The following is a 70146-nucleotide window of genomic DNA, read 5'->3' on the forward strand; positions in this document are numbered from 1 at the left end:
CCAAAAATCGCTCGGCCGGCGCCGTCCCACGGAGCCCAGGGAAGGTGGGATGTTTGGGAGGGACGAGAGCTCGTGCGGGGCTGTGCGGAGGAGGCCTGGGGCACTCCTGAAGGGAATGGCTTTCACCCGGGGTCTGGAGCACCAGGGAAACGCTCCCTCGACTGGGCTGTGGGGACGAGATGAAAACCGCTGCCTCTTCTCCCCAAGACCGAAACTGTTCGGGGTTTCGGACAGGTTTGCAAACTCAGTGGTGAATGGTAATACAAGAAAAAAAAATTAGGAAACCCATCCACCGTCCTTATCCTGTTCCCGGAGCCACCCTAAGCCCAGCCCGGGGCTGCTGGCCACGCAGCACCATCAGCACCATCAGCACCATCAGCACCATCAGCACCATCAGCACCATCAGCACCATCAGCCAGCCCTCCGGGGCCAAGGCTGGCCCCCTGGGCTGTGGGGGGGTCGTGCTGCTCCTTCAGGGGGCTGCAAGCCACATCTGGTCACGGCTGCCTTCAAAAGTCACCCCGGGCCTTCCTCCCTCCTTCACTTCTTCCTTCCTTCCCCTCTGCTCCGGCCAGGCTGGAGTCACCTGTCGCGACAGACTCCGATGGCCGGACCGAGCTCCCTATGGCAGCTTTTCAACAGAGTCCCCGAAGGATCCTCTCGCCTCTCCTGTGGCACCAGCCCACCCCAAAATGCTCTCATGAGACACCAGCCCACCCCAAAATGCTCTCGTGAGACACCAGCCCACTCTAAACGGTTCCCCTGCGACACCAGCCCATCTCAAAATGCTCCCCTGCGACACCAGCCCACCCCAAAAGGCTCTCCTGAGACACCAGCCCACCCCAAAACGCTTCCCTGCAACACCAGCCCACCCCTTAATGCTCTCCTGGAACACCAGCCCACCCCAAAATGTTCTCCTGTGACACCAGCCCACCCCAAAAGGCTCTTGTGAGACACCAGCCCACCCCAAAATGCTCTCTTGAGACACCAGCCACCCCAAAAAGGCTGCCCGTGGGGTGCTGGGGTGCCAGGGGACAGGAGCAGGGACAGGAGGGACACGCAGAGGGGCGATGCTCGCAGCCCCCGCAGGAGCTCTGCAGAGGGGACGGGAGGGTCCCTGCAGAGGGACCAGGAGGGGACAGAAACACCAAAAAAAAGGAGTTTTTTTGGGGAAAGGGGATGCCAGGAACTGTCCAGCAGCAGCGCAGGGGGAGCTTGCAGAGCCCTGGGGGTGTCCCTGACCCCGGCTCCCGCATCCCATCCCTGCCTGAGGAAAAGGGTCCCCAAATTCCCAGAGCCTGGAAGATGTGGGAGCGAGCTCGGGATTTCTCGACGCGTGTGGGAAAACCCACAGGAGGCACAGCGACCCCGGGATGCACGCAGGAAAAAAATCCCACGGGAAGGCGATCTGGAGCAGGGAAGAATTCTTTCCCAATTCATATTTCCCCCCCCCCCCCCCCGCTTTTCCTTTTATCTATTTTCTTTCCATAATTTTGCTCCCTTTATTTCCCTATTTTTAATCCTTTACACTCTGTATTTTCTCTTATTTAGAGGTCACTTTGACATTTATTGCATTAAAAAGAATAAAAAAATAATATATATATAAAATTAAATAAAAAGCACCCTCTGAGAGCCAGGAAAAACGGCAGGGAGTTCTTTTACAAGAATGTTCCTTAAAATACAGATCAAGTGAGGTTCAGACATTTTTTTCTCATTTAAATCGAGAGTTTCGGTTCTTTTTGCCAGCTTTCAAGCGCAGGCGAAATTTAACCAGTCAAAACCAATTTAGATCATCGATTTCAACAGCCTGATGTGGGTATAACCAGTCCCGAACCCCCCCCAAAAAAAGGTTTTGAGGGGCACTGAGGGGCTGCGGGCGCTGGGATGGGACGCGGTTGGGATTTTTCCCCTGGAAATGAGGGTGGATGTGATTTTAGAGCTGGGAAAGGAGCAGAGAGCTGCGTTTGAAAAGTCCCAAACACCTCCTAAATTCCCTCCAGGCTTCGGCGGCATTGCCAGGCTGCCAGGATTGCTAAATCCGGCGTTTTGCCCCGGATTAAAGCCCCTCGAACAGGTTAAAGGATCATTTTGGAAAAGCCAGAAAACATCTGGCAGCGGCCGGCCTTGCGGACAGGAGCGTTAATAAATGAAGAGAAAGTTAAAAATCAGCCAATTCTTCCACCGAGAGAGGATTTGAAAACCGAAATGATTCTCGAGTGAACTTTCCACCTTTCTAAGACTCCGCAGCGAGGCCGCCTTGAAATGATCGCTCTCGCTGCCAGGCACTCGGGGTTCCTTTCAAGAAAACCAAATAAATAAAGAAAATGGAATTTTTTTTTTTGGAGGGCTTTGTTTTCTGCCCTGGAAAGAGGCGGCTCCGCGCAAGGACGGGGCGAGAGGAGCAGAAATTCCCCTCCCTGCGCCTCCTCTTTTCCTGTTTCCCCATCGCAGGCCTGGGAAAAATCCCGAATTTTCACGCTGGCAGGGATTTAGGAACGAGGGGCTCAGCCCCGCCGTGGTTTTCTTTTTTCCCTCCCTCCCAGTTGTACAATTCCAGCTCTTCATGTTAATTCAACCTTTCCTCCAAGAAAGAAACCTCAGAAACCTTCAGGGAAAATCAATTTTTGTTTTAAAAACAACCACTGCCACGTTTTCTGCGTGAAAGAAGAAAAAAAAAAACCTGTAATAAAACCCCAATTTATACACAGAGAAGCGCCAGACTTGGAGCAGAAAAAACCAGCATGGATTTATTTTAAGGTAAGTACAACAATTAGGACCACATCAGACAAACGAACTTTGAAGCAGGTTAAAGCAAATAGTCCTTAGGAATGGTAAAGGTGAAATCTATTATACAAAACATCACACGTCGTAAATAATAATAAAAAAGTATCAGATACTTTGTCTATTTTTTTCTCCTTAAAAAAAAAATCCACCAGCAAAAAATAAATTATTTCCTCGTCTTGCAAAAAGAACAGCTCTAAAACGAAAGAAAATCTATTGCATAATTGTACACAGAAGAAGAAGAAGAAGAAATCACTTGTCATTAATTTGGAAGTTAGGAACCGTTGGGCGAGACAAAAATAATCCAGTGAACTCAACTTTAAATATTATATTAATGGCTCTGAAAATCAGCCTGATTAGAAATCCACATATTTTTTACAGCACAACAGAGAACTCAAAAAATACCCAGGACATATATTTATATATATATTTATAAACTTTTTTTTTTCCTTTTAAAACGTATAAATGGTCGTTGCGATATTGGTCCATAACTTATTTTTCTGAGACCCCCTATACTTTAGCATATAAAATTTGCCACTTTTAGATAGACATATATATATATAATTTTTTTTAACCTTTTTATTTTCTTTCGCTTTTTTTTTTTTTTTTGTTTGGCTTTTTTTTTTTTCTTTTCTTTTTCAAATGAAGAGATTCCCCCCCTTCTTTTAAGTAAAATGTACTTATCCGGAATTTAAGGAGGCCCAAAAAACGGGGCTTTTGGGAATCTTCAAACTCTGTGGCCTCAAAGTCCACGGGGAAGCTGTCGGATTTGTTTTTATTGCCGTGGGTTTATTTCTCCCGATCTTTTTTTTTTAATATAATTATTATTAATAATAATTTTAATTTTTTTTTAACGGGCTAAGCTGGGGGTGGCGGCTACTCAGTACTTAGTGCAGTCGTAGGAGTAAGGGGCGGCGTGGCGATATAGGGAGGGCGCGGATCTGTAGGGGATCTGACAGGCGGAGTTGCTGCTCACCTGATGCTCGCTCAGCGCCGCGCTCTCCATCCCCAGCCGGTGCGACGTGAACATTTCCCGCACGTTGGGAAAAGTCTGCTGCTGAGAGCCGAAAGCGTGGCCGGGCAGGTGGCTCAGCTCAGCGCCGTGGTTCAGGTACCAAGAAGCCGCGGGCTGTCCCCCCGCCGCCGCCCCTCCGCCTCCGCCGCCGCCGCCGCCGCCGTGGGGGTGATGCCCGGTACCCAGCGCTCCGTCCTGCCCCGCGGGCAGGCTCAGCGCGCCCAGCGGCGACGGGGCGCCGGTGGGATGCTCGGCCAGCCCTTCCTCCAGCGGAGCGCACATGTGGGCAGGCCTGTCGCCGCTGTAGAGGCTCATGGCCCGCATGCTGCAGTGGTAGCTCCCACTAGTGTCCAGCGCCTGGCTGCACGCCGCGCTGTAGCCCGAGGGTTGCCCCGCGGGGTAGCCCAGCGCCAGCCCGCCGCCCGTCCTGCCCGAGGCGGCACTCACCGGGCTCAGGTCGCCCGCGGGGGAAGTCCGCAGGGTCATGATGCTCTCCACGCTGAAGCCCGGCAGCCCGTTACCGGCCGGGTGATGCTCGGGCAGCGCCGCGTCCGGAGAGGCGGCGGCGGCGGGGGGCGAGGCGGCGCTGCGGGGGCTGTCCCGCAGGGCCCCGCCGCTGGCCGGGCTCAGCGTCTCCACCTTGGTGATCACGGGCAGCTCGGGAGACGCCGTCTCGCTCTTGATCACCACCTTCTTCTCGGAGGCCGGCGCCGAGGCGGAGGAAGAGGAAGAGGAGGAGGAGGCTTCCTTGGGGAGGTCGGCGCCGGGCAGCCCGGGGGGCTTGGGCTGCTCCTTCAGCAGCCGTTCCCGGGCCTCCTCCTTCTCCTTGGAGACGTCCTTCTTCTTGAAGCGTCTCCGGCGGCGCAGGAAGCTGCCGTTCTCGAACATGTTGTAGGAGTCGGGGTCCAGGGTCCAGTAGCTGCCTTTGCCCGGCTTCTTGTCGTCGCGGGGCACCTTGACGAAACACTCGTTGAGCGAGAGGTTGTGGCGGATGCTGTTCTGCCAGCCCTGCTTGTTCTCTCGGTAGAAAGGGAAGCGGTCCATGATGAACTGGTAAATCCCATTGAGAGTGATCTTCTTGTCGGGGGCGTTCTGGATGGCCATGGTGATGAGGGCGATGTAGCTGTAAGGTGGCTTCACCAGGTCCTTGGGGGCGGTGGGTTGGTGCGGGTGGTAGGGGCCGTAGGAGCGCCCCATGCCCGCCGCGTACTGCTCGGCGTGGCCCGAATAGACGCTCATGGGGTTGCCCATGCCGCCGTACGTCCCGGCAGCCCGGTAGTAGTTCTGCTCGCTTAAATACGGCACCACTCCCAAAGCGTTGGGGTCCGAGACGGAGTAGCGAGCCTGCATCATGGAGAGGGGCTTCCCGCGGCCGGGGAGGAGAGGAGGAAGAGGAGGACGGTGGAAGGGTCTCACCCCCGTCCGGGACCTCTCCGCGGAGAAGGGAGAGAGGGAGAGAGCGGGAGAGAAAGAGAGAGAGAGTCTCGGAGCCGGTCTAAATCCCAGCGTGTCCTCTAGCAGCGGCACCGCAGCGGCATCCTCCGGGTCGCCGGGGGCAGGGTGGTCTCTGGCGGCCTCTCCCTCCCTCTGTATGACTGTGATTCTGGTACACACGCCTACAGCCCGCGGCGGGCGCTGCTGCGGGGAGCTGGGCTGGGGGGTGGCGGGGTGGGGGGGCCGGCCTGTTCTCGCAGGAAAAGGGAATTTAAAAAAAAAAAAAAAAAAAAAAGCAAAAAACAAAGCAAAAACGAATAATAATAATAAAAAAAAAATTAAAAAAAATTTGAAAAAGAAAAAAAGAAGAAGCAGCAGCCTTGCGGAAAACCCAGTCCTTGTCACTAGAGCGGCCCGAAGCGTTCCGGAGCCCCCGGAGGGCTGCGGGAGCCGCCGAGCTCCCTCCCGGCCGCGCCGCGCCGCTTCGAAACTCGCCCCGCGCCGCCGCCGCGCTTTTACTGCCCGCGGGCCCCGCCCCGCGCCGCGGCCGCCAGCCAATGGCAGCGCGCGGCGCCGCGGCCGCAGCCAATGGCAGCGCGGGACGCCGCGGCCGCAGCCAATGGCAGCGCGGGACGCGGCGGCGCTGGCGGGCGGCCCCGCGCGCTCCCGGGCCGGGCCGGGCGCCCTCCGCGCCCCCTCCGCGCCCTCCGCGGGGCTCCGCGGGGCTCCGGCCCCAAAACCAGCCCCAAAACCAGCCCCAAAACCAGCCCCGAGCCCGCCGCGGGGACCCGCCCGCTGCCCCGCGGGGCCAAACGGAGGGCTTTGTAAGCGCTGCTCGCAGGCAGGTTGATGGGGATGGCGGGAGAGGTGGCACCGCGCTGGTCGCGCGCGGTGTCGCGGTGTCCCCTGTGCGCGTCGCGCGTTCGCGTTTTTATATGTGTTTAAATGTGTTTAAGTGTGTATAAATGTGTTGAAATGTGTTGAAGCGGGGTTCATCGGGAGAGGCCGCTGGGTGCTCGCACGGCGGCGGTGACATCGCGGCTCGGCCCCGTCGCTGCGCGTTCGGAGGTTCCTCTGCCGCTCTGGGGTTATTTTATTATTGTAGGAAAAAACCCAACAAAATCAACAAAAAGCAGCCAGCGTATTTAAATATCTATATCTTTTTTTCGTTCCGGGCAGTGAGGTGGATTTTCTTGTGCCTGTGAAATCCGCCCCTCTGGCTTCTCCCTAATGAGTTCATTAGAGGCAATCAGAGAGGGACAATTAGGGACGCAGGGTGACCAAGTGTAAACTCAAGTGCTGGGGGAAACTGCTGCGAATTGTTCTGTTCCACCCGGGAGAAGGAACCGAGGTGGGAAACCAGCGATTCCCCCGCTCCGCAGGAGAAAAAAATTAAAAATCAGAATATACCTACAATCAAAAATAACGCTGTAAAAACGATTGGAGCCCGAAAGGACCGAGATAAGGTCGAAATGAATTTGCTGTCACCTCGCTCGGGCTCCTTCCCGCCGCCTCCCCCGAGCCTGGCTGCTGCCGCGCTGATTCCTGAGCGGTGATTTTTGGGTTTCTTACACTGTAATTTTGCCTTGCCCTCCTTGCAATTTGTGTGGTTTCGTAAGGCTTTAAACAAAGATTTTTTTTTTTTTTCCCCAAAGTCGGGCTGGGATTTTGGCTGGCTGCTGGCATCGAGGGTCCCTTTCCCGCTCGCAGCCCGGGCGGTGAGGACGAGACCGCAGCCGGCTCCGGCCGTGGGAACCCGGCGGGGTTTTTAATTACCGGAGATTTTCTTAATAAGAAAGGAAACGATTTTATGCGATAAGTAAAGGGAAGGAAAAAAAATTAAATTATGAGGCGGCTCCTCTACAAGGAGGGATGGTTAAAAATTATCTGCGATGGAAAAATTGATTGGGGGAGTTTCTCCGGGCGCTTCAAAATTGTTATTTTAATTTTGACGGAAATAATTTTGAGTGTTCGGGGAGGGTTTCATCCACCGAGAAAATGTCCGGGGATATTTTGTTTGGGAAAACAAATAATGAATTCAGAAAGATAAGCTGCTACTTTTCATGTAAATGTATGATCATAACAGAAAACTTTATTTTTTTCTCTAATAATTTGAGAACGACTTCACACTTTTATGTTCGGTTTTCAAATAAATCCCATTTCTCGTAACAATCTGGGCTGTGTCTTAATGTACACAAGCACATGGGGTTTGTGTAACGATATAAGTTAATAAAATGCTTGAAATTTTAAATGCACAGCTTGAGCAAAGCCGCCCCTGCGGTGTCGCAGTGCTGTCCCTTCCTAGACAGAGAAATATCCCTGATGGGATCTTACCTCTCCTCGGCTGAAAACTTTACCGAGCTGAATTTCTACAGAATCCCCAAAAGCAGCAAAAATTCTTTGCTTGCTGCAGCTGGGCGCTGAGCAGAGACCGGACCAGCGGGCTCGGAACAGCGCACAATTCGAATGGCTGGAAGAAAACAACAACAAAAAAATAAAATCAACATTATGAAAAATACAGGCGGGACCGCGGGGAGAGGAGCCCCTTCGAGGCGTTTGGAAATGCGGGATTTTCCCCCGGGGCTCCCTTCGCCCGGGTCTCCGGGGGAGCCGCCGGTTTTCCTCTCGCAGCCTTTACCGGCAGCGGCAGCGGAGCTTTCGGGGCGCCTCGGGGACCGCTCCCGGGGCCGCTCCGGGGCCGTGCCCGGGGTCGTTCCCGGGGCCGTTCCCGGGCTGTTCCCGATGTCCCTCCGGGGCCATTCCCGGGCCATTCCCGGTGCCGTTCCCAGGCTGTTCCCGGTGTCGTTCCGGCACCGTTCCTGGCCCATTCCCGGTGCCGTTCCCGGTGCCGTTTCTGGCCCATTCCTGGTGCCGTTCCCGGCCCGTTCCCGGTCCCATTCCTGGGTTGCTCCCGGTGCCGTTCCTGGCCCGCTCCCGGTGCCGTTCCTGGCCCGTTCCTGGTGCTGTTCCCGGTGCCGTTCCCGGCCCATTCCCGGTGCCGTTCCCGGGCTGTTCTTGGTGCCGCTCCGGGGCCATTCCCGGTGCCGTTCCTGGCCCGTTCCCGGTGCCGTTCCTGGCCCGTTCCCGGTGCCGTTCTCGGTGCCGTTCTTGGCCCGTTCCCAGTGCCGTTCCTGGCCCGTTCCCGGTGCCGTTCCTGGCCCGTTCCTGGCCCGTTCCCGGTGCCGTTCCTGGCCCGTTCCTGGCCCGTTCCCGGTGCCGTTCCCGGGCTCGCTCCGGTCCCACCTGCCCGCGGGGGCTCCGCGCGGCGTGTGTCTCCCCCCAGCGGACACCGCGGGGACTGCAGCGCTCCCGGCACCGCCCGGGCGCGGGGACACGGACAGAGGGACAGAGGTGGGGACAGAGGGACAGAGGGACAGAGATGGGGACAGGGACAGAGAGAGAGAGGGACAGAGATGGGGACAGGGACAGAGGGACAGAGGGACAGAGATGGGGACAGGGACAGAGAGAGAGAGGGACAGAGATGGGGACAGGGACAGAGGGACAGAGGGACAGAGATGGGGACAGGGACAGAGAGAGAGAGGGACAGAGATGGAAACGGGGACAGAGGGACAGAGGGACAGAGATGGGGACAGGGACAGAGAGAGAGAGGGACAGAGATGGAAACGGGGACAGAGGGACAGAGGGACAGAGATGGGGACAGGGACAGAGGGACAGAGGTGGGGACAGAAGGACAGAGGGACAGAGATGGGGACAGGGACAGAGGGACAGAGGGACAGAGGTGGGGACAGGGACAGAAGGACAGAGGGACAGAGATGGGGACAGGGACAGAGATGGGGACAGGGACAGAGGGACAGAGGGACAGAGGTGGGGACAGGGACAGAGGGACAGAGGGACAGAGATGGGGACAGAGGGACAGAGGTGGGGACAGGGACAGGGACAGAGGGACAGAGATGGGGACAGAGGGACAGAGATGGGGACAGGGACAGAGGGACAGAGGGACAGAGATGGGGACAGAGGGACAGAGGTGGGGACAGGGACAGGGACAGAGGGACAGAGATGGGGACAGAGGGACAGAGATAGGGACAGGGACAGAGGGACAGAGGTGGGGACAGGGACAGAGGGACAGAGGGACAGAGATAGGGACAGGGACAGAGGGACAGAGATGGGGACAGGGAGAGACTGAACGGGGAAAGGGAGAAGTGGGAGAGAGAAGGTGAGTGGAGAAAATGAGTGGGCAAAGGGAGAAGAAAAGTAGGGAAGGATGGAAGAAACAGAGAAAAGGAAAGAGAGAAAGGAGAAAATGGAGGAGGGAGAGTGAGGGGAAGGAAGGAAGGAAGGAAGGAAGGAAGGAAGGAAGGAAGGAAGGAAGGAAGGAAGGAAGGAAGGAAGGAAGGAAGGAAGGAAGGAAGGAAGGAAGGAAGGAAGGAAGGAAAAGATGAAGAAAGAAGGAATGAAGAGAAAGAATGAAAGAAAGAGGAAGACAGAAATAAAGAAGGAAAGAAGGAGAGAAAAAGCAGAAAGAAGAGAGAAGGAAAGCACGAAAGAGGAAGAGATGTAGAGGAGGGAAAGGAAAGGAAAGGAAAGGAAAGGAAAGGAAAGGAAAGGAAAGGAAAGGAAAGGAAAGGAAAGGAAAGGAAAGGAAAGGAAAGGAAAGGAAAGGAAAGGAAAGGAAAGGAAAGGAAAGGAAAGGAAAGGAAAGGAAAGGAAAGGAAAGGAAAGGAAAGGAAAGGAAAGGAAAGGAAAGGAAAGGAAAGGAAAGGGAAAGGAAAGGAAAGGCTCAGTCTGGCACCAATCCAGTCAAGACCCACTGAAGTACATGATTTTCTCCTGGTTTTGCACCGTGGTTTTGGTTTTGGAGGAACCTCTGGCTGCAGGGGGCTGGTCCATCCCAATTTTCCAGACCTTGCTGGACAGCCCAGGCCAACCCCACCTGCCTTGAGGTGCCTCCTTCACCGGGTTATTTCACAAACACAAAAATTCACCCATACTCTTTATGGAAATCCACACTCCTTTCATTAATGACAGCGTCATTAATAATGTTTCCCTTTAGAATTTGTAGCCTTTTTTAAATGTTCACTATTGAGACTCAAGCAGAGCATTATGGCTGGTTTAAAGCTCTTTTTTGGGTGCATTTGGGTGATTTTTGTGGCTGCCCTGCTGTGTTCAGCCTGCAGTTCCAAGGAATATTCCTGCAGCACAAGGAGTTTCTGTGTTTTTCCCAGGGTTTAAATGCATCTGATTCATCTGTCCCTCCCTTTTTTTAGGTGTTTTCACAAGTTTGGGTGTTTCAAGGCGGAGCTGAGTTTTGTTTATTTCAAAATCCCAGATCTTCTTTGAAACTCACCGAAACATTTGATCCAGCTTGATAAAAAATGGGGTCCGTTATTGGCTTAGAAAGGGAAACAATTTAGGGGTCACTCCTTAATTGGGTAGTTTATTTTTGATTAGACTTAAAACACCTCCCAGCACGAGGTTGTTGGCCATTTCCGTGCTGTTTTCGGGCATGCAAGGTCTGGCTGCACACAGCGCTGAAGTTTTGATGAGATAACAAAGAAACGAGGAGCTGAAGACCCAAAAAGTCCCGTGCAGCTGCTTTTCCTGGCACTGAGTGCTCGGGGGTCCCACCCTGGAGCAGGGCACGGGGAAATGAGGCGGAGATGGGCCCTAAATGTGATTTACAGGCCAAAGAGCCCCTGGATGGAAGCGCCGCTCTCAGCTGCAGCCGAAATGCGTTTGTATATTGATCTGTTAGAATATTGGTGTGCTTCTTTGTTATATTGTATATATTCTGTATATTGTGTGTATATATTGTGTATATGTTGCCTGTATTGTATGTGTTGTATACATTGTATATCTATATTGTATATATTGTATATATTGTATATATTGTATATATTGTATATATTGTATATATTGTATGTATGGTATATCTATTGTATATATTGTATATATTGTGTGTATATATTGTGTATATGTTGCCTGTATTGTATGTGTTGTATACATTGTATATCTATATTGTATATATTGTATATATTGTATATATTGTGTGTATATATTGTGTATATGTTTTCTGTATTGTATGTGTTGTATACATTGTATATCTATATTGTATATATTGTATATATTGTATATATTGTATATATTGTATGTATGATATATCTATTGTATATATGGTATATATTGTGTGTATATATTGTGTATATGTTGCCTGTATTGTATGTGTTGTATACATTGTATATCTATATTGTCTATATTGTATGTATTGTATATATTGTATATCTATATTGTATATCTATTGTATATATTGTATATATTGTGTATATTGTATATAAATTTTATATATTGTGTATATTGTGTATATATTGTATATATTGTGTATATTGTATATAAATTGTATATATTGTGTATATTGTGTATATATTGTATATATTCTATATATTCCATATATATTGTAAATATTGTGTGTATATATTGTGTATATGTTGTCTATATGTATTGTATATATTGTATATATATACAATATGTATATATATTGTGCATATATTATATGTAGTAATATAATATAATATAATATAATATAATATAATATAATATAATATAATATAATATAATAAATATCGTATTATAATTTAACATCTATAATATAAAAAATGGATCACATCCAATTAATATGCATCTTAAAGCCTTAAGACACAAACAGTGGAGCACAGAGCTCCATTATGGAGCTTCCAACTCCCTAAATTTATCTCTAGCTGTCCTTTTCTGTACCTTCGGGAGCTCTTTTATTTACTGTTTATTTAACAACAATCAATTATTCATTTTCCTCGGTATTTATCTAACAACGGTCAGCGTTCATACACCGACCATCCTTTTATTTGTCCTTTTTTTCTGCTTCTTGTATCATTTTTCTGCTGACAAATCTCAAGTTTACTGGTTATTTTCATTTGCGGTTTGCCCTCTGCAGTTTGTATAAAATTTCCTGATTTTAAGGATTCCTACACCGAAGGCTTTTCCCCTTTCCCCCGTGGAATTTCAAATAAACCTTCATAAACCTAAATAAACGAATAAATGAAATTTATTTATCATTTCATTGTCTCCATGTCCCTCCATCCCGCTCCGCTCAGGAGTGTCAGAATCCTCAATCTCCTTTGATTTTCGGGGTGCTTTTATTAGAATGACTTAATTCTATAAATAATAACTCGTGCAAACAAACCATTTATTAGCCAATTAATAATTTTTTTATCCAATTAATAATTTATTATATAATTAATAATCTATTATCATTTTATTAATAACAATTATTATAATTGCCATATATTTATTCATAATAATTACAATAATTATATTATTCTACTAATAACTTATTGACATTTATCAATTAATTGTCAAATTAAGAATTTATTAATATTTTATCAATTATTATTATAGTTGTTATATGTTTATTATTAATGACAATAATGATATCATTATAGTAATAACTTATTAATATTTATTAATTTATTATCAAATTAAGAATTTATTAATATTTTATCAATTATTATTATAGTTGTTATATGTTTATTAATAATATAATAATTATATTATTATATTAATAACTTATTAATATTTATTAATTAATTATCCAATGAATAATTTATTATCCAACTAATTTATTATCCAAGAAGCGATCTTTCGGGAAGCCGGCAGAGTCCAGATACTGCTTGATTCACCACCAGCCAGTTTTAAATGGAAAACAATGAACGTGAGGGATTATTTGACAGAAAGCGGGGTGGGATCTTACCCGCAGGCATGAGGCGTGATGGAAACCCGCGGTGTTTGTACAATGCGGGTGTAAATCCGCGTGAATGCGGCAGAAATCCGCAATGTTTTATCTTTAATTGCAGCCAACCCGCGCCCGCTCCGCCCTCGCGCCTTTCTGAGCCCTCCGCGCCGCCGTAGCCGCCGCGCACGCGCAGAGGGGGCGTGCCCAGCGCGGAGGCCGCGCGCGGACAGCCGAGGGGGCGTGGCTTGGCGGTAGTGACGTCACCGCCGCGTGAGGGGCGGCGGTGACGTCAGGGCGGTGACGTCACGGCGATGGCGGCCCGCTGCAAGGCGGACATCCGGGAGGAGGTGTGGCGGCACCTGGAGAGCTCCGGCCTGGCCGCCTTCCCGCGGCCCGTGCGCGGCCGCATCCCCAACTTCCAGGTACGGCGGCTGCCGGGCCGAGTCCTCCGAGCCCTCCGGACCCTCCTGCCGCTGCTGCTGCTGAATCCTCCTGCTCCTCCCCTGCCGCCGCTGCAGCCCGGCCCCCTCCAGTGCACCCCCCACTACCCCCCGTATGCTCCTCAGTTCCTCCCCAGTCCCTCCCAGTTACCCCCTAGTGGCCCCCAGTGACCCCGCTATGCTCCTCAGTTCCCCGCCAGTGCCCCACAGTTCCCCCACAGTTCCTCCCAGTGCCCCCCAGTTTCCCCCAGTCCTTCCAGTTACCCCCCAGTTCCTCTCAATTCCCCCCCAGTGGCCCCCAGTTCCCCCCAAGTAGTTCCAGTGCCCCCCAGTTCCCCCACAGTGCCCCCCAATTCCTCCCCAGTTCCCTCCAGTGTCCCCCAGTTCCTCCCCAGTTCCCCCCCAGTTCCCCCCAGTGCCCTCACTGTGTTCCTCAGTTCCCCCCCAGTGCTCCCCTGTTCTCCCAATTCCTGCCCAGTGACTCCCAGTTACCCCTAGTGCCCCCCCAGTTCCCCCCAGTTGCCTCCCAGTTCCACCCCAGTTTCCCCCCACTACCCCCCCATGCTCCTCAATTACCCCCCAGTGCCTCCCAGTGCCCCCCAGTCCCTCCCCAGTTACTGCTAGTGCCCCCCAGTTCCCCCCACTACCCCCGCTATGCTCCTTAGTTCCCTCCCAGTCCCCCTCCCATTGCCCCCCAGTTCCTCCCAGTCCCCCCCAGTGCCCCCCAGTTACCCCTATTGCCCCCCAGTTCCTCCCAGTGCCCCCCAGTTCCCCCCCAGGTTCCACCCCTGTTCCCCCCAGCTCCCCCCAGTGCCCCCCAGTTACCCCTACCGTGCCCCAGTTCCTCCCAGTGCCCCTCCAATGCCCTCCAGTTCCTCCCAGTTCCCCCCCAGTGCCTCCCAGTGACCCCCAGTTCTCCCCCTAGTGCCCCCCAGTCCTCTCAGTCCCCCCAGCTCCCCACAGCCCTGGAAGGAAAGCAAACAACCCCAATTGTCAGTGACAGACCCCAAAGGGTTCACATGGCTGGGAAATCAGAGGTCCCTCAGCAGGAACAGAGTTCCACCCTCCCACCCCAGCCCTGGCCCGCCTGCCACTGGGCATTGGCAGAAAATGAACAGCCCTCAATGAAAAACCTGCCGAAATCAGAGGGGGAAAGGCTCTGAAGTGGCCTGGGTGATGTTTTCTGTGAGCTCCTGTGATGTTTTCTGTGAGCTCCTGGGTGATGTTTTCTGTGAGCTCCTGTGATGTTTTCTGTGAGCTCCTGGGTGATGTTTTCTGTGAGCTCCTGGGTGATGTTTTCTGTGAGCTCCTGGGTGATGTTTTCTGTGAGCTCCTGGGTGATGTTTTCTGTGAGCTCCTGGGTGATATTTTCTGCACGCAGGGCTCCTCTCATGCTGCCACCAGGCTGCTGGGCTTGCAGGAATTCCGGGCTGCCCGGACTGTAAAATGCAACCCCGACGCTCCCCAGAGGAAGGCCCGCTTCCTAACGCTGGAAGTGAGTAAAAATACCAAAATCAAAATCAAAACTGTTCTGCTCTTGGCTCCCTCCCTCTCTCAGGGCTCTCTGCAGGCCTGCTGCTCTCTCAGGGAGCTCGATGTGTTCAGCAGAGCACGGGAGGTGAAGGTGGATCCTGACAAACCTCTGGAAGGTGCCCGGCTGGCAGCTCTGCAGGTACCTGGGCAAGCCCTGAGGAGGAGCTGGGAGGGGACAGCAACACCTCAGCAACACCTGGCACTGCATCTTCAAAGGGTTTTATGTGCAGCAGTGTGTGGATAGCAAATCAATATCAAATCAATATCAATATCATGGAGTGGTTTAGGTTGGAAGGGATTTGAAGGGTAATTCAGTTTCTACCCCCTGCCATGGCGAGAGATACCTTTCACCATCCCAAAGTGCTCCAAGCCCCAGTGTCCAGCCTGGCCTTGGGCATTCCAGGGATCCAGAAGCAGCCACAGCTCCTCTGGACACCTTCTCTGCCCACCCTGACAGGGAGAATTTCTCCCCAGTATCCCATCTAACTCTGCCACCATCCCAGAGTGCTCCAAGCCTCATAGTTCAACCTGACCTTGGGCATTCCAAGGATCCAGAAGCAGCCACAGCTCCTCTGGACACCTTCTCTGCCCACTCTCAGAGGGAGGAATTTCTTTCCAATATCCCATCTAACTCTACCCTTTGTCAGTTTGAAATTATCTCATAAAGCTATTTAGAGACATAGCTTTAAAGGAGGAATTGTCATTAAAGGTATGTCCTGAAATATCTTCAGATCTCTATTTTACCTTTATTTCTTCAATCAATCTTTCAATGGAATTTTCCTGTATTGGAAGAAATTAATCTTACAAGCACTACACAATCTGCAGCATCAAAAATTAAATATTTGGCCATGTGGTTTTTACTGTGTGACAATAAAAATATTTCTTCAGTGTTAAATGAACGTTCTCATGTGGTTCCCCAGGCAAGGAAGACTCTGCTGGTTCCCACACCACGTCTGAGGTCTGGGCTGTTCAACAGGATTGTTCCTCCCCCCGGTGCAACCAAGGAGATGCTGAGAAGGTGTGCCACATCTCAGGTGGGAATCTGGAGTCAGGGAGGGCTGAATTTACCTGTGGCCTTAGGATGGACCAGCTGGAAGTTGGAAAACCTGAAATCCCTTCCTGTTAGGATGTTATTCCTGGGCTTGTGTACATTGATAATACTGAAATCAGGAGAAAATTCAGTCTTAGCAGGGTTGAAAGGGATTGGAATTGATATTTCTCATTTCTTTGGAAAATGATGAACGACTTGAGGTGAGTCAGATCTTTCTTCATGCTCCTACATTCTGCACTTTTGAGCTGCTGAACCCTCTGGGGGATATTCTAGTGCCCTTAGGTGTTACCAGATAGAAAAATTGAGGTTTTGAATGGAACACAGCATCCAAAGAGCCGTGAATTGAATTGTGGTGAATTGTGGTGAGCTGTGGTGCGTTGTGGTGAATTGTGAATTGTGGTAAATTGAATTGTGGTGAATTGTGGTGAATTATGGTGAATTGAATTGTGGTGAGCTGTGGTGAATTGAATTGTGGTGAATTGTGGTGAATTGTGAATTGAATTGTGGTGAATTGTGGTGAATTGAATTGTGGTGAACTGTGGTGAACTGTGGTGAATTGAATTGTGGTGAATGGTGGTGAATTGTGAATTGAATTGTGATGCATTGTGGTGAATTGAATTGTGGTGAACTGGTGAATTGTGGTGAATTGAATTGTGGTGAATGGTGGTGAACTGTGGTGAATTGAATTGTGAATTGTTGTGAAATGTGAATTGTGGTGAACTGTGGTGAATTGTGGTGAATTGAACTGTGGTGAATTGAATAGTGAATTGTGGTGAACTGTGGTGAATTGTGGTGAACTGAATTGTGAATTGTGGTGAATTGTGAGTTGTGGTGAGTTGTGGTGAATGGAATTGTGGTGAATTTTGGGTTTGCACTCTGCGAGGCCAGCACACGAGCTGAGGTTTCAGCTCTGCAGCAGTCTCTTGCTGCGGTCTCTTGCTGCCCTCTCGTGTTCAGCCTCACCGTACAGCTGAGCCCTGGGGCCGCACAGCCCTGCAGCTTTCACATCCATTTTATCTGCTTCCTGCAGGGATTTATTCCTCCTTTATCTCCTGCTAAAGGCAATAAAGTTCTGCAGCGACCCCATCAACAACTGAGGTTGTAAATGGCTGGTAATTAGTAGTTGCTTTCTTTGTTGGAAGTTCTGTTGCAGTCATTAACTAATTAAGCTGTTCAGGGCTGAAGAGCATTTTTGCAAGAGACCTTTCTCTTGGCCTGCTGTCTGATCTGGGCTCTTACCACCATGTGTCTGGTTTTTCCCCCAGCCCACTAATGAAAAAAATGCTGTTGGCAGTTTGTATTTACAAAGCACTGTGCAAACAATCCTTACCACACTGCTGGGAATGCCTGATGGGCATTAGTGCTGATAGTCAGGCACAAATTACTGAATTCCTGGGGTTTGTGCTCTGCACAGAAAATGTCTGGCTCTTTATTGTGATTTTAATATTGTGAATTTATAATTAGCAGCGAGTTGATTTGGTGTGAGGAACATTTGCAGTATGTGCTGTACACATACGTTGGGAGTGATTGAATCACAATTCAATGTTTTTTAATTAAATAAATTAAATTGAATTTATCTATTTTTAATAGTTCTAAACCTCTGATATTTAAAATTCAAGTAAACATAATTTTTAATTTCTGCAGTCTGGACAGAATTTTCATTAAAATGAGAACAGATTGAAGAAGAATGGGTGGGGTTGAACACAGAGGAGAAGAAATAAAAATTGTATCACTTTTTGTAACTTCAGATTTCTATGTGCTGTAGCTGTCTGTGTCTAAATTAACTTTGTGATTTGTATTTCAGAATTAATTGAAGCATTTGTAGTGCTCTGGTATTCCTCAAGATTTTAGTAGAGTGGGGAAGTGTAAATAGGAAGTGTCACTTGCCCTCTTTTTTAGGAACAGATTTCCAAAAAAGTGTTTCAAAATTATCAGGTTTTGATCCTAAATATAAAACCTTGCTTCTAAAAGTGCCCACCTCCCTCAGCCCTCCTTGCAGTGTGCCAAAATTCCTGTCACTGTAGTAGGGAATCTATTCTAGGATTCCCTGGGGGATAACTTCCCAGACATGTACAGCTTGGCTAAACATGGAAGAGACACTTGGAAATGTGGGGAGTTACTTGGATTTATCAAAATATCCTGCATTTCTTCCTCAGTTCTTGGAAGATTGTGCACTTTGCAAGCCTCAAATGTTTTGTTTTTCTTTCCTGCAGGGTGTAAAAGACTATAGCGTGCCTGTGGGGCTGGATGGGAAAGCACAAGTGGACTTGGTTGTTGTGGGATCAGTGGCTGTCTCTGAAAAAGGTAAGGAAAAACCTCCAGCAGGAAGGTCCTGTTATGTATGATTATAATTTGCACCAATGAAATATGGTTGTATTGAATCAAGGGAAATATGATTTGGCATGTATAATATTTAGTTATTACAAAATACACACACCAGCACTGTGAGCTGCCCCCCCCACACACATATTCGGTTACACCAGAGCTGGTTTTATTTTTTGGACAATGCTTCATTTACAATTTAATACATGTGGCTGGTGTGGAGATGGGCTGTCCTAGAAGGTGATACTGGAACACCTGGGAGCTGATCAATACCAAAGGACCTGGGAGTTGATCAATACCAAAGGACCTGGGAGCTGATCATCCTGGTAAGGACCCAAGATTGGGATCACTGGAGTCCTCCGGGCTGATACATCTGAATGCTGCAGTTCTGTAACCATCAGGAAAAATCCACACCTGGACCTGGACTGTTCAACCCCAGCTGGGGGAAAAGAGCTTTAGGAATATGTGGGACTCTGAATAGAAAGAAAAGGTGGATTGCTGAAATCCTGGCCTCAGGCAGAACATTTCCTATAAGAACTGCAGGGCCCAGGAGGGTGGTGTGTGTGCCCAGGGGAACCTCTGCTGAGAGGCTCCTTCCTGTCACTCACCCATGCCAAACTCAGGCTCAGCTCTGTCCTTTTCCTTGTGGCTGGCTCAGAGAGAATTCGATCCTAAATAAATTTTTTATTATTTTTTTTTTTAATTTAGCTAGACTAATTTTCATCTATAAGAGTCCCAAGTCCCAGCACAGTGGCAGGAAGGCCACACCACGTGGCAGAGACAGATTTATCCATGGAGCTGAGTTGTGGTCTTGGCTCTTTTGTGTGTGCCAAATCCCTGCTCCCAGTCCCAGCAGGAAGCTGGGATGCCTCAGGATGCAGTGGGCACACAGCAGTGGGCTCAGAGATGTTTTGGCCTTCAGGAAAGCTCTTGAGGCAAACAATTCTTTGTGTTTGACAGGAGCCCAAGCAGGCTCCTGCTCAGAGATCTGCTCTGCTCACACAGGCTGTGTGAAAGGACACGTGTTAGACCTGCTGATTCAGGACCTGTCTGGGGATCAGATTTTGCATTTTCTAGTGTTTTGGAAACCTGCTGGTGCTGAAAAATTTTCCACTGACTTTATCCCTTGCCTAAAATAACACAGTTTTTATATGTGACCCAGGTTCCTCTTTACCCACATTAACCTGTGTTGGACATGTATAGAAGGTTCTAAATACAATTGCTAAATAAACTGCTGGTTTAACTGCTTTTAATTTGTTTATTCTGAATAAGAAGCTTCTGGGATCTTTTAGGAGTCATTGAAACTGGTGTTTTAGTTCATTTCAGTGCCGATTTCAAGGAAAGCTACACTCTGTGAGAGATGCTGATCTGATTTTTTCCAGAGTTACAACTTGCAGACTGCTGGGTTAATTACACCATTTTAACAACAACTTTCCACTGTGCTGTTTGGGTTGGTTTTTTTTTCACTTTTCTGTGCTTTAGGCTGGAGAATTGGCAAAGGGGAAGGTTATGCAGACATGGAATATGCAATGATGGTGTCCATGGGTGCAGTGCAGGAGGACACACCTGTGGTTACCATCGTGCACGACTGCCAGGTGAGCTCAGATGTTCAAATATCCCCTCTGCAGCTGGGAGGGAGCTCTGGGACACTTCCTGCTCTGTCTCGAGAGGAGACATGGAATGAAGCTGGTTTGGCATCTTTATTCCTATTGTCTTTGATGGATTTTCATGTGACAAGACACCAGGAATGGGGCACAGCTTTAGGGAGTTTGTTTTTAGCTACTTAACCAAATCTCTGCCTTGTAGGTGCTTGACATAGCAGAGGAGCTCCTGGGTGATCATGATTTAACTGTGGATTACATCCTCACTCCAACAAAGACTATCAAAACTAACTGCAAACGACCAAAACCTCAGGGAATACTGTGGCACAAGGCAAGTTCCTTCTTAATCAAGTTAAATCTTAAACCTTTTGCTGCTGGTGGCACAAGGCAAGTTCAATCTTCATTCAAGTTAAATCTTAAACCTTTGCTGCTGGTGGCTTACTGGTACCAAAAACCTGCTGATAAATCCTCCATTTTTATATAGAAACAATTTTTTTAAAATTAGAAATACTTGCTGAAAGAGCAGATGTGCTTGTCAGGTGAAACAAAACAGCAGCATCTGTGAGCAGAAGGGTTTGAGGGGTGATGGTGAGGAGGAGAGATATTTCCCTACATCTGAGGTTGCTGTTTCCAATGGGTTATCAAGAGCTGGCTGCCCCTTCCTAGAAGTGTCCAAGGCCAGGCTGGATGGGCTTGGAGCAATTTGGGATAGTGGGAGCTGTCCCACAGGGGTGGAATTGGTGGGTAAAGTCTGTGCTGCTCTGGTTGTGAAAGGAAAACAAAACCTGCTGCTGGTACATCCCTGTTTCTGCAGTGGATTCACTTTCCAAGGATAAATTTGTGGCTGGAGCTCGTTTTCAGGTGGGAGAAAAGGGACTTTAAACATGAATCTTTATTGGAAGTTCCTCTGTTATGGATTTGGCCATTTCCCCCTGCCCAGTGTCAGAAACTTCCTCAGCTTCCCAAATAATTTCAGGAAAGCCTTGAGTGAATTGTTTTACTGGAGGTTCCTGCTGGGAAAACTTTTTCTTTGTCATTGGATTTTCATTTCTAAAATCATCCAGTTAGGGAGCAGACACAATCCTGCATGAGTGAGTACAGCAGGAATGCTGAAATGAGGAATTGTGCACCCACATCTTGCAGAAACTGAGGAATTTTAAGGGAATACTCCCAGGGAAATCAAAAGTTGTTTGTTAAAATTTGCTAACCAGCTAAAAGAGTTAAATTTCTTTAGGTAATGTATCTACAACAAACAAATTCTAGCCAGGACTATTTTTATTCCAATAGTGGGAGAGCATTTTACCCTGCCTGTGGTTGAAGATTTGAGGTTATAAATAAATAAATAACAGCTCTGTCTGTCCTAGTGCATTTTTTCCATTGAATTATTTTTGAATTGTAATTTTTTTTAGGATATTATTGAATGTAATTGTGTTGAAGGCCTACCCCTTGTGCTCCATCCATCCTGCCAACATATTTTTGATCAGTTTGTCTGTCTTGGTGTCAGACTTCTCAGTAAGTGGCCTTGCTGACACTTTTCTTATTTCTTTTTTTGCGCCTTTAGCAGAAACTGAATTTTTTGCAGCTTTCACTGAGAGTGGAGCACAGATTGACCCTTTATTTGTATTTGAGTGTTGATTTAACACCTTTTGTTTGGAGCTGTGTGGATTAAATGGCAATATTGGAGAAAACCAGGGATAATCATCACTTTTCTGTCATTTTGGGAACAGAACAAAATGTGGTGTCTATATGAAGCAGAAATTGTCAGGATTCCCCAGGGAAATGAGTGACATTTATTTTGTGTGTGCCTCTGGTGGTATCTGAATGTTCAGCTCTGCACAGAGGGGTTTGGAGGTGGGAGGTCTGGTTAATCACCAGGGTGTGAAAAAGGCAGCATTTGATAGGGGCTATTTAAGTATTTGCCCTTTGGATTTTCCTGGCTACTTCCCCATCATTTTCTCTCCATCCTTTTCTCTTTCAAATCCTGGCTTTGCTGATGCATTCCTGTTCTTAGAGCAAAACTAAATGAACCAAGAGGCAGTGAGTAAATAAATCATCCACTTCTAAACACGGGCTTTTGTCAACAGAGAGTAGCTTAACTTCCTTGTGAAGACTTGTGAGGTGGAAAATACATTGTTAAAAAAAAAAAATAAAAGCTGATCCTTGGGGAGCAGGGCTGGATGAGGCCAGGACAATGTTTAGGAGTTTGAAATCCAGGTGTTTGCAAATATGGGATTGCTGCAAGGATGTGCTGCCAGTAATGCACCCTCAGCTCCAGAGGGGAGGAGGTGCAAACAAATCCTTGGCTGCATTTTCCTGGAGTGCTCTTGTGTGTTCTGAGCTGTTCAAGGACTTTCAAGGAAGTGCAAGAGCCACAACATCATCAATACCAAAGAATCATTATCAAGCACTCCAGAAACACTTCTAAATCCACAGTGCTGGGGGGGTGTCTGTGGGACTTTTGTGCCTCTGAGGTCACAGTTTTGGGACATCAATTTGAGTTACTGGAGGGCAGCAAGAGCTGCTGAGAGCTGAGCACTCTGGAAAACTTTATTTGGATGCCAGTGGAGAATTATTTGGCTTCATCTGCCTTGAAAATCCAACCCATTGTTTCTGGGAACTCTAAATTCATGAAGCTACTTGCTTTCTCATTTAATGTTTTCTATGGGTTACTCTGATCTTTATCTGGGGCACTGGCTATTATATTTGTCCCAATTATCAAGTTATTTGTGCTGTGCTTATTATAAATTGAAACTGTACAGACAAATTAAAATATTTGGGTTTATGAAGAGGGAAAGAAGAGTAGGTGGTGGAAAAATCACTATATTTTAGCAAGTATTTCCTTTTGGTTTTGAAATAATTCTTTTGCTGAGAATTTTATAGCAGTAGGAAAAGAATTTTCATGAAATGAAATGAAATTAACTGTGGGGGAATCCCAGTGGCAGAGATGGAAACCCTCTAACAACAAACATCTTTGGGTGTGTGATAGAGCATTCAGAATGGAAAAACTCAAAAAATGCACCCATCCAAGCTGGCAAATCCTTCAGCAGAAGGATTTTGCCACTGAAATTGCAGGCAGTGTAGGCAGGGCTTTGTTTTGGGGTGGTTTTTGGGATGCTGGGGGCAGGGAATGCTTCCCCACATCTCAGCACCTTTGCCAAGCTGAGCCTCGCTGCAGTCCCCGGCATGCACGGGTGGATTCCAAGTGTGGGCTGCACAAGTTTCTCCTGAGGGACACCAGCAGGCTCCACAGGCTGCCAGCTCCCAGAAATATGTCCTTGGATTGTGTGCACATATTTGGACATTTTGTGCAAGTGAATGATAAAATGTTCAACCGTGCTGGCCTTGCTGCCCCGGCCTTGTCTGTGCCACAAATCCCTGTTTGCTCAGAGCTCCTGGAAACGAGGACACAGCATGGCAAGAGGGCACAGCATGAAAAGTTGGGTCTGTCCCAAGGAGGTTTTGGACAATCTGGGGTCAGAACCCTCTGAGATGAGCCTTGCAAACAGCTTTTGCTCACCTGTTTGGAAGGGCTGATGGATCTGCAGCACTGGAGATGTTTGGTGCTGTTTGCAGCTGCCAGGGCAGCAGCATCAGCCTTCATCTTAAAATTATGGAATGGGTCAGGTTGGAAGGGATTTGGAAGAGAATCTTATTCCAAGCCCCTGCACACCTTCCCAGCTGTCCCAGGTTGCTCCAAGCCCTGTCCAGCCTGGTCTTGGACACTTCCAGGGATCCAGGGGCAGCCACAGCTGCTCTGGGTGCCTGTGCCAAGGCCTGCCCACCCTCCCAGGGAACAATTCCTTCTCTGTATCTAAACTAAATTTTCCTCTCTTCCATTCTGAGGCCATTCCCCATGTCCTGTCACTGATGAGCAGTCCCTCTCCAGCTCCCTTGTAGCCTATGCAGATCCTGGAAGGTGCTGGGATATCTCCAGGATGAACAACTCCAGCTTTCTCAGCCTGTCCCCACAGGGGAGGTGTCCCAATCCTTCTACCAACTTTGTGGCCTCCTCTGGACTTGATCCATCATTCCATGTTTTTGTGCTGCTGGGGACGCCAGAGCTGAGCACGGGATTCCAGGTGGGGTCTCACAAAATCCAGGTGTTCCTGTGTCATTGAGATGAGGAACTGTGGGAAGCAGAGTGAAATAGCAGGATAAGGACAGCCTCCCATCCCATCCCATCCCATCCCATCCCATCCCATCCCATCCCATCCCATCCCATCCCATCCCATCCCAGTGGGCCTCTCTCAGGACTGCAGTGCTTCCAGGGAGATCTCGGTGCTGTCTGCCTTGGCCTGGGCTGGCTCAGGGGTGAGCATTACTCACTCTGACACAGAGAATCCTTCATTCTCCACAGCAGAGTATGGGAAGTGGCTCTGATCAGAGATCTGGGAGGGCAGAGGGTGAGGAGAGCCCTGGTGTTCCAGCAGGGATGCTCAGGAGTCCATCTGCCACCACATTTTGGGATCAAACCTGGTGTCATAGCCATGGATGCTGTTGGGAGATTTGTGTTGGCACTCAGCATCCAGGACTTTTTTCCTCAGGTTTCTGTCAGAAAGGGGCCACATTCCCCTCCTCAGCTCCTTTCCCAGCAATTGTGTGCCAGAAGAATTTATCCAGCCTGCTGTCCTCTTTCCCCAAGGCTCTCCCAGCCATGGCAGGGATTATTAAATGATTAATTGCCTTTGGCAGAGTTATTTTTAACCCAAATCACTTCAGAGTTTATGGCACAGACCCATGAGCACTTCTTTTGGCCAACCCCAGAGGGCTGAAGTGTGGAATTGGTCTGGGAATTGCTGGTCAGGGGATGATAGGGAACATCAGCTTTGGTTTCAGTAGAAAAGCTAAATCCCAACACTCAATCCAAAGTTTCAAAACATCAGGAAATGTTTTGCCCTTGGCTTTAAAGGGATGGGAGAAGCTTTCAGTGCTGGCTTTGCCCATGTTCACATAGATGGATCAACCAGACCTGGGCTGGGATGTCCCTTAAATTCTGGTTTAGCCAAAAGCAGGAGGTAGGGACAGGAATAGGGCTAAGCAAGGCTAGGGAGGGCTGACCAGCCAGCACAGAACCCAGAAGTGTGCAGCTTGTTTGAAAGAGAGCAGGAATATCTTTGGCCTCTCTCCACATGGAAATAAATCCTTGCAGTCCTCCCCAGCTCCTCAAAAGGAACTTTTTGCATTATTGTAATCAGCAACACATTGTGCTATCACAGGGTTCTTTTGTTTGCTCTTTTGCAACAGAGCAGAACAAGCTTTTTCCTCTCCCTGCCACCCACTGCCCCCTTTTCCCTTTTAGTTCTCACCCCCAAAACCCAATGGATTTGTTTGTTGAATTGAAATCCCAAATCAAGTTTCTGCCTTCCCATGGCATAAAAGTGGGAGAAAACAGGGACAGGTTTAGAAGGTTTGACCCAGCTGAAATTTTCTCCTAGAGCCCAGAGAAAAAAGCCCTCAAGGTAAATCCTCTGTGTCTCTTGTGACAGGAGGGTGTCAGCTGACAGTGTCAGAATTTGCCTAATGTTTTTTACAACTCTTTGCTAAGACAAAAAAAAATAGAAGTCTCAAATCAGCTGCCTTTGTTGCTTTAGTGAAGGTCTGTTGCTGTTGTGTTTGCACAGGGCTGGGTTTTGAGGGAATGTCAAGAATCACTGTTTGATCAGAACTTTAAAGGTGTGTTTGATCAGAACTTTAAAGAAAATAGTTCATAGCCCTTATGAAAATCCCAGAATCACTGAGGTTGGAAAACACCTCCAAAATCACCAAGCCCAACCTGTGACTGATCCCAGAGCAGACACCTGAGTGCCGTGTCCTGTCTTTCCATTAACACCTCCAGGGATGAGGACTCCGCCACGCCCCTGGGCAGTAATTCCAATGTCTAATCCCCCCTTCTGTGCAGAAATTCCTCCTAAAACATAAGTGCTGTTGTCACTGCATCTTCCTGAGGCTGCCAGGAGCCTGAAACAGTAGCTCCAAGAGCTGCAGTCTGATGCCAAAATCTACTTCGTGAGAGGGGATGCCTGGTGGAAGTCTCTTAGAAATGCTGTTCCCTGGATTATCTAAATCCTGCCCTTGGATTGTCCTTGAAAGCCTGGGAATTCCAGGGTTTATCCTCTCAGTGCCCATCTCTGATTGCCCTAATCTCCAAAGCCCTGAGGGTTTGCCCTTGGTAGCATTTCCCTTTCTGACCAAACACCCAACCCGTGCCTTGGCAACTGAGTTTAATTTCAGGATGAAAGGAACTGTTCTTGGGTTGTGCTTTGGGGCCAGGAGTGATTGGTTGCATGAGAACAGAAAAATGTTTTTCCTGTTTGGTTTAATTAGCATAGAGCTTACATTTCACATCCAAATTTGACAGAGGACAGCAAACATTCTTAATTGTTGGCCAGTACAATCAAAGTGAGATCCTTCAGCCCTTGGTTTGATGTTGTATCACTCAGGGAAGGGGAGCTTGCTGTCAGACACAGCACTTGGAATTCCTGGCTGAGAAAAACAAATCAGCCCCAGCATCCACAGAATAATAACTCTGTAAAATGTGGAAATGCTCTGCACCTTTCTGTGTGTGGAGGCTCCTGGAGCAATCCCCAGAGCAAATCCTGCTGTTTGATGTTGTGTTAGCAGAACTAGCACAGGCTTTATGGAAATTATGTTTTTATTTAGTTCCAGCCTGAAATAAATCCTGCTTGTTTGCTCTTTAGAAGATTAAGAGAATTCTGTTGAGTGACTTGCCTGTCACCTCATCCTGACATTGCCCCCACCCTGCCTTGGCTTTTCCTCGAGTCACTTCAGAGCTGAGCTGCTGTCCCCAGAGAGCTGAGCTTGATGTTGTGCAGATCCAGGCTGGCTGTGGCTGTAACTGGAGGAGCAGGAATTCATTCAGGGGCTCTGGGGTGGGTGAGGTCTTAGCTGGGAGCTCTGCAGGCTGTGCTGGCTGGGATGTCCTGGTGCTGCTCAGTCCAGCCTGCTGAGGGTGGTGGCCCTCTCCCATTCTGGGCTACCAGCCTGGGTCTCTGCTAGCTCAGGCATTGCTTCCCCAGGCTCTGTTTTGCTCCCTACATTTCAGCATTGGATCTGGTGTTGATGGATGTTGGACTTGTCCAGCAGCCAAGCAGGAATTCCTCCTCCTTCCAAGCTCAGCGTGCAAGCCAAGAGCTCGACCACATGAGCTGGGGAACCAGTGCATTTCCTGCCAGTGTCTGAGTGCAGCCTGGGGCATCTCATGCCTCACATGGATGGGGTTCAGCTGCTGAGGGGAAGAGCCCTTCCAGAAAAGCTCTTTGGGAGCAGGGCATGGATGGATGGATGGATGGACAGAAGGAAGGAGTAACGGGCTCACAGTGGGAGCGCAGTGTCCGAGCGCTTCCCTTCCCTGCTCCAGCACATCCACGTGGGATCTGAGGAGCTGTGGGTGGTGTGGGAGGTCGGATGGCACAGAGGGGATGTGCCCCAAGCAGGGGATGTGCCTCCAGCTGGGCCCACATCCACAGGAACCCTGCTCCAAGGCACGCTCCTGCTGCAGCTTCCACCATTGTGTGAGCCAGCCCACGGGATATCCTGTGCTGGGGGAGCAGAGCACCAGGAGCTCTGAGAATGGAAGTGTCTGGTGGGTTGGGATGGCTTCTGCCAGGACAGGGATTGGGATGGATTCTGTCAGGATCAGGGATTGGGATGGCTTCTGCCAGGCCAGGGATTGGGATGGCTTCTGCCAGGACAGGGAATTGTGTAGGGTTCTGTCAGGGCAGGGATGGGGATGGGTTCTGCCAGGACAGGGATTGTGTAGGATTCTGCCTGGGCAGGGGTTGGGATAGATTGTGGCAGGTCAGGGATTGTGTGGAATTCTGTCAGGCCAGGGATTGTGCAGGATACTGTCAGGGCAGGGATTGGGATGGGTTCTGCCAGGACCAGGGATTGGCATGGATTCTGCCATGCCAGGGATTGTGTAGGATTCTGCCAGGCCATGGATTGTGTAGGATTCTGCCAGAGCAGGGATTATGTGGAATTCTATCAGGACAGGGATTGGCATGGATTCTGCCAGGGCAGGGAATTGTATAGGATTGTGCCAGGGCAGGGATTTGTGGAATTGTGCCATGCCAGGGGTTGGGATGGATTCTGCCAGGGCAGGAGCACAGGCTTTCAGACAAAGCAAACACAGAGAGAACAGGCAGAATGCAGATCTGAAGGCACTCGGATAAATAAATGTCAGATTGAATAATCCTGATTTAGGTTGGGATTTGCCTGCTGGATCCATGTTGTGCTGCTCACTTCAGGAGCCACTGATGTTTATTTTTGTCCTGCAGTGTGTATTTAGGGAGACTTCCCAATCAGAGCAGCAATTAGGAACATTTGGAATGCTCTGGCACTCTGTGTGGCAGCAGGATAAGGTTCCTCTCTTTTTATGGCACAAACGAGCCCTGATGCTGATCATCTTTTTCTGGAAGGCAAGAAATCCTTTTATAATATTATTATTATTATTTTCCTTCTTTTTAGGTCAGCTCTGAGATGCTGGGGAAAATCCCCATCCTAAAGACTCTTCAAAGCAGGGAGAAGCAGGCTGGCAAGGATGTCACCCTCCAGGATGAACACCCAGCCCTGGCAAACACCAAGAGAGGAACAATTTCAAACAAGGAGGTGATGGCTGCAAATCTCCAAGCTCGGGCTGCTCCAGCCTCAGCTCCAGTGGGACAGCCCCACGTGGAAAGTGATCCTGAAAATCCCAAATTCGAGGGATGTGACACAATGTGCACTGTGTTTGTGGGGAACTTGCCTGGCAGCCTGAGAGTGAGCGAGCTGAAAAGTGCCCTGAGGGAATTGCAGGTGGTTCCTGTTGGCTTGAAGTGGCAGGGAGCACAGCACAGGGCTTTCCTGCACTACAGGGATCAGGGAGCTGCACACAGAGCTGTGTCCTCCTTGCAAGGCCTGAGCCTTGGGGGCAACGCTCTGAGAGTGGAGCTGGCCAAGAGCCAGAGGAGCAAAGGGCAAGGAGGAAATCAATGGTCATAAATGAGGATGGAGGAGAAAAAAAACCAAAAAAAAACCCAAAAAAAGTGTGTTTTCATTGTTTTGTGAGAAGCCAACCTCAAGTTTTAAGGTTTTTTTGTAACAGGATTAACAAAACCAAATTTCTGCACAACCTTTCTTGGACATGCAAGGGTTTGTCCCCACAGGTGACACGGGAGCCATTTCTCTATAAATAATTGCTCACAAGGTACCCACACTCTGCTTTTGATGCTGTTTGGTGGTTTTTTAAGCCTGGCTTCAAGCCCTGCCCTTAGCACCTGCAGCAGGGTGGTTCCAGTCACTCATTGAGGTCAGACCTGTCCCTTTATACCTGTGAGGGTAAAAGCCAGCAGCAGGAATCTGTCCTAAGGCTGACAATCCTGTTTACTGAAAAATGGGCTCTGCCTGTTGGAAGTTTTCAATTTATTTTTTATAAAAATGACCAGGGAGAAAGAGATTTTCCTTTTTGTGCCTTGAAGAGTGGCTGTGGAAACACTGCCTTAGTTCTAGCTCTAGTAAGAGCTGGTGGGAAAGATGGGAACCCTTTTCTCAGCTTTTTGCTAAATCAGCCCTTGGTAAACCTTAGGAAAGCAAATCCCAGTTTTCTCTGATTTTCCCCAAAACTGCTTTTCTGATGGGTCAAATAATTATAAAATTATAATGTTATAATTTAGCTATACAATTTTATAATTATCTGCTTTTCCTGATTGTCCCTTCTAATGGGATGTGATTCCTTTGCCTTTGTGAAATAATAATAATTTATTATAATAATTATTTATAATATTACTTATGTTATTGTTGTTGTTGTTGTTGTGGAAATGAAAAGCAGGCACACCATGGTCAGAACTTGTTGGTGCTTAGTCTGGCATGGAATTCTTTGGGAATTTGCTGGAGATTGATGCTGTGTGAGCATCCCTGATGCTCTTCCTCATCATCAGTGAGGAGGGTGAGACCAAACCACCCAACTTCTCCAGGTGAAAGTGCTCCCAGGCACTGTCCTGGACACGAACATTCCCTTCCAGTGTAATAGCCAATAATGATTTATCTGCTATGGCTCTTATTACCTTTTTCTTCCCCCTTGGGTTTCCTATTCCTGAAAAACAAGTTAAATTTTGGCCCAGCCATCCTTTTTAAACAGAAGCACTTTTGCCAGTGATGCTGGGCATGTAGTCAAAGTAAGCATCTAAATGGATTTTTTTTTCTTTAAAGTAAGAGTTGGAAAGTTGTTTTTTTTTTTTTAGCCAGGGAGTACTGTTAAGTATATTTTAAGCAGATTATTATGCCCTGAGGGTCAGACGTTTATTCAGTATTAAATAAAAAGTTCTCAGCGTTATCACATGGCTCTGCAGGGAAGGGCTGAAGGAAAGCTGCATCCATCCCTGGGATCCCAGCACAGGAAGGACCAGGAGCTGCTGGCAGAGTCCAGAGGAGGCAGCAGGATGAGCAGAGGGATGGAGGCAAGGTACAGAGAGCTGGAATTGTTCAGCCTGGAGGGAGGAAGGCTCAGGGGTGAGCTCAGAACTTTCCAAATGGAACTGACTCCTCCTCCCGATGGAGAGGGACACTGGACATGGCTCTGGAGTGGCTTCAAACTGCCAGAGGGCAGGGTTAGATGGGATCTCAGGGAGAAATCCCCCTGGGAGGATGCCCAGAGCAGCTGGGGCTGCCCAGGATCCCTGCAAGTGCCCAAGGCCAGGCTGGACACTGGGTTTGGGGCACCCTGGGATGGTGGAAGGTGTCTTGTTCAACAGGGGTTGGAACACGATGATCTTTCAAATCCCTTCCAACCCAAACCATCCTGTGATTCTGTGAACTTCTTGTAAGGTCAGCAAAGGATCTGGAAAAAATCAGTAGTTCCATTCCATTCTTTGTACAGCTCCAAGTGATTTGCAGTATCACTGAGCCCAAATTCAGACAAGCACTGCACAAAACCCTCTGGGTCTCATTTCAGGCCTTGTGCCTTCATGGCTGAGAGCCAGGGTTATGTTACTACCCAAACACACTCCCTGCATCATCAGCTTCCAAAGCAGAGGAAAGAAAAGCAAAAAAATAATTATCCATCCCTGCCTGCCCTTTCCAGATGATGGCAAATTGAGTAATGAGATCATTTGCTGTTCCTTTTGACTCTGGGATATTTCTTGCTCTGCTGAAGATGTCCAGGTGACCTTAGCAGTTAAAAGCCAATGACTCTGCCAACGAAAACTTCAGCATCTCAAACTTCCCCTGTTGCGTTTCAGGTGGATCCACCCTTTTCTGGTCACATTTGTGGGAATCACATCCTCTACCTTCTTTCCTTTCTTCCCATCTTGAGTTTCAGTGCAGATCTGTTTATGTGTTCTGTAAATGTGGTACGTTTGCTTGCTTTCCTGCCAGCCCAGCCTGCAGCCAGGGGCCAGTTTTGTTTGGACAAACATCTGGATGTTTTTCTGTTTGCAGTTGTGGTTCTGGGTGAAGCCACAGGTGAGCAGTGTCCAAAATCTTGCCTCTTTCCAGCCTGTCATTTTTTTTTCTTTCATGTATTTCACTGCCACGTTTCACTGTGTTTACCCAACATCCTGTTGCTTTCCCAGCTGATAGTTAAACTCCAAACCATGCTGTGAGGAGATGCTAACTAGGGGTATGCAACAGGTTGGAAATCAGGAGGAATTTCTTCACGGAAAGGGTGGCCAGGGATTGGAATGGGCTCCCCAGGGAGGTGGTGGAGGTGCCCAGGGAAGCACTCAGTGCTCTGGGCTGGTGACAAGGTGGGGATGGGTCACAGAATGGATTTGATGATGCTGGAGCTCTTTTATGATTCTATGAACTGTGGTTAGGAAGAAAAATAATTACTGTAAGCTTAAGCTTGTTAGCATTTTGAATGGACTGGAAAAATGCTGCAGTGATCCTTGTATTTTTGATGGAGGTTATTCAGGTGCTGCCATCCCAGTCAGTGAATCCCTCTCTGAAATCAGTGCAGTTCTACCTTGGAGAGTCAGGGAAGCAGGGGCAGGGATGGAGCTCCTGCTGCTGCTCTTCTCCAGCTAAAAGACATTTCAGTGCCAGCTGCCAAAGTGCTGTTGAATTAAATGAAATTAATTAAGCACAAGAGTGGCCAAGGCACAGCCCTGCACGGCCTTCTGGTGTCTCCAGCTGTATGATGTGGATTTTCTCTTGTGGGCTGACCCTAAAGGAACCTAAGGGATGGTGTAGGAAAAGTGAATGGGGCAGTCTGCCTCTGTCAGAGCTGTTCCAGGTTCTCTGCATGCTCAGGAAGGCATCACTTAGAGCAGAGTCAGGAGGCATTTCTGTAAGTCCCCAAAACTCTGAAATGCAAGAGATTTTATCGAATCCTTGAGTTCTGATCTGATAAGAAATCTCAAGGAATTGAAACCTGCTGATGTTTTACTTTGGTCGAGACCAAGGTTATGCAAGATACCAACAATCAAACCATAAAATCCATACCCTGAAATACTCTCTGCCTGAATGAACAGCCTTTAAAGAGCAGAATACTTACTCAAGCCATAATTCCTCATTCTGTACCTGCTGTAGCTGTGACCTGTGCACAAAGACACAGAATGTGCCTCATCTCGGGCGGCTCCTGGCCCAGTTTTACTGCTTGAGGCTCACCAGAAAACCATCAACAGTGGCAAAGCAGTGCCTGGATGCTGCAGAGAAGTCTGAAATGCTGCTGATAGATCTCTGCTCTGCTTTTCACAGGGAGTGAAGTGATCCCTAGCACAGCAGAGCTGTGTGATGAGAAGAAACGTTCAGCAGCACAATGGGAAATGCTTTCCTGAGCCAACTTTGTTCCCAATAATTCAGGCTGAGGCTCTCTATTCTCTGCACAGCCCGATGTCCTCGCCTGTCATGTGGTCAGGCACATTCTTTCCAGCTCCTTTCATGGCACAAACACTTGGGATGCTGCTGTGGAGCTGTTGTTGCTGTTTTTGAAGGTTCAGTGGGGGAAGTTTGTCTGGAGTGACGCCCTGGAGCTGGGTTTGGGATCAGCAGTGACCACCAGTGGTCCACGAGGGACGTGACCTTCCCAGGACCATTCTCCCTTCCTCCCTACCCTCATTCGTGGCAGAAACGCAGAGCGAAACCAGCACCAGCCCCGTGGTGGAGGACAGGGTGGCTTTGGAGGGGGTTTTTGTTGGAAGCCATCAGTGCCAGCGTGGTGTGTGGCACAGAGCAGTGAGGCAAGGCTGGAATCTGCTAACAATGAGGCCGGGGTGGCTCTGTGCCACCCCAAAACTGCACAGGCGTGAGGGTTTTCCTTCAGCCAGCCATGTCCATGCGTTTCCTGGAACACAGACAAGGCCACACAGCTTCAAGCCACCAAAGACAACAGTAAACAAGCTGGGTAAGCTCTGAGCTACAAGAGTCAGAGACTGTTTGTTTTCAGGGAGAAGAAAATCTCTCACCATCAAGGCTTTTTCCTTGCATCTCACATCCAGGTCCACATCCAACCCTCCAGCATCTCCCTGATCCCCTCCCAAGAAGCAGCCTGGAAGGATAGAGGTTTTATCCCATTATCCCAATTAAAAAAAAAAAAAAAATCAGGAAAGGGATGGTTAAACATTGTCTCCAAGTCATGCCTTTATTTTGTGCATGCTTTTTTTTTTTAATTTCATCATCTTCTACTGCTCCAAAGGGAGGAACAAACGGCTTTTAGGGAAATGTTTCCATTGAAAAATCCAGCACTGGGGCTGTTTTTTCTCCACAGGGTTGAGGAGGGGGAGGAAAAGCGTGTGCAGGGATTTCTCTCGTTCCGGTTCCTCCGAAGGAACAGCCCCTCGCAGCACTTCTGCCTCTGGAGGAAACATCTGTGGCCGTGGCCACGTTCCTTGGGCAAACCCCCCTGCTTGGGAGGCTGTTGTGTACCAAATGCTTTGATTTCCTGGTTGCCATCTCTTAAAGATTATCTCCCTCCCAGAAAAGGGCAGCATTTCCCATGTTTCCATGTGCAATGTCCGTGATGGCTGCTATAAACATCATGGAACGTTTCCCTGCCCCTCCTCTGACATAGGTAGCAAAATCTCTGCTTTTCATCTTTCAAAGCCCTGCAGGAATGTTTAGGGTCGTGTATCCTGCCATTGTTCTGGGCTGGGCATCCCACTGAAGTGCCTGGGAGAAATGAGTTCAGGATATGGATCTATCTCTGCTCCATCTCTGCTGCGGCCCCAGGAACATCCACGTTTGGCAGATGGGAAGGCAGAGATGGCTCCTGATAGACCGGAGGCAACTGGGCATTCCCAGCCCTTTGGAAAACAACAGCAGGACAGGCCAAAAAACCAGAAAAAGTTCTAAAAATCCTCCAACCAAGCTCCTCTTGGGCTTTTCTGTGTGACAGAACTGATGTTCCCAACGAGGAGCATTGGGGTGGCTCTGGGAGCCTTCCTTTAATCCCACTGGTTCTCCTGTTCCAGAATTTTCCATCAAGGTTCTCAGCACCTTGATATGCCAAGGGATAAACTACAGCTTCTGCTTCTTTGGAGACAAGGCGCCAAAGAGATTTTTTTTCCCAAAATTTTCCCAGAATTTTGCCCCAGGAGCATCCACATTTTGCAGATGGGAAGGCAGAGATGGCTCCTGATAGACTGGAGGCAACTGGGCATTCCCAGCCCTTTGGAAACCAGCATGAAGACAGGCCAGAAAATCAGAAAAAGCTCTCAAAAAACCTCAGCCAAGCCTTTGTTGGGCTTTTCTCTGTGACAAAACTGATGTTTCCAACTTTTTGTCTCCCAGGGGATACCTGGAGCCTTGAATCCCATTGCTCCAGAACTTTCCAGGGACCAACCACGGCTCCTGCTCTGGGAGACAAGATGTGAAACACAAATTATTCCCCAAATGTGCCACCTCCAGAGGTCTCCCAGTCACACAAATGTGTTACCCATCCCACACTTTGAGCCAAGCCAGGTTTACCTTTCCTTACAGAATAAAGAAAACACACAGGGCAGTTAAATGGGATCCAAAAAGGGCCAAGGGGAGAAGGGAAACATCGATGTGGTGAAAGCTGCCACATTTCTAAGCATTACCATATCCATGGCTACCACTCCTTCAGATTTCAGAGTGAGTAATTGTTCAGACAAGAGCTATATTTGTGTTTTTCCAGAGGGATCTGGTGTTTTCCGAGTGTTTCCAGGCACCTGCACTGCTCAGCCTCTGGAGTGTGGCATTTCCATCTCTCTGGAGGAGGCAGGGCCTGGAGCTGCTGCTCTGCAGGGACTTCTCTTCACCCCCACTCAATTCCTGCAGCAAATTCTGCTCCAAATGAACTCCTGGTAGCCCAAAATCCCTGCAAAACTTTCCAGGCCATGTCATCCTGCTTTCCCAGGTGTGTTTGCTTATTTTTGCAGTAATTAGCCTGAAGCTGAGCCGAGCCACAGAGCTGCACTTTCTGTGCCATTCCAGGGGTTTTGAGTCTTGCTGCTTTATTAAATAAAGGAAGGTCTGTGCTCAGGTTGTGCTCTCACTGCTGAAGCCAAGTGGCACTGCCAGTGTCCTCACATCCCTTCCCATGGTTAAACCGAGGTGGTTTCACCTCTGGAATTGCCATTTGCTCTCTGCTGCTCGTTCCAGACATCTCTGAGGTGACCTCAGGAAAGGAAATCCCTCCTGATGGCACAGTGACCCCCTCAGTGAAACCTACCAAAGAATCTGCAGCTCCCCTGCAAAAAATTCGTTCAAGACTGGAGTTGGAATATTTATCAGAAGTTGGATGAAGCAGAGCAACCTCTGATTCATGGAATGTTTGGGGTTGGAAGGGACCTCAAAGCTCACCTCATGCCACCCCTGCCGTGGCAGGGACACCTTCCACCATTCCAGGTGCTCCAAACACATCCGGCCTGGCCTTGGGCACTGCCAGGGATCCGGGGGCAGCCACAGCTGCTCTGGGCACCCTGTGATAATGGGAATTTGGATATTTGAGCCAGAAGCTCAGTAAGATTTATTCCTTCTGTTGTCTTTTATTAATAAGAAACCCACAGGATCATTCAAATTGGAAAACCCTCCCCTGGGATCATCCAGTCCAACCACTGATAAGAATAATCTGGTTTAAATTCCTTACAGGATTCTGACAGGGAAAGTGACTTAAGGAAACAAGGCAGGCCCGTGCCTTTCCTCACTGGTGGAGGCAATGTGGGAATTTCTGGGAATAGCATCAGCTTCCAGCTGCAGAGCTGCACCTCCTGCTCCTCTGGGGGCTCCTCTCATCCACCTGTTTGATCCCTGAGGATGACTCCTCGTGGCCAGGATTCCTTGGCAGGGTTAAATCCTCCAGGAGCATCCCAGCCCTGCCTTTTCCTGCAGAGCATCAGGCTGGAGTTCTGCTTGGAAAGGGAACAGATGTTCAGGTGTGGCCTCCCAAAAGCATTGCAGAAATCAAAGTCCCCTTCCAAAAGCGACAGGAGCTGCTGTTTGATCCCCTGAGGTCCACAGATCCCAAATATTTTGGTTTTGAGGGAGAAATCAGGCACCCACCGATTCTTACGGATCTCAGCCTTCATACCTGCTAAGAGCTTGGTGCCAAACTCATCCCTTGGCATCCCAAATACCCATTTAAGATTCCAGGTGTTGTCCCCACAGGTTTTCTGCAAATCTGGATAATCAACCCCAGCTGAGAGCATCCTGTGTCAGGTGCCTGCCATGGGTTACTCCGTGCTTTTCCGTGCCAGCTATTCCCATCTGGGAAAGGTTTGATGCAGAAGTGCTCCATAAAGGACTTTCACCTGGCGTGAAGATGGGAAAAAATGAATGTTTCCGCTCACAGGTCCGGATGCCAGAAGGGAAAAATGAAAACAAAATAAATACATTTTAAAAGAGATTTTTAAAAAATTAATTAATAAGAACCCCCAGGAAAGGCTCCGAGCCGGCCCCACCTGGGCGGGTTCGAAGCCGAATTTTGGCAAAGCCGCGGCCGGCGCTCCCTGCGAGCCGCCGCCAGGTGGCGCTGCCGCCAAGGGAACGGCGCCGCCCCCGCAACCCCGGGAGGCTCCGGAGCCGCCGGGATCGTCCAACAGCAAACACCGGGATCGCCGGGATCCACCGGGATAGTCCAACAACACCGGGATCGTCCAACAACACCGGGATATTCCAACAACACCGGGATCGTCCAACAGCAAACACCGGGATCGCCGGGATCCACCGGGATAGTCCAACAACACCGGGATCGCCGGGATCCACCGGGATATTCCAACAACACCGGGATCGTCCAACAGCAAACACCGGGATCGCCGGGATCCACCGGGATAGTCCAACAACACCGGGATCGCCGGGATCCACCGGGATAGTCCAACAACACCGGGATCGCCGGGATCCACCGGGATAGTCCAACACCGGGATCGCCGGGATCCACCGGGATATTCCAACAACACCGGGATCGCCAGGATCCACCGGGATAGTCCAACAACACCGGGATCGCCGGGATCCACCGGGATATTCCAACAACACCGGGATCGTCCAACAGCAAACACCGGGATCGCCGGGATCCACCGGGATAGTCCAACAACACCGGGATCGCCGGGATCCACCGGGATAGTCCAACAACACCGGGATCGCCGGGATCCACCGGGATAGTCCAACACCGGGATCGCCGGGATCCACCGGGATATTCCAACAACACCGGGATCGCCAGGATCCACCGGGATAGTCCAACAACACCGGGATCGCCGGGATCCACCGGGATATTCCAACAACACCGGGATCGCCGGGATCCACCGGGATATTCCAACAACACCGGGATATTCCAACAACACCGGGATCGCCGGGATCCACCGGGATCGTCCAACAGCAAACACCGGGATCGCCGGGATCCACCGGGATAGTCCAACAACACCGGGATCGCCGGGATCCACCGGGATAGTCCAACACCACCGGGATCGCCGGGATCCACCGGGATCGCCGGGATCCACCGGGATATTCCAACAACACCGGGATATTCCAACAACACCGGGATCATCGGGATCCACCTGGATCGTCCAACAACACCGGGATCGTCCAACAACACCGGGATCGCCGGGATCCACCGGGACATTCCAACAACACCGGGATCGCCGGGATCCACCGGGATAGTCCAACAACACCGGGATCGCCGGGATCCACCGGGATATTTCAACAACACCGGGATCGCCGGGATCCACCGGGATAGTCCAACAACACCGGGATCGCCGGGATCCACCGGGATAGTCCAACAACACCGGGATAGTCCAACAACACCGGGATCGTCCAACAGCAAACACCGGGATCGCCGGGATCCACCGGGATAGTCCAACAACACCGGGATCGCCGGGATCCACCGGGATATTTCAACAACACCGGGATCGCCGGGATCCACCGGGATAGTCCAACAACACCGGGATCGCCGGGATCCACCGGGATAGTCCAACAACACCGGGATATTCCAACAACACCGGGATTGCCGGGATCCACCGGGATCGTCCAACAACACCGGGATAGTCCAACAACACCGGGATCGTCGGGATCCACCGGGATATTCCAACAACACCGGGATCGCCGGGATCCACCGGGATAGTCCAACAACACCGGGATATTCCAACAACACCGGGATCGCCGGGATCCACCGGGATAGTCCAACAACACCGGGACATTCCAACAACACCGGGATCGTCGGGATCCACCGGGATATTCCAACAACACCGGGATCGTCCAACAACACCGGGATCGTCGGGATCCACCGGGATTGTCCGGACACACCGGGATATTCCAACAACACCGGGATAGTCCAACAACACCGGGATCGTCGGGATCCACCGGTATAGTCCAACAACACCGGGATATTCCAACAACACCGGGATCGTCCAACAACACCGGGATCGTTGGGATCCACCGGGATCATCCAACAACACCGGGATAGTCCAACAACATCGGGATCATTGGGATCCACTGGGATATTCCAACAACACCGGGATCATCGGGATCCACCGGGATATTCCAACAACACCGGGATAGTCCAACAACACCGGGATCATTGGGATCCACTGGGATATTCCAACAACACCGGGATCGTTGGGATCCACCGGGATATTCCAACAACACCGGGATCGTCCAGATCCACCGGGATATTCCAACAACACCGGGATCGTCCAGATCCACCGGGATCGTCCGAATCCACCGGGATTGTCCGGACACACCAGGATCGTCCGGATCCACCAGGATTGTCTGGATCCACCGGAATTGTCCAGATCCACCAGGATCATCCAACAACCCCAGGAGGCTCCAGATCCACCGGGATTGTCCAGATCCACCGGGATCGTCCGGATTCACCAGGATTGTCCAACAACACCGGGATTGTCCGGACACACTGGGATCATCCAACACCACTGGGATCATCCAAACCCACCGGGAGCCTCCGGATCCCAACGGGATCGTCCAAACCCACTGGGATCTTCCAACATCCCTGGGATCATCCAAATCCCATCCCACCAGGATCATCCAGCACCGCCATCATCATTCAACAGCTCCAGGATCATCCAAATCCCACTGGGATCCTCCAAGTCCCCAAGGACCCCTCAAACCCACCCGGGATTGTCCAAAAGCCCCCAAGATCCCTCAGTCCCCCAGAACCATCCAATTCTCTCCAATCCTCAGAATCATCCAATGACCCCAGGACCCTCCAGAACTCCCAGGATCCTCCAAACCCCCCAGGATTTTCCAAACCCCCCAGGATCTTCCAAACTCCCCAGGATCTTCCAGAATCCTGAGGATCCTCCAAACCCTCCAGGATCCTCCAGCCCCAGGATCCCTGAGCGACCCCTCACCACCATTCACCCCCAATGCTGCCTCCCAAAAAGGTTGCAGATCATCCCAATGGACCCTCCCAAAAATGTGTTCCCCCCACAGGAGACCCAGCCCCACATCCCCTCTTCCAGGCCTTCCTTGGGATCTCTGCACTGTCCCAAAGCTGCTCCCTGCAGCTCTGTCCCCACGAGCCCACGGGCAGGAGACAGTGGCAGACGACTCCATCCTTGTAGGGATAGGGAAACATCCTGGGAGGAGCAGAGGGAAATGCTTTGCCACCAGAATTCCTGGGGACACCAATGTCCCCTGATCCAGAGGGGACAACCTGCCTGGAGACACCAGGCCCTGCTTCTCATCACGCTCCAGAATTTCAACCCCGTTGAAAATTCCTGGGCAATTCCATCCCTGTAGAAAATTCCTGGGAATTCCATCCCTGTGGAAAGCCCCTGGACCTGCACAAGGCATCAGCAATGAGAAGCTGTTTGCTGAAGTAAAAATGCCAAAAGCCCAAAAGAAAAGGAGATGTTTTCCCTAAGGATTGGGATGAGGGGTGTGAGGAGCAGCTGGCTGGTGCTGAGCACGGCCAGATCTGAGCCTTTCCAGCAGCAAATCCCACATTTCTGTGCCACGTTTGTGAGCAAGCCCTGCCTCGCCGCTCTCCCGGGGCTCCCATGGCATTCCTGGGCGCTCTGTCCCTCCTCACCTCCTCTCAGAGCCTGGAGAAGCACGAGCAGCTTGGGCTTCACCATCCCCTGGGACTGAAAATACTGGGAAAAAACCCCCTGGGCTTTTGCAGAGAGCTGGGGAGGTTTGCAGGAGGTGGGGAATTTGCAGGACCTGGGGGGTTTGCAGGAGTTTGGGGGGGTTTACAGGAGCTGGGGGGAATTTTCAGGACCCGGGGAGGGTTTTGTAGGACCTGGGGCAGGGGGAATTGCAGGACCTGGTTGGTTTGCAGGACCTGGGGAGGTTTCAGGACCTGAGGGGAGTTGTAGAACCTGGGGGGTTTTGCAGGGGGGTTTGCAGGACCTGGGTGGGGATTTCAGGACCTGGGGTGGGGGGGATTTGCAGGAACTGGAGGAGTTTGCAGGACCTGAGGGGGTTTGTAGAACCTGGGACAGGGGGGGAATTGCAGGACCTGGGAGGTTTTGCAGGACCTGAGGGGTTTTGCAGGACCTGGGTGGGGGTTTCAGGACCTGGGGTGGGGGGGATTTGCAGGAGCTGGAGGAGTTTGCAGGAGCTGGGGAGGGTTTTCAGGACCTGGGGGGTCTGCAGGAGCTTGGGGTGGTTTTGCAGGACCTGGGGAGGGTTTTCAGGACCTGGGGAGGGTTTTCAGGAGCCGGGGGGTTTTCCAGGGCCTGAGGAGGGTTTTCAGGAGCTGGGAAGGGTTTTGCAGGAGTTTGGGGTGTTTTGCAGGACCTGGGGAGGGTTTTCAGGAGCTGGGGAGGGTTCTCAGGACCTGGGGGTTTTGCAGGAGCTTGGGGTGGTTTTGCAGGACCTGGGGGGATTTCAGGGCCCGGGGTTTTTGCAGGAGTTGGGGGGTTTTGGTCTCTCCTGGCTGCTGGAGGGCTCTGGGATGGAGAGCTCCTGTTTAGACTGCGCTCACTGGCTTGAGGAATATGTGGCGCCCCCGGAATGCAGCGGCTCTGTTTTTCCAGGTTTGGCAAAGCCACGGGAGGGAGAGGAATGAATCACAGCCGGCTTTGGTGGGGAGCGGGCACGGAACCCCCCGAGCCTCGCAAGGGGCTGCCTGCCCTTCCCAGCCCCCAGCAGCACCCAGCGCCAAGGAGGCTCCCAAATCCATCCCAAGGGATGCAAACAAACCTCGGCCGTGACTTTTGGATTTCTCAGCTCCTAACCCTGGACCGTTTCTGAAGCCACGCCTCGTACAGGTATTTGCAAAAAAACCCCTCCGTGTTCAGCTTGTACCAAAAAGGATGGAGACAACGCGCTCGCCTTCAACAGGGGTGGGGAAAAATCAGCCCAGAAAAGCATAAAAATGGACAAAACCAATAATGCTGCAGGCAGATTGCTGCTGGCTCAAAGAGATCTAAACAGAGATTTTAAAAACCCAAAAACATTGAAAAAAAAAATTTAAAAACGCCCAAAACCCCACAACGCTCCTCAAAAAAAACCCAATTAAAAATCCACTCTGAAAAGGCCTCCCCCAACTCTAATAAAGCTTTCCCTTAATTACAATTATATTATAAATTTCTCCCTCGTTACAGCAAACTTGGATTTTTATTATGCTGATTGCACAGAGCTGGGCTAATTAGTGTGCACTGATTAAATTTCCCTCTATAAAGGCAGAAATCCACAACCACGTAATCAGATTAATTCGCCTGCATCTCTTTTTTATGCGCGTTGATATTGAATATTGATAAAGACAGATTGGCCCACGAATTAAAGCAAAAATTTCTCGATACTGGAAGATCCTGAATTAGCCCAAATCCCCTCAAATTTCGCAGGAAAATACCAATATTTAAATGCAGATTTATCACTGCCTTGTGCACAACGGAGATGGTGCAGCTGATCCGCTTAATTTTTATTCCTGCTTATTCATTCCTAATAATTTGCGTTAATTTGGGTAAATTTCCTTCAATTTTATGAATTTTTATTTCTTTTTTCACACGGGAAAAAATCCGCGGGAAGTTTCCTGCCGGCTCAGAAAATTCTCAGGATGGAGGAAGGGGAAAAAAAGGAGCTGGAAAATTCCCAGGATGGAGGAAGAATAAAAAGGAGCCGCGGGCTCCATCCCGGCAGCCTCATGCCTGGAATTCGAAGGAGAGGCAGAGAGCTGTCAAACCCAGCCTTTAACCCTGGGGGAGGAAAAAATGGACTAATCCTAATGATAAAAAGCTAAAAATAAAAAGCACCGCCGCTTTTCCTCCTTCCGCGTTTCAATATCCTCAATTGAAATATTTCCCGGCAGGGAAATTGGCAACCAGGACTCCGCCAAGGTGAAAAAACCCTAAAAAGTCAGTTTTGAGTCTGTGCCGGGACGGGGAATTATTGCCCGAGGGTTTGCAGGGCCGGACTCCTCATTAATTAAGCTTAATTACACCGCATGCTCGTTTATTTGCTGCTCATACAATCGTGAAGCCCATGTACAAATAACATACAGGTTTTATTTCGGGATTTTTTTTTTCTTTAGGGACAAAACGTACACAAAAAAAAAATAGGCAAAAAAGTCAAAAAAACAAACCCACATAATTACAATTTTATACAGTGCAGAAAGAATTAAAATAGGTGTCACCGAACTGTACAACGTCAGGGTGGAAAAAAAAATAGAGAGGGGAGGGAGGGGAATAATCCTTCATTATATATATATTTCTATAAAAACATATGGAGGATTGTCTTTACACAGAGACCACGGTCGCTTGCAAATTTACAAAGGTTAACTAAAAAAAACCCAAATCTATATGGCAAATATTGCCAACAGAGATTCCCCGATTTAATACTGATCAACTGAGACTATTCGTGTCTCCATTATTAGCAACAACAACAACAACGAAAAAAAAAAGAATTGTAGAATAAATAACAGGATGAGCATGGCTGACTCTTTCCAAAGTGCCTTGTTCTCTCTGCATAGGGTCTGATCCTGCAGTCTTTATGCAGGCAAAAAAAAAAGGCAAAATTAATAGTTCCTAAAAATCCCTCTGAGAGATTTTTTTTTTTTTTTTTGCCTGCTGGGTGTTGGCCGGCAAGAAAAGAAAAAAAAAAAAAAAAAAGGAAGAAAAAAAAAATTAAACGTATTTTTCCGGGTTCGAAGTGAGACGGCACCGAGGGAATTTGAATTCGGGATCTTTCCCAGCCCGCTCAGCCCGAGCCGGTGGCATCGCTCACTGCCAACACTCCCAAAGTGAGTTTGCAATTTCATTTTCTGAGTTTGCAATTTCATTTTTTGGTGGTTTTTTTGTTGTTTTTTTTTTTTTAAAAAAAGAAGCATCAAAACCTCGTTTGCCAAAGCCTCACCCCAAGTGGCAGCCGGGGCTTTCGGGCCGGGCGCGGGGGCTGCTGCCGTCCCTCCATCCCTCCCCGAGCAGAGGAAGGCGCTGCGGGCTCTCAGCCCCGGCCGATGCTCAGCTCCTCCCGGGGCCGCTCCTGCTGCCCAAAATCCGGCTGGGACTCGCTTCACCCCCTCTGGCACCCCGAGAGTCCTGGGGGATGCTCAAACCCCCTGGCCGGCCCCAGCCGCGGCGTTTTTCCGCCCCGGCTCACATAACGCACGGCTTGATGTCCTGGTATGTCACTTGTTGGTGGTAATAGGAGCCGCTGCCCGCTGAATGCATGGAGGAGGAGGCCATGGCGTTGAAAGAGAAGACGAATTCTTTTCTGTCGCACATGCTCGGAGACTGCGAGTGATACCGCGGGATGCCTGCGGGACGGGGGGGAGAGATGGTCAGCAGCGCCAAGAGATCCGCCAGGGGAGGGAGAAACAACGCGGGATGGGGTTGGGAAAAAAATAATAAATAAATAAAAGCCCAACGACCCAACCCGCCCGGGTCCGAGCGCGGGTTTGGGGGTGTTTGGGCACATCGGGGCTCCGCAGGTGCGGCAGAGAAAGCCCCGCAACGGCGATGCCCTGCCCGGCCTGGGGGCACAGCGAGGAGAAGGGATTTGCGGTGGGTTTAGGGGTTTTTGGTTTGGTTTCAACGTTTCATATTTATTTTGTTGCTTTTCCCAGGGGCTCGGCCCGTGCGGAAAATCCGCCGGGTGCGGAGCGGGGCAGCGGGAGGAGGGGGCTGTTCCATGGGAAAGCGCCCCGGGAATTGCGGGTGCCCTGCCCGGGAGCGCCACTTTGGGTGATAATCAGAGCGTTTCGGTGAAGGCCCCGGTGGCTGCTCGGGGCGCATTCCCAGCTCGGTTTTCCAGAAGCTCTGGATGCGCTGAGCTCCGGGAAATGCCCCAGCGTGCCCGGGGTGGGCGCTGCCCCGGCCCGGCCCCCGGGTTCTGCAGCTCCGGTGCTTTTTCCCCCCGCTTCGCTTTGTGGTTTTGACCCATTTGTTGGCCGCTTCACAGCCGATTCTGTCAGGCACATCCCGCTCGCCCCCGAAGGCCCAGGGTGATGGTGATGGGCAGGGACCCCCAAATCTGCCCCCAAATCTGCCCCGTGGCCCGCCCGTGGCTCCGGGGTTCCCCCGTGCCACCAGAGCCCCGCAGCCACCGCACCCCGAGGGGAATTCGGGCAGCAAAGCGAAACCAGCGCTGGCCTCGTCCCTGCCGAGGCCTCTCGCCGGCCAAACACCATCTCCGTCCCAGGAGTCAGGGCAAATGCAGCCCCGACAGCTCCAGCAACGAGACCCAGCCGGGTTTTTGGGGAGCGGGAGGACTTGGAGGGTCCGGGCAGCGGCTTCGGCTTGGGCGATGGATGGAGGGAGGTGAAGGGCCTGGAAAACGCGGCCATGGGACGTGTGAAAAACACAGCTGGTGGCGGGGCAGCCGATGGGGAATTCCTCCCTTTTCAATGCCGATGGAGGTGGGAGAGCCCAAGGCTGCATCCCCGGCCTCTCCTTCCCGCAGCTCCCCGCTGCCTCAGCCCCACCGGCCTTAGGCCCGGGGCGGCCCTGGACGTGAAGCAGCAGCCGGGAATAGCGGAGCTTCTGCCCGGGAATAGCGGAGCTTCTGCCCCGGGAATAGCGGAGCCCCGGCCCCGGGAATAGCGGAGCCCCGGCCCCGGGAATAGCGGAGCCCCGGCCCCGGGAATAGCGGAGCCCCGGCCCCGGGAATAGCGGAGCCCCGGCCCCGGGAATAGCGGAGCTTCTGCCCGGGAATAGAGGAGCTCCGGGCCGGGAGAGCGGAGCCTCTGCCCGGGGAGAGCGGAGCCCCGGGCCGGGAGAGCGGAGCCCCGGGCCGGGAGAGCGGAGCCCCGGGAATAGCGGAGCTTCTGCCCGGGGAGAGCGGAGCCTCTGCCCGGGGAGAGCGGAGCCTCGGGGCCCCGGGCCGGGAGAGCCCCGACGGGAGCTCGGCTGCCCCGGGGAAAGCAGGCGAGGAGCGAGGGCAGGGCAGCATCCCCTAAAGCAGCACTAAAGCCGCTCCCGGAGCGGGGTCCCGGCTGGCAGCGGCCCCGCCGGGATCCACGCGGGGTCCGCAGCCCAGCCCGACCCCCGCGGCCGCGCCCCACGCGTGGCCGCGCCTTACCTTGGAGGTCGGCGGTGTTGTGGCTGCTCTGGTGCAGGTAGGGCTGGTCGAGGGAATGCGTGGAGAGGCTGGAGGAGAGCGGGTTGGCCGCGGGGTTGCAGGGCGAGAGGGGCTGCTGCTTGATGTAGGAGGCGCCGGTGTTGAGGGCCGCCGAGGCGCTGGGCGCCCACGCCGAGGCCGAGCTGGAGTAAACCGAGTGCGGCTCCATCACGCCGCCGGCGGGGAGCAACGGCGATGCGGGCACGGAGCTGTCGTGGTGCGGGTATTCCCCGGCCGAGGAGCCGGTGCAGCCGCCCATGTAGGTGTGCCCACCGTTGGCGGGCAGGTGGGGCACGGAGTGTCCCGCCAGGCCCATCCCCTCCACGTTGCTGGACAAATGCCCGTTCATCATCCCCAAGCCCCCTTCGAGGGAGAGGCTGTTGGGGGGGCAGGAGAGCCCGCCGGCCGAGCCCTGGAAGCCGTAGCTGTCGGGGAGGTGGTTGAAGCTGAGCCCGTTCATCATGCTGTACATGGGCTTCAGCGCCTGGCATTTCCTCCGGAACCCGCGGGGCCGGCGGCGGAACGAGCCCTCCTCGAACATGAACTCGCTGGCCGGGTCGATGGTCCAGTAGTGGCCCTTGCCCGGGCGTCCCAAGCCCTTGGGCAGCTTGATGAAGCACTCGTTGAGCGAGAGGTTGTGGCGCACCGAGTTTTTCCAGCCCTGGTAGGAGCCTCGGAAGAAAGGGAAGCGGCTCTGCAAGAACTGGTAGATCTCGCTGAGGGTCAGGCGTTTGGAAGGAGAACTCTGGATAGCCATGACGATGAGGGCGATGTAGGAATAAGGCGGCTTCTCCGGCCGCCGGATCCCCGCGTTCGTCTTCTTCGCCTTGGGGCCGCCGCTGCCCGGGGCCCCGCCGCTGCCCGGGGCGCTGCCGGCCGCGCCGCCGGTCCCCGCGGAGGCGGCGTCCATGGCCGAGCTCTGCGGCTGCTTCTCAGCCACGGAGGACATGGGGCCGTAGCTGCTGTGCACCGGAGGAGGAGGGGGCTGAGAGGACAGAGCCTGCTGCGCTTCTGCAGTCATCTAGGGCCAGGTCCGCGGCGCCAGCCCCAGCCCCGGCCCTCCTCCGCCGCCCCCCCAGCGCCCCCGCCGAAGGCCGCGCTGCTGGGGGCTCGCCGCCACTCACCCACCACCCCGGCCCCCCGGCGGCTTCGCTTTCCACCGGGAGGCTTCACCCCTCCGTGGATAAACAAATGGAAGCGACGACACCCCCCCAGCCACCCCCCCACCCCGCTTTGCCGCCTCCTCCCACTTTTATCCCTAAATCCGAGCGCGGCTGCAGAAGGCGAGCGAGAGGCGGAGGGTCGGGGGGGCCGCAGGGAGGCGGGATGGGGGGGCGGGTGGAAGCGAGCTGGGCTCGGCTGCTGCGAGCGCGGAGCCGGGGCCGCCGCTGCGCCTGCCCCCGGCCGGGCCGGGCTCCCGGGGCCGCCGCCGTCCCCTCCGGAGCCTTTAGCTGCGCTGGCGCTGCCGCTGCTGCGGGGAGCTGCTTCCCATCGCGGTGCCTGTCGAGTCTGCCCCCGGCCCCGCCGCTCGCCTTCTACTTTATCTCTCGCAGCGGCGTCTGCCGCTCCTGACAGACGTAAGCGCGGAGCGGAGATCCCCGCCCCGAGCCGCTCCCCCCCCGCCCTCCCGGGCGGCCCCTCCGCCCGCCGTGCCGGCCCCCTCCGCCGCCGCTCCCCGCCGGTGGGCAGCTTTTAAAGAGCCCTTTCCACGCCGCCCTGCCCCACCGGGGGGGGCTGCCCGCCGCAGCCCTGCCCGCCGCGGAGGGCACCGCGCGTGGATCTCTGTGTGCGTGTGTGTGTGTCTGGGACTGATGCCACGCGTGACCGCGCCGCGCCGCGCGGCTCCTCCGCCCTCTCCCTGCGCCTCTTCCCGGCCCTGGGGAGCGCGGCACGGGCCCCACGCGGGTCAGGGCAGCGCGGAGGTTCCGCGCGCGGCGTGGGGCAGCGGCGGCGCTGCCCGGCCGGCGGCTCCGCGCTGCGCGCAGCTTCACCCGCTTCAAACCCCCTCTTCGTGCGCTCTTTTTAAGCTCGGCGGGCCCGGGCAGGATGTTTATACTGCGCAATGTAAACACGGGCTCGGGGGTGCTTTAATAAAAAGAAATCGGCGAAAACTCCCGCTGCCGCGCGAAATGCCCTTTTCTGCCTCCGCCGCCGCTCCGGGGCCGGGAACGGGCTTCGGACCCCTCGGCTGCTCCGAAGCTGCTTTAGGGATGAGGGTGGGTTGGTTTGTTTGGGGTTTTTTGGGGCTTTTTTGAGGGGGGTGTATATAAATCTGTGCTGGAGTTTCGCGGCTCTGTGCCCGGAGTTGGACGCTCGGCTCCGGCGGTGCCAGATCCAAACACGGTGGGTGGGGGGATGGAGAATAAAAAGCCAAAGGGGCAGAGACCCCCTTTTCTCCCTCCCCTCTTCCCCAAAAGCCACCGCTTTGAGCACCGTGCCACCGGCAGAGCTGTCACTCGAGGTAAGTCGCTTAAAACCTTTGTCACCTTCTCGCGGCCCGCGCGTGGAAAGCTGCGGTGCGTGGGGGTGGGATTGCGGGTGGGCACGGGGGAAGCAGCCTGGGCTCTCAGAGCCGCCGATGTGCCGGCTGCTGCCTCCTGATCCCTCCCGATATTGAGGAAAAGAAAAGAGAAAGGAAAAAAGGGAACAAAAATCTCCAGCCCGTCCCCCCGCGCTCCGTTGCAGGCCTCGCCGCAGGGCTGTGGGTGCATCCCTGGGCAAAGAGACAGAGGGGACACCCCCCTCCCAAAGGCCCTCGTCTTCCAGCTTCGCTTTTCAAGGTTTTAATGATCATTTAATACCTTTTAAAGGAAAGATAGGCACCGATCGGGTTTCCAAACTCCCTCCGCGTTATTGGCGAGCAGTTGCGAGCAGCCTCCGGGGCGCCTGTCACATCTGTGGTAGGACCAAGAGGGATTTCACATCAGGGTTTTCCTTTTCTTTTTACCTTTCTATCCTCCCCCCTGCCCTCTTTTCCCCCCTTTTCGAGGGAAAAAAAAAAAAGAATCATCCTGCAGACAGCACCGGCCCTCCCGTTCCCGGTGCAAACGGGCCCGGGCCAGGCACGGGAGAGCCCCGGGCAAGCCCCGGGCCGGGGCAGGTAGCCAGGGAGGGGGTGGGAGTTGGTCGGGACAATTATTTCTGGAGCTTTTCCCCGGAGGAGGAGGAGAACGAGCAGCCCCGGCTGCCCCGGGAGGCGGCGGCCGCTGCTCCCTCAGTGCGGAGCAGAACGTGGAGCAGGGTGGCTGCTCGGGAAGCACCCCAAAAAATCACTTTTTTTTTTTTTTGGGAAGCAATTACCTCCTCCGGGGCTTTCACCCCCGAGGAGGCTGGTGCAGAATATTCCCTCTGCTTCTCTCTGTATTTCTTTTTATTTTTGCTGCGGGAGCGCATCTCTGACCCTGAGCTTTGCTGCGCATCGAATGTTTCCCCCCGGCTCGCCAAAAAGGTGGATTTCTTTGCTTTGTGTCACTCTGCCACCGAATCTCCCTGATCTGCCCCCAAAACACCCGGGGATGGAGCTCTAAACACAGCACAAAGCACCCGTGGAAAAATCACGTTCAAAGCGTTCGCCACCGGCAGCATTTCCACAAGGAAATAAAATATCTCGGCGTTAAAAAAAAAAAAAAAAAACAACAAAAAAAAAACTCAGTGGAAATCAAACTAATCAAACTATTCCCCCTCAAAGAAAATCAGTCCCTTCACGAGTCCCCTTTCCCCCTCTCGCAAGATCTTTTAGGAGGGGGAAGATTTGGTTTCCTATGCATTTATTATAGGTAGCAAAAGTGAAAAATGGGAATATATCGCTCCGGGTCCTATAGGCCTCGTCGTGGGAACAGCAGAAATGTTGGGGGGTTTTAATCCGAGCGCACGAGTTGGGGAAAGGAGAGTTTTGGGGAGGAAAAGCCTGGTGTATGAGGAGGAGGAGGAGGAGGAGGATGTGGGGGAAAACGGGACTCGCTTTTGGTGCTGTCTGCTCGTGATTTGGGTGGGTTAATCGGGTCCTCCCCGGCCCCCGACGGGCAGAGATGAAAAGAAAGGAGAACAAGAAGAAATGACAACAATTAAATGATCATCTGGCTCAATTAGCCTCTCCCATCCCGCTCGGAGCTCGCTTTCCCGGCCCCGGCTCCTTCCCAAACCCTCTCCCCTTCCCTCCTCCCCCTGCCCCAAACTCGGGCCGTGTTTTGTGTAAAAATAGACAAATCCGAGCTTTCTTCCTTTTCCTGCGCCGAAGGTATTTTTCCTAGCTAATTGCTTAAGTGAAGTCAACTCGGCGAGCAGGCCGGCTGTAACCCGAGGATGGAAATGTATAGAATGTCTATAGGTGGCATTGTTAGAGGCGGGCTGGGTGCTGCTCCGACGGGGGCCGGGGTGTTCCTGCCAGCCCGGACCACCCAGGGCGAGGGGAGTGACCGGCCCGTGTCCCCCTCCCCGTGTCCTGCTTTGCATTAACACCACCCGCGGGACCCCCCTCCCGTTCCTCAGCACCGGCTTTTCCCCCTCTCTGCTTTGGGTTTTTTTTTTTTTTTGGGTATTTTTTTATTTTTTTCAGTCCTCGCCATCCCCGTGGCCGCTGGCCCCAAATCCGCGGCGAATTGATCCCTAAATGTTTATTTAAAGGCGAAGGGGTGCGTTGGAGCGAGGGGGTCGAGGATGGAGGGAGGAGAACTGAGGGAAGGTGGAAGCGCCGAGGGAGAGATGTTTTTAGGGAGACGCACGCACGCCCCAAATTTCTTTTGGGGATCCATCGCACGGCAACGCTTTGCCCCACGCGTGGGACTTTTCCCAGTCCCAGCCTTGGCCTCTGGCATTGCTGGAGGCAAAGCCCGGTCTGCAGGAGCGAACGGGACCTGGAGGAGGTTTTGGGAGAGCAAAAGCAGAAATTGGGAGCGCAGCAGAGCTGCCCAAGTGTCTGAGGTGCAGGCTGGCTGTCACCGCCGTGTCTCAGGCAGAAGTTCATGCTTTGGTCAGATAGGGAGGAAAAAAAAAAACCAAAAAAACAGCAAAATCTTAATCTCCCCCTTTTTGTCTCCCTTTTCCCCCATCTGCCCTTCCCGAGTCTCCCCCCGCCCTTCAAGCCCAGATTTTCCATGACGTCCTTCGATGAAATATTGCAGCACAGGAATTTACAGCCTTCTTCAGCTCGGGATTTTTTTTTTCTTTTTTTTTTTTTTTTAATGTGGAGTTTTCTGGCAGGACCCGGTCCCTGCAATATAAATCGGTTCCAGCGATAATAAGCTCCGAGCGCTACCACTCAGACACAATCGCTTCCCACAGAGATCTTCCAAATATCTGCGGGTATTTATATCCCCGCTCAGGGACGGATAGCTCGGATGCTTTCCCGGGCCGATGCTTTTGGGCTGGCTGGGATTCAGCCCCGAAGAATTTGGTACCAAGAGAAACAGCGGGGTTGAGCCGGAGCAGGGCTGGGACCTGGCAAGTGATGCTCCCACACCCCACAAATTCACCCTTAAAGGCAGCTCGAGTTGTAAATGCAGGTGTAAATCCAGGTGTAAATCCTGGGATAAATCCGTTCCTGAGGCATTCAGGCTTTCCTGGTCGAGGTGTCTTCCCTGGGGATGCTCCCAAAGCAAACAGAACCCTTGGGATGGGATATCCCCTCTCCTAACTTGGCATAGCGGTGGCATCCAAGCAAAATTCATAGCCACTTGCAGTTTTTTCCAGCACCAAATCCCGTCAGGATAGAGATAAAATTCTGCTGGAGAAAACTTTCTATTCTCTGCTGAGCTTTTTGGCATGGGGAGCCACCTCCAGCCCCCGGCGACTCCCGATGCCAAAAGTCCGGCTGGGCCAAGCCGGGCCGGGGGTCTGCACCAGATTCCCAAATGAGGGAATTCCAAGGGGTTCAGCCTCATTTCAACTTTTTGTTGTTGTTTTGTTTGTGTTTTTTTGTTTTTTTTTTTCCTCCGAGTTTAAAGCAAAGCGTTGTCGAAATCCCATCCATGTGTCGGTGCTGGAGGAAGGGGGAATTTTAGCGTCGGGCAGGTGAGGGTCACCAGCCCCATTTCGAGGTGTCCCACAAAATCCGTCTGCACGGAGAGGTGGGAAAAACTCCAACGGAATATCCCACATAAAGGAAGAACAGGTTATTTTCTTCCACGGCTGCCAAAAGCCGCAGGGACGATCCATTCTGGGGATAAAAAGTGGGCAAGGTGGCGGCGTGGATCGCTCCTAAACATCGCAGGGAGGTGCGGAAAATAAACACGGAGGGTTTGGGGAAGGACCCCACCTCCCTTCTCCAGGGGACAGCACCCTGGGCGTGGGGAAAACTCCGAGGGAAGGCTGGGGGGACCCACGCGAGTCTCGGGGTGCAGATCTTTTCTTGGAGGGAGATTTTGTCCAACATGGGACAACCGAGCATCACCCGGCCCGGGGTGCCAGCACCCGGGCAGGTGTCGGGGTGCCCCTTGTGCCTTGTCACCTGCCGGGAGGGATGCGGCAGGACCACAGAGGGATGCTGAGGACAGGGATGTCCCCGGAGGTACCAAAACCCCTGTGCCAGAAGATCCCCGGTGCTGCAGAACCCCTCTTGTTCGTGCCCACGCTGCCCGGGGACAGAGCACTTACAAAATCTGTGCTTTGTCCTTTTCCTGCAGGGAAATTCGGAGTATTCCTGCGGAGAAAGGCAAATCGCCTAGGGCTGCACAACGGCCTGCTAGGCTGCATTTTTTTAAACCTGATTTCTACAGTAAATCCCGCACAAAAACTCCGTGTCCCCCCTTGCCCAGCCCAAAGCCGGGGCTGGAGACGCGCGCTCCCAAACACCGCCAGAAATTCTCGCTGTAAACAACCGCAGTCGTGCAAGGATCTGCGGGTGGTTTGCCTTGGAAGCATTCCCGACAAAATCTGGTTTTCACCGCTAGAATTCCCAAATAATGATGTTGTGCATCAGCGGGTTCTGCGTGCTGCAGGTTCGTGGACCCCTCTACTTGGCAGCTGGCAGAGCAGAGAGTTAAAATACACCAAAAATTGGTTTATCGTCTTTCCCACCTCCTGCTAACAGAGCAGCTCCTCGTAAATCGATCTCCTTTGCACAACCAGCCCCTACTTAAATATTAAAAGCGACCTGGAGGGGCTTTAAAAAATGTTCTGCAGGGAATAAAAAGCTCGGCTGGGATTCCCGGGAAAGATGCGCTGTGCACCCGTGAAATGCCCAAGCCAAGGTGGGAAAACTTTCCCCAGCACGGGTTGTTGTGCCCCTAAGTTAAACGATTTCTGCAGCACAGGGATTGATTTTTATTTCGGGGAGAATCATCCTGGGAACGGGCAGGGAACGGGCGCATCCATGTGTCCATCTTCCCATTGGGAATATTCTGGGGCTTTTGGGGTAGTTGTGCCAGAGGAACTGGGAAGAATTCTGAAGCCAGAGAGGAATTGGGAAGAATTTCTGTAAAACCACCCCAAAATTAAAAAAAAAAATATCAAAAGAACGATCCACTGAAAACAACAACAAAACACCCCCACATCAAATAAAGAGAAGCCGCACCAAAACTGGCCCAGAATTCACTAAAAATTCGAATAATGGACTCAGAAATGGTTTTGCTTTTCCCGTTCTCAGAACCGCTCGGAAAATTGCAGAACTCCCAGCGCGTTTTGCGCAGCACCCTCAGCTCCTCTCTCTCACTCTCCCTCAAAATCAGATTGTTAAAACACACCGAGTAATTTTGCATTAACCCTCTTTAAAATCGGGGAAGGGAGGAATTTCTTCAGCTGCCTTTCTCCCGCAGATTTTGGGGATACCTGGCGCAGAGATGCTGCCCGAGGGCTGAGGTTGCAGCATCCGAATTTTCCTTCCAGGATTATTCGTTTCTCCTCTGGAAACGATCGAATTTGACCACTTGGCTCAAAGCAGCGCGGGCTGAAGGAGTTTTCCCCCGCTCGGAACCACGGGGGCTCCCCCGTGTCCCCCCAGCCCACGCGTGGGGACACCGGGAGCGCGGCTGAGCCCTAAAAGCGATGGGAACCTGCCCGAGAGGGAGCGGGGCCGCGGGCAGGACCCTCCCGGCTGAGCCTGGGGGATCGAGGCGAACACCACCGGGCTGGAAATCCGCGCTGGCAGCGCAGAAAAGCGATTTTTCCGTCCGTCGGGAAGAGGGTTTGGAGCTGAGCTGGAGCAGAGCCTTGGGTTTGGTTTGCCCCAGGGCAAAGGAAAACAGAAATGTTTCCAAATAGTTCAATAAATAAATGTACGGAGAGGTTGTGTTGGAGGGGAGAGAGGATAAAAGAGAAAGAGAAAAAGAGAGATCAGACGGAATGGGCAGAAGGAAGGAAAGAAGGAAAGGAGGAGAGAGAAAGAGAGATGGAGCGGGAGAAAGAGAGAAAGAAAGAAGGAAAGAAAGAAGGAAGGAAGAAAGAAAGAAAGAAAGAAAAGAAAGAAAGAAAAGAAAGAAAGAAAGAAAGAAAGAAAGAAAGAAAGAAAGAAAGAAAGAAAGAAAGAAAGAAAGAAAGAAAGAAAGAAAGAAAGAAAGAAAGAAAGAAAGAAAGAAAGAAAGAAAGAAAGAAAGAAAGAGAAAGAAGATATAAAAATTGTATAGAGAACGAGAACTAGAAGGAATAGGAGAGAGAAACCGAAAGAATTAAGAGAGGGACAGAAATTGAGACAAATGAAGAGCAAGAGTGAGAAATAGAGAAAGGGTAAAAGAAAACGGAAGAACAGGGAAATGGAGAAGCAAAAAGGAAAGAAAGAATAAGAAAGAAGTGAGGAGAAAGAAAAATAGAGGGAAAGGGGAAAAGCTCGAAGGAAAGAGAGCAAGAGGAAGAAAGAGAGAGAGAAAGAGAGAAAGAAAGAAAGAAAATGAAAGGAAGGGGAAAAGCAAAGAAAGCGAAAGGGAGAAAGGAAGGAAAAATAAAAGACGAAAGATTTAAAGAGAACGATTAAAAGAACAAGAGAGAATACAAAAAGGAAGAAGTGCGAAAAAGACAAAAAGGGTCAGAACGAGAGAGAAAACCCCAAAAGCAAAAAACCCAAAGAAAGCAACACAGCAAATACGGAAAGGGGAATTATTTCCCTGCAAAACCAAGAAAATATTGGATTTTTTCCCCTGGCAAACGGGGCTGAGCGGGAGGGCAGGAGCAGCCCGGAGGGGCCCGGCCGCTCTCGGTGCGCGGGGCGCGGAGGGAGAAGGCGGCGGGAGCGGCTCCGCGCAGCGCGGAGATCGCCCGGCCATCCCTTCTCCCCTTCTCTCGCTGCTCTTCCCCCGGGCCGCGGACACGAGAGGGAGCAGAGCTCCGGCAGCGATTTCCCCGTGGCTTTTCCACGCGGGGCAGCCTCAAAAGCGGCTCAGCCCCCGCGGGGAGAGCGGCGCGCCCGGCCCTGCGCTCGCTCCGTAGGTGGCCGCGTGTATTTGGGTTGGAGCCGTGTTTATGTTCATGGCAAAGGCTGAGATTACAAACAGACCGCTGGGTGCCCGCCGCCTCGCTGCCGGATTGGTGGAAGATGTGTATTTTCGACTTCATCGCTTTTTAGGGCAGCAAATCTGATTAAAAAGGATGCGAAATTATTATTTGTAGCGGTAAGGAATTAAGGATCTCAGCCGTTGCCTCCTTTCCGTGTGGTTTCACAGTGGGGAAGGCGGGGATGGAGAGGGGCTGTAAGGAAAAAAAATCCAAAATTTAGGCATAAATCCAAACAAAAACGAGCCCTGGAGGAGGGCAGGGAAAAGGGGGGTTCATCTCCCCCTCCCTGAATCCAGCTCGACCCCTTCCCAGTGCAAATGGAATTTTGTCCCCCAAAACCTCCTGCTGGGGACATTGTGCTTAGGGGTTTGTCCTTATCGGGTGGAGACTGGAGGAACCTGAAATTCACTCCAAAAATCCCGTTAATTCACCCATTTAGGGCGGGATAAATATGTTTGTATATATATATATATATATATATATATATATATATATATATATATATATATATAATAACTCCAGTCGTTACAAATGCAACTAAGAAAAAAAATTAATAGTTAATAAATAATTAATATTACATAAAATTACATACATAAAATTAAAATATAAGAATTTTTAAAATTAATTTTTGGGGAGATGGGGTAGCAATCATCATACTGTAACTTTGTTTTCTGAGTCTGGTTTTGGGGTCACCCTCTTGTTTTCTTCATAAAACCTCTCTCCAAAATTATTCTTGTCCCCTCCAGCTGCTTTTATCCCCATTTGCATTTGAAGGTTAGAAGAGCTGATAGTTTAAAAAATCCGTTTTTTACAGATTTTTTCCCTCGTACTCGATAAATCCCCAGCACGGAGGGATCCACTTGAGGTCCCAGGGAGAGGATTTTTTTTTTTTCCCCCAGGAGCGAACGTGCGCTCAGCCTTTGGCATCTCCCTCCTTTCCGACACTTTCCTTTTGTGGGCAAAAGCTCTCGGCGGAGCAGCCCGTGCGGCAGAGCCCGGCAGACCTGGAGGATTTGGGCATTCCCATATTTTAGTACTGTTAGAACCCCTCACTGACCGAAGAACAAAGAAAATCCATCCAATTCCGCCGTTGGAAAGGGATGCGAACAGAGTTCAGGGCGAGGGAGATTTTAGCAGGGAATGTGTTCGAAAAGACAAGGAGAAAAAGAAAAATTCCTTAAAAATCCCAAAAGTTTTCCCCGTGCAAGGGCTGCGCCGCGCCAGGGATGCAGGGGAGAATTCCCCCTGGGGTTTGGAGGCAGAGGAGCGCTTAAAATCAGCTTTTTCTGCCTTAAAACCTCTTTAGGGTGTCAAAGCATCCCGAGCCAGCCAAGTCTCGAGGTGTGGGGCTTAAGGCGACAGCAGAGGAGTTTCTTTGTTCTCTCCTCGCACCTGGAATTGGCCTTTATTCCCTGATGCTTTTTGCCTTCTTTTTCTTGGTGCTTTTTGTTTGTTTGTTTGGGTTTTGCTTAGTATTGTTTGGGTTTTTTTGGGTGTGTGTGCGTGTGTTTGTTTTTTTGTTTTTTTTTTCCTTAATGAGAGGGCGAGCATTGCGTCTCCTCTTCGCCATCCAACGGTTCTGTGGCAGGCACAGAAAAACAAAAACCCCCGAACCCAGCAGAGCAGGCGGCTCTGAAGCCAAAAATTCCCTGCCCGTGCTATGCGGGCCAGGTAGGCCCTGCAGAGCTGCCAGCTCTGGGGCACACCGGGGCTGAGCGGGGGTCCCCAAAACGTGCTGGCAGCTCCCCCTCACGACACACAGAGCTGTCCCCTGCCCTGCCACACTCTCGGGGACACCCCCAGGCTGTAACCCCGCATCCGACCGCGCTGCTCTGCCGGAGCCGCGGGGATGCCGCGCGGGGCGAGGCAGGAGCAGATGAAAGCGATGTCACATTAATGTCAGCTCACAGCTCGAGCCCACACAGCCTTGATTGCTCTTATTAATCTTGCCAATTTGTCTGTCAGCACTCGGCTAATCCCGACAGAGCCGCCCCGACAGGTGCTTTATGCTTCCGCCACATCCCGGCTCGCCCCGAGCCCTCCCCGGTGCCACCGGCTCCGTCCCGGCCGCCGGGAGCGGCTCCGCTCCCCCGGCACGGCTGCAGCGGGGACCGCCGGCTCCGCAGATGTTGTTTAGTCTGTCCAAAAACGCGGGGATCGGAGTTTTGGGCTTTGCAGAAGGAAGGGATGAGCGGCGTGGGAGGAAAAGGGGAGATGCTGGAGGTGCAGAAGAATTTACCTGGGGGGGGGTCAGTGAAATCTCCACGTGGTTTGTCCCATATCAGGATTAGGAAACGGATTTATTAAAGCCCCAGACAAGCTGTGCTTTATGGAGCATTTGTAGTTCTGCCACCAAAAGCATTTCTCTTCTGCTTTGCAGGTTTCTGGCCAGCAGCTCTGGGGACCGTCACTGCCAGCATTTGGAGATGCTGGGTTTTAACTGCGTGCCTGCAGGAGGGACAGGGACATCCCTGGCCGTGCTGGGGGCTGGAGACAGCCCTCACCCTGAGGGTGAGAGTTCAGAAAGTGCAGGAAAATCCAAATCTGCAGTGGAAAACTGGGCAGAGTGAGAGAGGAGCCGTGCAGAGCAGTCTGTGTGTGCAGGAGATATCCTGAACCTCTCCTCCCAGGGTATCTTCTCCCAGCTATCCCACAGCAGGGAGCTGTGCTGCTCTTATTTGTGGTGGGTTTTATGGATGGGGAGAAGATTAAAACAAAAAGTTCAAGCTGAAGCTGCAGTGGACAAGCCAATTTAATCCCTAATAAGTTTTATCATAAACTTGTGGAATGGTTTGTGTTGGAAGGGATCTTAAAACTCATCTTTTTCCAGCTCCCTGCCATGGGTTCCAGCACCTTCCACCAGCCCAGGTTGCTGTTTATCCTGCACTTAAGCTGAGCGTTGATTATTTTCTTTACTACTCTATCAGAAAATCCACTGGCTTGTTGTGGTGTGTGTTCAGCCACAAAGTCCCAGGCATGTCAATTCTTTAGCAAAAGACTAAAATTATTGTGTTGTGAGGCTTAATCTTCCTAAAGTCGTTATTTAGCACAGCAGTCTTAAATCACAAAACACAGATATTGCCTTTAGAACTCTTAATTGCTAAACCCAATTAACTGCTAAACCCTTTTAACTGCTAAAGGAGACTTCAGGTTGTTTTCCTCTCTCGGCATTAAGAAGAAAATAAAGAGATTTATTTCTATTTGGCAACTCTGCTGCGTGAAACGTTTTACACACAGGTTACAATCTGGTGATTCCTGCTGTGGTTCACCTGGAGGAAGCTCTGCTCTGGAGGAAGAGCCACCAAACCTGGCTTCATGCAGCAGGTTCCTATTTTACATCCAAAACTGGCTATTCCCAACCCAGCAGGAAGGAAGAGCTTCCAGGAGCATCGCCAACCTTTCCTCCAAGAGATGAAGTGGTCTGAGTCCACTGAAAGAGCTCCGAGCTGCTCGTTGTTAACCCTTGGGTGCTCCAGATCAGATCCTAAAAGCTCCTAAAAACACCATTCCCCACTGAAAGCTCTTTCCCTCCATCCTGACCTGGATTTATTATCAGGAGGCAGGTTTTTGTTTTTCCTTTTCTTTCTCCCTGAGCCATTTATTTCATCCAAGAAGTCCATCCATCACAGCGAGCTGGAACCGACCTGGGATCCAAGGATATTCTTAGCTGTGCAGCATGTCAGGAAACGGGCAGCAGCCCCGTGTGATGCAAATATTTGGACGAGGGAGAGGTAGGAAGGATTGTCCAAATGTTTACTGAAGGCTGTTGATAGCCCCAGGATTTATAACTGGAGGATAACGCCTGCCCCCACACAGTTCCTCCAGCAGGTGCATCCAGTTTGCACATGACACGTGGGATGTGGGAAAAGGGGATGCAGGACAGAGCCAGCTCGAGGATTCAGCTGCTGAATTCCCCCTTTTCCCAGCTGCTTCCCTGCTTTGGAGCCCGTGGAGCAGCAAGACAGGAGCTCAGGATCCACTCCAATGATTCTTGCCCCTGAGAGCAATTCCAGCCATTGGAAAAACAAAACGCAACCAGTTGGAATTCCTTAAGTGAAACCAATGCTCGGAACTGTTGAGGCCCATCAAAATATTCCCTGTCACTCTCCTTCAGCGCTGTGGAGGAGGAAATTCATGGCATTGTTGTGCTGATTGCTCCTGGCATTTCAGTTCCTCGCTTCCAGCAGCAGGACTGGAGCTCTCGTGTGTCCCAGCCAGCCCTGGCTGCTGCTGGGGGCACAGCAGAAGTGCTGGCAGAGCAGTTTGAGCCACTGCTGGTGCTCAAACAGCTCCAGCTTTCCAGATCCCGCTGGAAATGTCCCACAGCTGCTGCCAGGTGGCCTCTTCCAGCCAAAAGAGGAGATATACATATAAATATACATCCAAGAAAAACCAGGCTGACGGACTAGAAATGGGAGTGTGGTCAAGGCAAGGCTCTGCTGCCTTGATGGCCCCATCCTGTAACCTCCTCAGGAGGTCTCTGTATGGTCCAGAGAGCCCAAATTTCTGCCCGAGGCAGGTCCATCAGCAGCTCGAGGCAGGGTCAGGACCACAGGGGCTTTGTTCAGCTGAGCTTTGAAAACCTCCAAGAGCAGGGTCCAACAACCAGGACTAGGAACAGCCCAGCAGCAGAGGGGCTGTCAGAGCCCTTGTGTCCATCCAAGCAGGGTGGGAGGCTCTGCTCTCAGAGCAGAAGCTGTTTTGGCTGTAATTCCCTCCACCGTGTGATTGAGGAGCAGCATCCCATGAAACTGGAGGGATCAGCATGGAGCTGAGTCACTCAGCTCTGGTTGTCTCCTTCCCCCTCTGGTCACTCTCCTTCTGCTTGTCTACTTCCTATTTGGCAAGTTCTGGTGATGCTGGGAATGTGAACTCAAGGATTTAATGTGCTGCAGACACCCAGACAGCTTTTCCCAGCAGCAAAAAGCAACTGCATCAGCTGCAGAAAAAACCTTTAATTTTATTAAAGAATTCTATTAAAGAATTATATTATTCTATTCTATTGCTATTTTGCAAGTTCTGGCGATGCTGGCAATGTGAACTCAAGGATTTAACGTGCTGCAAACACCCAGGCAGCTTTTCTCAGCAGCAAACAGCATCAGCTGCAGAAAAACCTTTAATTCCATTAAAATAATCTATTAGATAGATAAAGAATTCTATTAAAAAATTCTATTATTCTATTCTAATGCTATTTTAGAAGTTCTGGTGGTGCTGGCAACGTGAGCTCAAGGATTTAATGTGCTGCAGACACCCAGACAGCTTTTCTCAGCAGCAAACAGCAACTGCATCAGCTGCAGAAAAACCTTTAATTCATCACAGCCCCGCAGGAGCATTTCCCGGCTGCTCCGGTGGGGAACACAATGGCCCTATTGTTTTTCCAAGGGGAGATTCCTTCATTTCAGGCTGTTGCATAAACTGTGTGTTTTCTATTTGCCACCTGACTCATTCCAGTGACCTCCCAGGGATGGGACTGAGATCAGTGGCAGCGATGAAAGGAGCCCTCGCAGGCTGAGGACCAGATTGTCAGAGCCACCTCTTCTGCTTTGGTTCACAAACTGGGAGGAGAACCTGGTGTTCTTCTTGAGGGGAAGAAGTTGTGTAATAAAATCTACGGGGGGAAAAAAATGAGTAAAGCTCAAATTCCAAAGTCATCTGCTGTGCTCCATGAAACGTTTCCATGCACTGAAAGACTTCAATCCTGTGCTTGATGTCACATTCTCGAGGTGACCTTAGATGGGGAGTCCTCACTCAGGCTCCTCTAATCCTGAACGCATTTTGCAACAGTTCCCAGTGTTGGCAACTCTTGGTAACATCCTAAAAATGCTGGAAATGTTTTCCAGGCAAAGATCTGGAGCCACCCAGATGGGATCAAAGGAAGAGCCCAGCTGGTGAAGTGGCTGGTTGGTAGCTGGGACCAGCACTGCAGGTGTAGGATGAGCTGAAGCTTTCGTGGTGGCCACACATCAAAATCTCCAGGTTTCCTCAGCTGTGAGCCTTGGGGTGGTATTTAGGCTCCAAAGGGGATGTGCAGGGGGCTGGAAGAGCCTCCCTCCAGGTTTCCCTCCGTGGAGAATGGCCAGAGGGATTGCACGTGGATGGAGCTGGCTCTTCCCAGTGTGTGCAGCGTGGCGGGAACGTGGAGATTAGGTGAGGGAAAAGGCATGGGATGTTCCACCAAACTGATCAGTGAAATGCCCCCTGGAGAAAGAATTTAACTTTGTGTTACCTTTCCCTTCTGCTGGACCTCTGGGATGGGAATTCATCCTCTCTTTTCCAGCCAGGTGAGGGAGGTCAATCCTATTTTTTAGCTCTGACCCAACCAAACCCTGAAATCCAAGCATCTCACATGGATTTTCTCACCTGGAAACGCTGCTCCTCTCTGCCTTACTTTGCTACTGAAATCCAACAGGAGAAGATTGCAAACCCAGGGGGAATTGGAGCAGGGTTAAGCAAAACAGGGATAAATGAGCCCAGCACATCCTGGTGCATCCTTGTGCGTTTGGGCTCGGAGGGGGTGAGCCTTGGCTTGTGGTCCAGCCCAGCCTGGTGCTTTTAGCTGTACAAAATTAGAGTTTTTTTTGTTTTGTTTTGTTTTGTTTTTCCCCAAAGCAAACCATTACTGACAGATTGAAAGGGGTTTATCCTGCAGAATTATCCCTGCCTCATCTGCCAGGGAACATGCAGAGCTCAACTCCTCTTCCTTGGAGTAAATCACAGTGGGGCTGCCTTATCTCAAGCAGAGCCTCTGAGCAGGAATGTTGCACTGTCCAGCCCCTGGGCCACCCAGCCCTAATCCCAGGAATCAGTGTCTGCTCCAGGCCCATGCTCTGACCCTCCAGAGCCATATTTTTGCAAGGTCAGGAGGTTGGGTGGTAAAAGGGGAGTGGGGAATAGCAGGGAGGGATTCAAGGCTGGCCCTGCAAGGAGATCTCATGGAAATGTTTACACTGAGCTTGGAGTGGAGATTGAGCCTGTTCCCCTCTCCAGATTTGCTGGAAATCTGCATCAGGTACGGACACAGCTCCAAGTGTCCGGCATGAGGGTGGCTTCACACCCCTTTCCTTGGCTGCTTTAATGGATCCAGGTGGGTTGAGGAAGGGTTGGCAGCCCCGTTGGGCATCATTTCATCCCTGCTTCCTTCCTAGGACAATGAGGCTGCTTTTAGCTGGTGGGGAAGGATAAATAAGGAGGAAAATCAGATGGCAGAAAGGGAGAGCTCTGTCAGATGGAAGTGAACGGATGGAGAAGCAGCTCCGTGCATTTCCTTCATCCTCCACAGAATATTTTGTGCTGAGATGAGGTGGTTCAGCACCTGCCAGCTTGTCAGCACAAAGGATGACAGAAGAATATTTTGTGCCAAGAGGGTCCACTCTGTACATGTGGAGGAACATTTCCTCCTGTGTGGAAATGTTCTTTGGGATCAGGTCAAAAAATGATTTCATGTGAAGTTTCTCTGTGAAATCTCTGTTGCATTTGGCTGGAAGAGCCAACTTAGGGGCTTCATCCAAGAAATAGCTGTGCAAAGGTCACTGAGTGTGGTCTGACTGTCCGTCAGGAACAGGGAAAGGCTGTGCATGACACCATTCCCAGGACAGATTTCAGTCAAGAGAATGAAAAGGGGTAAAAGGGAATGCTGCAAATGAAATTCTGATTCTCTCAAGTTGCTAAACTGAAACCAGGTTACTCTTTCTTCTTGTATATAAATCCTTCTTGAATGCAGGGGAAAACATAATTTCCTTCTCTCTAAGGGCTGGTATCAAGAAAGGATGTGATCTACTGCCCAGTGAAGTAAGAATTCAGGGTCCAATATTGAGGGTTGCACAGTGAATTCTTCCTTAACAACTCATTAAAATGAGCCACTCCAACTCCTCCTGAGCCTTTTGAGTGGCTCATTTTCAGGAGTGGAGCTCAGAAATCACTCTTGCTCAGCTGCCCCTCCCTCCCATCCTGTCCGTGTCCCACTTGAGCCACCCAGGGCAGCATCCCTGAATTCCCTTCCCACTTCAGCCCTCGCAGGATTCTCCCTGCCTCCCTCCCTCCCTGTCTGCCTCTCTCCCGTGCAGCTGCTCAGCTCTGCGAGGGAAAGGCTCCCAGATGTGCCGGGGAGGGAGCCCTGAGTTCCACCCCGTGCCGTGTGGACTCTTTGTGTATTTTATTTGAAGGAGAAAATATGTGGAGTCCTTGGAGGAAGGCTGGGGACCAGGCACGGCCCTGGGAGCTCAGGCACCGCGGGGCTACGAGGTCCTGCAAGCTCCCCTGCCCTTGGCTCACCTTGGCCAGCTGAAACCCATCAGCATCAGCCAACAGGTCCCCAGAGCCTCTCCTGGAGATGCCTCAAGGTGACCAGACCCTTTGAGGAAACGCGGCTTGGCTCAAAAGCTGGTAACACCTAAACGCCCACGGTTGGAATTTTCGGTATTTTTGGCTCATGGACGATGTGCTGCACCAGATCAATAAATATTCACACACTCCAGAGCGTTCTGTGGGGTTGGTTTCTGTGCATTTAGCTGTGGCACTTGGTAGCTACTTGCTGATTGCGTGAGACAATACGTTTATGAAGTGTTGGCCTTCATTTAGTTAAACACTTCATTGATGTCTAAGACCAAAACGGCATGAAACTAATTGTTCCCGTGGAAACAGGAACCCGGAGAATGATTTCATGTCACAGCTTGGCAGCAGAAAAAGAAGAAACCTCTGTAATTGTTCCCATTAACCCAGCGCAGGGGATTCATGCTCAATCTTTACCGAGCCCTGCTCCGCTTCTGCTGTGAATTAGGGGACAGAAACTCAGCACAGAACCACATTAAAAAGGCCCCAGACAAGCTGTGCTTTATGGAGCATTTGTAGTTCTGCCACCAAAAGCATTTCTCTTCTGCTTTGCAGGTTTCTGGCCAGCAGCGCTGGGGACCGTCACTGCCAACATTTGGAGATGCTGGGTTTTAACTGCGTGCCTGCAGGAGGGACAGGGACATCCCTGGCCATGCTGGGGGCTGGAGACAGCCCTCACCCTGAGGGTGAGAGTTCAGAAAGTGCAGGAAAATCCAAATCTGCAGTGGAAAACTGGGCAGAGTGAGAGAGGAGCCGTGCAGAGCAGTCTGTGTGTGCAGGAGATATCCTGAACCTCCTGGCTCAGGCCTCCCCTCTCCTCCCAGGGGATGTGCTGGTGACTGGGGCATCTCAAGAAGTTTGCTGCTGTAGAAAATCCCCGTTATCTCTGTACCAGAGGAGCTCACATCTCCCAATTCTCCAAATTTCCCCTCAAACTCAGCAACCCCCACCCCAGAAAGGAGTTGCAGCCCCTACCATGGATCATCCCTTGCAGGACCAGTTTTGGGAAGCCCAATGGCTCTGCAATTCCTGTCTGTGTGTCCCTGTGGAAGGAGGAGCATCCCACAGCCTCTCCCTGCCCAGGTGGAATCATCTCCACCGTTTTCCTCTTTCTAGGCTTTGGCCCTAAACCCTGCCCCACCGAGCCCAGCAGGAAAAGGGAACCAGCAGCCCAAAATCCATCCTGGCTCCCAAGCCAGTGGCCACCCAAGCCCACAGCTCCTCCGGAGGGACCAGCAGGCATGGACCTGCTCCAGGCCAGCACAGATGCGCTAATTACTGCTAATTGAGCCACTTGGCTATCGGGGAGCCTTGTCCTGGCCAGGCTGATAGAGTATCAGGGAGATAAGGAGCACTCAGCACAGGTAACCGGGAGGTGTTGTCAGACCTGTGCTGTGCTGGCACCTTCTGGAGGGGTTATCTCTCCTTCCCAGAGCACAGGACACCACATTCCGAAGGGAAACACTGCGCTGCTGAGGATCTGTGCAGAGCCTAAGCTTTTTAGGAGGTGCCCTGTGGGATTTTGGTGACTCAGGAGCTCAGCAAAGCAAGCTGGCATTCATTTCAGAGTAACTCTTTTAAATTTCCTTAACATGCATTTTATTCCTTTGGCTGGCTTTTGCTGTTGTTAATTTAACACCGTGGAAATGAAACTTTAAACATTTTTCCCCCTTTTTCCTTCCCTACAGAAAAATAAATTTTTTTTCTTTTAACAAATGCTGTCTCTCTCAGAACTTTTGTTATTTTTCACCACCTCCACTGACCTCCACAGAGTAATTCAGCTCCTACACCATCCTGAACACCAGGTAGGAGTTACTAACACCTACTTACCAAAGAGGAAACTTGGGCAGGGTGACGTTGTTGTTCTGTTTCTTCTTTTAAATTACTCACAATTGTAAATAGGAAATCAAAATTACTGGATATTTTTGCAACCAACACCGAGAAAAATCTTGTGTGTGGATGCAGTTCCTGGCCGTGGGTACAGGCACACACCACACTGGGAGGTGAAGCTCACAGGGTCCACAGGGGATTTTGTCTCAGGGATGTAAAAACCAAGAAAACATCACCCCTTCACTCCTGGAGGAGCCGACAGAGCGTGTCCATGGCTACCAAATCAATGAGAGGGCCACCACACACCTGAGAAACTGCTGGGTCCTCTAACCCAAAGTTTAGGATGTTTTCCATGTCAAGTACCCTCATTTTCTTCCTCAAGGTACCTCGATCATCTGCTTCTCCTCTTACCCCTGTGCAGTTTGGTTTAAGTTCCCAAAGTTTCTCAGCTTGTAACACAAAGCTCATAACAAAGTCTGTGGCCAGCTCTCTCTTTGATAATTCTTTCCCCCCATTTGTTTATCTCAAGTCCTAAGCTTTGTTCCAGGCCCAAAACCAAAAGCCTTTCTACCCTGTTCTCCTCTTGACTTGTTGCAGATGTAACAAAATAAATCTTTAGAAAGAACAAACCTTCACTTCCTCTCTCCCATCTGATTCAGTCACAAACCCCAGGAAAGAAAAATAAATCACAACCTGAGCTCGCCTGCTCTCGAAGGATTCCACGTCTGGTCCTGGAAGCCACCATCCAAAGTGGATGTGTCCATTCCTAGGAGAAATCAGTGAACACAGCCACCAAAGAGGATCTGATAACCGTGAAATCCTTATTTTGAGCACGGCCAAGGCCAAAAATCTTGTGGTCAGCCCAAATTAAGGTTGATGTGGTGGTTGATGAGCACACCCAAGCTGGTGGTGCCTTCCTAGAACTTGTCCTTGGCACTGAAGGGTGATGTGTCCCTGGCTTGTCTCTCAGCCCCTGGTGTGGCTCTGCCCCTCTTTTCTCCCCTGCCACCCACACCCCAAGGAATTTTAAATCCTAACCAGAAAATTCATCTCTTTGGGTTTTCCAAACTGGCCGCAGCAGAGGTGGAAATTCCCTCCAGAAAGAGTTTGTCCTTCTGCTGAGAGCTGTTTCCATGTAAAACCTCTGCTGCTCTTCCATCAATCATTAACAGGTGCTCAGATTCTCTCCAAACACCCCCCAGCCGTGAGGTCCGACCAAACCTCTGTTTTCAGCCGATGTGCTGGGGGTTCCATGGATGTTCTCCTGCCCTGGCCCTGCTCTGGGATCAAACCCATCAGCCCAAAGCCCTTTGCACAGCCCACTTCCCTTGGCAGCACCCTGGACTAGGAATGGACAGCAGGACACAGGGTCCCCTCCTCAGGGATGCAAGGAAGTGGAGAATAACTCCTGAAAAATGCCTGTGTTTGCCTAATGAGGTCTTCTCTTGGGTCTGAGTTAAAGCCAGGCTCAGCTTTAAACTGGGAAATACTGGAACTGTATAAAGGGGATGATTTGATTTACCAGGTATGTTCTGCCCGGTGGGTTTTGCTCTTCCAAGGGTGCTTGGGGGGAAGATGTGCAGAACTACAACAGCTGTCAGATTTTTTGGGTGATGTCCCTAGCCCTGACTTTCACTGACAAACCGAGGGTTTTCTCTTTGTGTGTGTTTTATTTTAGATTTAAACAAGAGCTCTTTGCACACTCGACACAATCCATCCACTTAGCACTGAAGAAAGTGTAATTAGACACTTGGAGAACTGGAAGAAATTAACTCCGACCACAGCCCGTCACTCAGACTATTACTTAATAATATTTCCCAAATGTGCAAAGTACTTAGTTCTAGAATAACAGGAAAGAAGTGTAACTTCTCACCCCGAGCAGAGGCTCTGCCCCATGAAAACCTCACCGGCCACGAGATGTTTTGCCACCTCCCATCACCTGAGGGCTACCAGGAGACGTGAGGATGCGATTCATGGTCCCCAATCCCACGGCACCGAAGGGCTGGAACGGAATCAAGGGCAGTGGCCAGGCCGAGGTGCTCGCGCTGCCTGCGAGAAGATCTCCCTCAGCTTCCAACACGCCACGGAAACCGCGGAGAAATTGCTGTTTTCCTTCTTCTCCAGCGCCGGGCCGAGCCCTTGCCTCACCCCACGCTCCAGAAGCCTGGCTAGAAAGAGATTATTGTGATTCCTGCTCGTTTCTTCGCTCACAACAAAAAGCTCCATTCATCCAGGCTGGTTTGGAGGGGAGAGCCAGGGGTATCAGTAGCATGAGCTGGATCTGAGCGTCTCCACCGCATTCGAGCAAACGCCGCTGGCTGGCCGGCGCGGCCCAGGGAAGCAGATATCTGAATTTTGGAGCTTTGGAGGGGAGCATTCTTCTGGTTTCAAACAGAAATAGCTTTGCTGGCCGTGGCAAGTTTTAAAAAAGTCCTGACGAAGCAGGGCTGGGCCATTTTCTCAGCAAAAACAAGAGGCCGTTCAAAAAGTAGGGGGGAAAATGTTGTTCTCTGGTGTGGGAATCCAGAGCTTCCCTCTGGCTGCCCTGGGACCCTGGCAGGGTGAGGAACCCCCCTGGACAGAGCCCCCAGAGACACTGGCTGTGATCTCTGGCCATGGAAAAGAGTTTCCAATCCTACAGGATGAATTACCAGCTCTGAGTGTTTGATATAAGGAATAATTAAGTGTGGCACGGGTACAAAAGTAAAATTTTAGGATTCCAGATAAGGAGTCCAAAGGGGACAAATGGAGGAAATTGGGTGTGCCTTGTCCTTTTTCTCCTTCTTCATGCCCTCCATGTTTCACTGTGGTGTTGGCATTTTTCTGTTGGTTCAGGCTGGGGACACACTGCCCAACGTAGGTGACAGATATTGGCACGTTCTTGTAAATGCAGCCCAGGGAGTTTCTGGTATTTAATGTTTGTCACATCCCACTGAGGGCAGAGCCCCACACGCTGCCCTGCAGGACAGAGCTGGGCAGGGCAGCAGAACATGGGAGAGATAAACAGAATAAACAACCTGGAAACCAGCACAGACCAATTCTGGCTTCTGCTTTGGCAGCGGGGCTGAAAGACAGAGACTTTCTACAATCTGGGAATCATCAATACCTCAGATCCCAACACTCGGGTGTTTCTGCTTCAGGAACCATCTTCACCTGCCCAAATTACCCCTCACGTATTCAATGGGGCCACATCCAGAGCAATGAACCTCTTGCCTTGTTGCAAAACACTGAAAAAAAATTGATTTTTAAATAATAACATCCATGATGCCTTAAATGCTGAAGTCATTGTGAATTAAAGCTCCCAGGACTTGCCCATGTGTGTGGGAAGAGCTGCAATGTAATTGCTTTCAGCAGAATATCACTGCAGTCTATAATTCAAATATATGAGATTGCCGGTTTCAAAATATTTAAGTGATTTCATCTGTATTTAGGAGATTGTGTCTCTCTGAGCGGCTCATTTAAAATGATATTTCTATTTTCAGTGCATAAAATATGTCCTGGGTGAAAGAAAAGGATAATTTTGTTGTCGTCTTCTTTGTCTGAGGAAGCACCTGGGGGAGGTTGGAGACACAGAGCTCAGACTTCAACAGAATGTTCCAGTCCTGGGGACATCCGTGGTGAAAGGCAAAGTGACATTCCAGAGGTGGAATGGGAGGTGTCAAAAAATAAAATAAAGTAAAGCAAAATCAAATTTTTAAAAATTTAATTTAAAAAATAAAAATAAAATAAAATAATAATAAAATAAAATAAAATAATAAAAAATAAAATAAAATAATAAAAATTAATATAAAAATAAAAATAAATAAAATAAAATAAAAAATAAATAAAATAAAATAAAATAAAATAAAATAAAATAAAATATAAAATTGAAAAACCACCAAAACTAAAATAAAATTATTTAAAAATCACTACCAGGAAAACCTGACACCTCCTAAATCACGGTGACAATTTCAGCAGGATGTTTACTCTGAGCAGGAAAAATAAATGGCTTTTGAGGCCAGCAGGGTTGGTCCTGCAGGGACCATGGCCAAGTGACCAAGTGGCTTTGAAGCATCGTGAAGCTTTGATAGCGCAGGGCTGGAGAGCAGCTGGGGTCTGAGATCCATCCCTGCTCCTTCCCAGTTCCCACCTCCCCTGAGCCCGGGGGTGTGGAGGGAGCTCAGCTGCATCTTCAGCAGGATGGAAGCAGGGCGAGATCCTGGCTGGGGTGTGAGAACAACCCCGAGCACGTCGCCTGTGGGAGCCCAGCACATCCCTCTGCCTGCCTCAGACCCTGGCAGGGGCTCAGGGACCTTGGCAAAGTCAAAAACACCTGTGGCTTTGATTTTAGCCCGTGGAAAAAACTGCCAACTTTGTATGAGGAATTACAAACCACGAAGGTTTGAGTAGTTGTCTTGGTTTGAAAGGACAGGAGTCTGTGAAGGAAGGCAGGAGCCTCCTGTGAAATGGAAAAGGTAAAACCCCCTCCCTCCCAATTACCACAGTTTCAAAAATAAAAGGCTCTCAGGCAAAGATATGGGAATAACAGTTCTTTACTAGGAGAAAAAACTAAATTAAAAAATGTAATTAGTACAAACAAAACCAGTGATAGAGTCAGGAACCTGACACCCTGAGGAGTCAGGGCATTGGGAACAGTCCAGTTAAATGGTGGCTGCTCCTCCTGGAATTGCAGATGGAATGCTGCTGGAGCGGGGATCTGGAGAAGGGTGGAGTTTTCTCTGAAGGTCTGGGGATGGAGGAGTTTGGCCTGGTCTTCC

The 70146-nt window shown here is 50.8% G+C and overlaps 3 protein-coding genes across 3 annotated transcripts; 1 reads left to right on the forward strand and 2 right to left on the reverse strand.

Moving 5' to 3' along the window:
* Positions 1-3394: 3394 nt before the first annotated feature.
* FOXC2 (forkhead box C2) lies at positions 3395-5506 on the reverse strand. Its single transcript, XM_021537944.3, has one exon. The coding sequence runs from the start codon at positions 5147-5149 to the stop codon at positions 3662-3664; it is 1488 nt and encodes a 495-aa protein (XP_021393619.2). The 5' UTR covers positions 5150-5506; the 3' UTR covers positions 3395-3661.
* Positions 5507-13264: 7758 nt separating this feature from the next.
* On the forward strand, positions 13265-29678 carry MTHFSD (methenyltetrahydrofolate synthetase domain containing). The gene is given in 8 exon segments (XM_021537942.2): positions 13265-13375; positions 14952-15065; positions 15847-15960; positions 18191-18281; positions 19782-19894; positions 20106-20231; positions 28388-28882; positions 28884-29678. Coding segments are annotated over 8 exon segments (1185 nt in total). The 3' UTR covers positions 28905-29678.
* A 13964-nt stretch (positions 29679-43642) lies between these two features.
* Positions 43643-46832, reverse strand: FOXF1 (forkhead box F1). Its single transcript, XM_031505844.2, has 2 exons — positions 45773-46832; positions 43643-44009 (listed from the first exon to the last, which is right to left on the reverse strand). The coding sequence occupies exons 1-2, from the start codon at positions 46830-46832 to the stop codon at positions 43849-43851; spliced, it is 1221 nt and encodes a 406-aa protein (XP_031361704.2). The 3' UTR covers positions 43643-43848.
* Between the last annotated feature and the right edge of the window lie 23314 nt (positions 46833-70146).

The sequence above is a fragment of the Lonchura striata genome, chromosome 13 (assembly GCF_046129695.1).
Source record: "Lonchura striata isolate bLonStr1 chromosome 13, bLonStr1.mat, whole genome shotgun sequence".
Lineage (NCBI taxonomy): Eukaryota > Metazoa > Chordata > Aves > Passeriformes > Estrildidae > Lonchura > Lonchura striata.

Excerpts from the sequence above, each read along its gene's own strand:
- FOXC2 (XM_021537944.3), bottom strand. The coding sequence starts at position 5,149 with ATGATGCAGGCTCGCTACTCCGTCTCGGACCCCAACGCTTTGGGAGTG.
- FOXF1 (XM_031505844.2), bottom strand. The coding sequence starts at position 46,832 with ATGACTGCAGAAGCGCAGCAGGCTCTGTCCTCTCAGCCCCCTCCTCCT. Across the intron at positions 44,010-45,772 it reads CAACACCGCCGACCTCCAAG|GCATCCCGCGGTATCACTCG; the intron begins GTAAGGCGCGGC and ends CCCGTCCCGCAG.